General features: G+C 36.0%; 4 protein-coding genes across 6 annotated transcripts; 1 reads left to right on the forward strand and 3 right to left on the reverse strand.

Moving 5' to 3' along the window:
• Positions 1-32,210: 32,210 nt before the first annotated feature.
• On the reverse strand, positions 32,211-34,491 carry LOC145053603 (uncharacterized). Its single transcript, XM_079001674.1, has 5 exons — positions 33,811-34,491; positions 33,262-33,298; positions 32,899-33,135; positions 32,763-32,810; positions 32,211-32,659 (listed from the first exon to the last, which is right to left on the reverse strand). The coding sequence occupies exons 1-5, from the start codon at positions 34,125-34,127 to the stop codon at positions 32,402-32,404; spliced, it is 897 nt and encodes a 298-aa protein (XP_078857800.1). The 5' UTR covers positions 34,128-34,491; the 3' UTR covers positions 32,211-32,401.
• A 5,866-nt stretch (positions 34,492-40,357) lies between these two features.
• LOC145053604 (Calcineurin-like metallo-phosphoesterase superfamily protein) lies at positions 40,358-43,961 on the reverse strand. 2 transcript variants are annotated; one of them, XM_079001676.1, is made up of 9 exons: positions 43,759-43,961; positions 43,625-43,675; positions 43,208-43,229; positions 42,925-43,039; positions 41,683-41,715; positions 41,365-41,490; positions 41,144-41,250; positions 40,982-41,053; positions 40,358-40,908 (listed from the first exon to the last, which is right to left on the reverse strand). In XM_079001676.1, exons 1-9 carry the CDS (start codon positions 43,924-43,926, stop codon positions 40,550-40,552), a joined length of 1,053 nt encoding a protein of 350 aa, XP_078857802.1. In that variant the 5' UTR covers positions 43,927-43,961; the 3' UTR covers positions 40,358-40,549. The 2 variants fall into 2 exon arrangements, with proteins under 2 accessions (XP_078857802.1, XP_078857801.1); XM_079001675.1 differs by having other exon boundaries at positions 43,163-43,229.
• A 2,097-nt stretch (positions 43,962-46,058) lies between these two features.
• On the reverse strand, positions 46,059-48,998 carry LOC145053605 (uncharacterized). Of its 2 annotated transcripts, none has more exons than XM_079001678.1 (10): positions 48,759-48,998; positions 47,998-48,079; positions 47,789-47,863; positions 47,658-47,694; positions 47,410-47,493; positions 47,252-47,312; positions 47,050-47,156; positions 46,888-46,953; positions 46,510-46,635; positions 46,059-46,221 (listed from the first exon to the last, which is right to left on the reverse strand). In XM_079001678.1, the coding sequence occupies exons 1-9, from the start codon at positions 48,814-48,816 to the stop codon at positions 46,534-46,536; spliced, it is 672 nt and encodes a 223-aa protein (XP_078857804.1). In that variant the 5' UTR covers positions 48,817-48,998; the 3' UTR covers positions 46,059-46,221; positions 46,510-46,533. The 2 variants fall into 2 exon arrangements, with proteins under 2 accessions (XP_078857804.1, XP_078857803.1); XM_079001677.1 differs by having other exon boundaries at positions 46,059-46,232; positions 48,759-48,996.
• A 6,773-nt stretch (positions 48,999-55,771) lies between these two features.
• Positions 55,772-56,792, forward strand: LOC145053606 (large ribosomal subunit protein eL39z/eL39x). Its single transcript, XM_079001679.1, has 3 exons — positions 55,772-55,897; positions 56,370-56,473; positions 56,571-56,792. The coding sequence occupies exons 1-3, from the start codon at positions 55,895-55,897 to the stop codon at positions 56,617-56,619; spliced, it is 156 nt and encodes a 51-aa protein (XP_078857805.1). The 5' UTR covers positions 55,772-55,894; the 3' UTR covers positions 56,620-56,792.
• The last annotated feature ends 4,156 nt before the right edge of the window (positions 56,793-60,948 follow it).

Below are 60,948 nucleotides of genomic sequence, written 5' to 3' on the forward strand. Positions count from 1 at the left end.
TGTGGGATAAAAGCGATATATATGGGCCCCTCGATGATTTAGTAATGACACCCTAAGCGCTTGGCCAAGCCTAGACTAAGTTGATGTGTTCAATTGTAGTCTGATTGTCAGTCGTCGTAAGTCGGAAATCGGGAAACAACAAATGGACAGAGAGAATGATTATAATCCATGTCTCAGTCCATATGATATCTTGTAGAATGGAGGAATATTTGATCCCTTATCTAAAGGACGTGTTACTGATAAGATAAGATGTCACACCCCCAAACCGAGGATGGCGGAAACGCTCAGGGGTGGAGGACTTCATGTATAGTATCACAACAATGAGTATAATAGTGCTCAAAGTAAATACAACCAATCATAAATATAATCAGAAAAGAATTACATGGTTTCAAGTGTTACATATTTCAATGATTGATTACAACATGATATAAAAATAGTTGTTCAACGTCGTAGCATTCCATCCTCAAAAGCTTGTGGTTACCTGGTTTCGTTGATTTCCTGAGAATACTAGTTTTGAAAAAGTGTCAACAATTAAGTTTGTGAGTTCATAAGCTTTTTAGATGAAGAGTTTGGAAACCGATCTTTATAATGAGTTGTGTGTTACCAAGAAAAATCCAATATTTTCCTTACAAGAGTGTTGTGTAGTCTTAAATATCAAGACCGAAATGTACAAGTAATATCCATACTTATTGATATAAAAGGTGATTTTTAAATCGACATAAAACCCTTTTTGATTATAGAAAATCCCCGTAAAATTTATGTGTTGTTAACTCCCTATGTGAGTCGTTATAACCATACTATGACTAATGAACCTGCCACGACGTTTCTCAGGCGTCGAAAAATATAATGACACTTGTCACCTTAGACCTGCCGGTCTAGCTGTTGCATGCAGCTCAGGTGTGGGTTTGTTAGACCCAATATAGATCTATACACAACTATCACGTTCTCCCTACAAGAGACTCTGGTTATAACTACCAGGAATTTTAACCTGTACTCTAGGAGTACTGAGAAGAATGTCTCACAATTTACGTTAACAAGTTTACGTGTAGTGTGCGTGAGTGTAAAACCTTTTTCTGTGGTAATATAACCTTCTGAAATGTGTTTGTTGTGTCAATGGAAACGTGTTTATAATGTATATGAAACATAAACTATATTTACCATAGTTTATCATAAACGTTTGTAATGTATACAAAACATAAACTATACATATTATAGCTTATTAAAAACGTTTTGTAATGCTAGAAATCCTTTTTACATATGATGTAAACCTCTGTAATGAGGTAAAAGACACATAATATAACCAACAAGTATTTATATATGATAATACACACCTTGCTTAGCAAGTTACAAGGTGTAAATGAGTTAATAACAATTCACTAGTTATATCTTTTCTGTTCCGTGAATGGAGTTAAACTTTTCTGATGAAAGCTGTTGGATGAGTTTAGTTGTGTTCTTGGTGTTTTAACTTGTATTCCTCCCCCCCCCCCCCCCCCCCTTAAAACTTAAGAAAAACGTGAAAAGATAGGGGTATGAACTCACCTTGAGTGATTTCCTTAGATGTATGCTGAAGAGAAAGGGTTTCTAAGTCAAGAACACTTGATAAAAGCTTGGAGAGTTGAAGATCTAAGAACATTTATGGTGACATTGGTTATGAGAGATTCATAAGTTGAAAGGAGTAAAGAATGTTCAATGTAGGATGAGAATACTTATTGAATGAGGGTGAGAAGTTCAAAGGCAGCCTTGGAGTCTCGAGTTCTAAGAGAGGGAAATGAGAGATAAGTGTTTGTTTCTTGGTGAGAGTGTGAGTAAAGTGGAAGGAGAGATAGGAGTTTCCAACTTTTGATCAAGTTACCAGCTGGAGGAGAGATGTGAAAGGACAAATATTGACTAGGTAGGGGTAAATAGTGATTGGGGGTTGTCCTAAGTGGGTATGGGGGATAGCTTGTGTCACACTCTAAGGGAAATCAACACTTTAACACAAATACAAAATATCTCACCCAATAGATATTGTCCTTGGTTTACGATCATTTCCCAAAATATGGTTTAAAATATGATAATATAGGGTCTTATATATAAAAATATAAGTTTGGAGTGTTTAAAATTATAAAAATAAATGTCTAAGGAAATTTCCGGAGCAAAAATCACTTGAAAACAATAAAAAGTTCAAAATTGGTAAAAATCCGGAGTGAATGGGTGAAATTCAGAGTCACCACAAAATTTTCGGAGCTCCTTTAAGTATTCCGGAGCTAATGCCAAAATTCTGGAGGAGAGGCTTAGGCTGCGAGGTTCCGAAGCGGGTGAACAGTGGATTCCGGAGGCGCTGGGCGAGGTCCAATGCTTCGTTCTTGGATCCGAGGAGCGAAATGTGTCCGGTTCAGTTGGAGGTCCGATCCGCCCCAGATGTTCCGGAGTCAGAAGGATGTTCCGAAGCAGGAGGGTAGTCCGGATTAAGGGAGATCCGGAGTGAGAAGCTTCTTGGTTTCTTAGAAGGTATCCGGACCAAGAGGGTCCTTTTGGGTTTTCTCCATCGGTTTTGGGTTGTTTTCGACTGAGGAAGGTACATAGAGAGATTTAGGAGAGATTTCACATACTTGGAGAGATTTCTCATACTTAGAGAGATTTGGGAGATATTTCACATACTTGGAGAGATTTCACATACTTGGAGAGATTTGGGAGAGATTTCACATACTTGGAGAGATTTCTCATACTTAGAGAGATTCGGGAGAGATTTCACATACTTGGAGAGATTTGGGAGAGATTTCACATACTTGGAGAGATTTCTCATACTTAGAGAGATTTGGGAGAGATTTCACATACTTGGAGAGATTTGGGAGAGATTTCACATACTTGGAGAGATTTAGGAGAGATTTCACATACTTAGAGAGATTTGGGAGAGGTTTCACATACTTAAAGAGATTTGGGAGAGATTTCACGTACTTAAAGAGATTTGGGAGAGGTTTCACATACTTAGAGAGATTTAGGAGAGATCTCACATATTTAGAGAGATTTGGGAGAAGTTGAGAGAGACTTTGTTTATGACCTTTTTGGGTGTTTAGCTTTTCAACACAAGGTTCGTACACCCCATTAAGCTTAGTTATGATGGTTTTATTCCCCCGAGGGATATGAAATGACGTTTTATCGAATAGTTTCATCACTTACCCTCATTAGGGTTTGAAATTTCTGAACGAATGAACTTTTCAAGTGATAACTTCTTATTAAAATAGTGAGTTGCACAATAGTACATAATGTAAGCCCTAATATACAAGGGTTAAATAAGTTGACCGGTTGACTTTGACTTGATCGGAAATTGACGGTTGTCACATCATCCCCCCGTTAAAAGGAATTTCGTCCCGAAATTAGCGTTTTGCCTGGGACTTCAAGAATTTGGGAAGAGATGTGGGTATTTTTGTTTCATTAGATCCCCGCGTTCCCAAGTGAATTCGGGTCCTCGTTTAGCATTCCAACGGACCTTCACAATGGGAATACGACTTTGCTTTGTTCTTTTGATCTCCCGATCCATGATTTCAACCGGTTCTTCCACGAAGTGGAGATTCTCGTTAACTTCGATTTCCTCGAGTGGTATTACAAGGGTCTCGTCGGATAGGCACTTTTTCAAGTTTGATACATGGAAGGTAGGGTGTATGTTATTAAGTTCTTGTGGTAGTCGGAATTTGTACGCCACGGGACCAATCCTGGCAAGGATTTCAAACGGCCCGATGTACCTAGGGTTTAGCTTCCCATGTTTACCAAAACGTATCATACCCTTCCAGGGTGAGACTTTTAATAGCACACGGTCTCCAACCTGGAACTCTAATGGTTTGCGTCGTTTATCGGCATAACTCTTTTGTCGGTCACGAGATGCTTTTAGTCTTTCTCGTATTTGAACGATCTTTTCTATGGTTTCCCTTATGATTTCAGGACCAGTGGGGGCGCTATTAGGGACTTGCCCTCTAGTTAGCTGCGTGTCCCCCACTTCTGCCCAACACAGAGGTGATCTGCACTTGCGACCATAAAGAGATTCGAATGGAGCGACCTTGATACTAGAGTGATAGCTGTTATTGTAGGAGAATTCGATAAGCGGTAAGTGGGTATCCCATGCTTTACCAAAGTCTATCACAAAGGCTCTTAACATGTCTTCTAGTGTTTGTATGGTTCGCTCGCTTTGTCCGTCGGTTTGTGGATGGTAGGCCATACTCAAGTCTAGCCTAGTTCCCTGTAAGGGTTGCTAGAGTCGCGAAATGAATCTACTATCTATGTCAGAGATAATGGATATTGACAGACCATGCGGTCATATAATCTCTTTGATGTACGTTTTAGTCAATTTCTCCATCTTGTTGGTTCCTTCGATTGGTAGGAAGTGCCCAGATTTGGTCATCCTATTATCAATTACCCAAAGGGTATCGAGACTACCCTTTGACTTGGGTAACTTGGTTGTGAAGTTCTTGGCTATCTGCTTCCACTTCCTTTTGGTTATCATTGGTTGTTTGTAGGAAACTCGAAGAGGCTCCTTTTAGGTTTTCTCCTTCGGTTTTGGCCTGTTTTCGACTAAGAAAGGTACATAGAGAGATTTGGGAGAGATTTCACATACTTGGAGAGATTTAGGAGAGATTTCACATACTTGGAGAGATTTCTCATACTTATAGAGATTTGGGAGAGATTTCACATACTTGGAGAGATTTAGGAGAGATTTCACATACTTGGAGAGATTTGGGAGAGATTTCACATACTTGGAGAGATTTCTCATACTTAGAGAGATTTGGGAGAGATTTCACATACTTGGAGAGATTTCTCATACTTAGAGAGATTTAGGAGAGATTTCACATACTTGCAGAGATTTGGGAGAGATTTCACATACTTGGAGAGATTTGGGAGAGATTTGACATACTTAGAGAGATTTAGGAGAGGTTTCACATACTTAGAGAGATTTGGGAGAGATTTCACATACTTAGAGAGATTTGGGAGAGGTTTTACATACTTAGAGAGATTTGGGAGAGATTTCACATACGTAGAGAGATTTAGGAGAGGTTTAGAGAGACTTTGTTTATGACCTTTTTGGGTGTTTAGCTTTGCAATACAAGGTTCGTACACCTCGTTAAGCTTAGTTATGATGGTTTTATGCCCCCAAGGGATATGAAATGACGTTGTATCGAATAGTTTCATCACTTACCCTGATTAGGGTTTGAAATTTCTGAACGAATGAACTTTCCAAGTGATAACTTCTTATTAAAATAGTGAGTTGCACAATAGTACATAGTGTAAGCCCTAATATACAAGGGTTAAATGAGTTGACCGGTTGACTTTGACTTGATCGGAAATTGACGATTGTCACATCAGAGTTCGACAACAACTTTTGAGAGCTACGATTGCTAATTGGGTTTTGAAGTTACATTGGCAGTTATAGTTATTAGACTTATCCAAGTGGGACATTGTTGGATTAGCTGTCTAAGCCCATAACTATAATTGGTATGCACTTGACCCGATTATAGCATGGTCCTTTTGGGTTTCCTTCAGTAGAACAATTTGATAGGATGGATATTTGAGAAAACAGGTTATTTGTGATTTATTAATGTATTATATGAATAATATATTAATTGAGAAATCATATTATTTAATTGGTATTGATCAGGAATTAATTTGGAATTAATTTAGTGATCAAAAGAGACTGATTAAATTAACGGGGACTGATTAGGTAAATCAGTAATAGTTATAGTTTGGGCTACTGATCCATGTGGATTAGGGATGGACTAAATCTATGTGAGACTCAATGAAGATTTAGTCCAAAGGGCCTATCATATGGGTTATTGGATTGATTAAGGCCTAATTATATGAATTAGGGTTTCCAAGATGAAACCCTAGGGATTCCACATTATAAATACTAACCCTTGCACTCCCAAAATCGGCACTTATGTTCCAAGATGAAACCCTAACCGTTTTGGTGCCTCCTAACCTCACTCTCATAATCCTCCATTTGCTTTTGGTGTTTGTGACTTTTTAAAGGTATTACATTTGAGGTACTAAGCTCTTAAAAGGCCAAGAACTACAAGCTACAATGTAACGCCCCAATTCTCAGGTATTCATTACATAAGAATTATTGGATGAAGCCCTACTCGACGAGTCGGTCGACCTACTCGTCGAGTAGCAAATGGGTGGGACCGCGTGTTAAGTGACCTACTCGACGAGTCCACTTTGGGACTCGGTGAGTAGGAGCTGGCAGATGGAACCCTAAATCCCGAGGTTTGCACCCCTATTTAAAGGAGCCTTAGCCTCCTTTGGCCTCCTTGCAGTCTTTAAGAGCCCTTAAAACCCTAATACGTGTGTGTGTGTGCTATTATGTTATTGAAGCTTGAAAAGAGGATTTTGGAGAGAGAAGGCTTAGAGGAGAAGGGTATTGGAGAAAGTGGAGTGTGGAAATCAGCTCTTATCTCAGTCATCATCTTCTGGAGGTAACCAAATCACCTTTCTTCTGGTGAATCTCTTCCATTGTTGAGTTTTAGGGTTTTGGTGAAGTATTAAGTTGAAAGGATAAGCTATGGGCTAGATCTGAGGTTATAACTTCAGATATGGACCCTCCTTGGATGCTAGAATCATAAAGTTGTTGTATTGGTTGTGATTGAGGTCCCTCTTAGACTTGAAGCTTCATTAAGAACTTAAAATAGACATTTAGAGCTTTTATAGCCATGTATGCACGTAAACTTTCCAACTTTACATGATAAGTATGCCCTAGAAGCTTGGATCTGTGATTTGGGGCCGCTGCATGGCTCAAATCAAGTTTGTATGGAAAAAAGAACTGAATGGACTCGGCGAGTCACAAGATGACTCGGCGAGTCATATGAAGATGGCCTTGGACTCGACGAGTTGGATGAACAACTCGAAGAGCCCGATGAAGATCACCATAAGACTCGACGAGTTGAAGAACAACTCGGCGAGTCGGATGAGTTTTCCCTAGATTTTGTATGCGTGTGTATCTGTCGAGTTGCAAGGAGGGAACTCGACGTGTGACCTTAAGTTTGATCGAGGATCATAGGAACTCGACGAGTCACTCCGATGACTCGGCAAGTTGGAATGTACTTTAGGGAACTCGGCGAGTAGCCAAGGGTACTCGGCGAGTTAAGGTTAACATGGACTGTTGACCTTGATTGAGGACTTTGACTTTGAACAAGGGTTGGCTAGTGGTTTATGGAGTACCTTGTAAGGTTAAGGACTTATAAGTATGATGTACTATGATGATAGGTGGTGGAACCTGTGTCAAGTGATCCGAGAGTTGGAGTTTACCTTTCGTGTCGACATCTGCGAGGTGAGTTATCCTCATTATATCGATAGGGTCTACGGCACCATGGTCGGCCCTTTAGTTGTAATTGTTATGGTATGTTGCATGTGGTTATGATTTGTTAGTTCGAAATCGAGGTAGACAGTATGTTATGCTTTTATGATCCGTAGGGATTGGTGTGTTATTGACCTGATAGGTCGGTATTCTAGTTACAGGAGAATTCTATGATTACGATCAGTGAGATAGATATGCTTGATGTTTGTATATGCCAGTATATGATAGCTATGCACACATGGTTATTTGCTTGTTGGTTGGGTTGAGGCGGTCCTGCTTTGTGCTGAAGGCCAACATACCCTATGAGCGGTCCGGGGAGACTGTAGGCCAAGTGGCGGACTAGTCATGCTGAAGGCTCGGGATAGATTCAGACAGGCTGTAGGCCCGGTAGGGCGGTCCAGTCAGGCCGATGGCCCAGTATGCATGATTATTGATTGATTATTATTGATATGGTATTGTCAGTGTGGTATTGGTATTTTGGGGGTAGCTCACTAAGCCCTCGGGCTTACAGTTTTCAGTTTATTGTTTCAGGTACTTCAGGAGTCCATGGAAAGGCGAAGGCGTGACCGTACCGCTCCTCATCCTTATGTTATGATTTTTGGGACACTCTGATGGAAAATGATTTGAAAACATTTCTATAAACGATGCTTTACGGTTTTTATTTATGATTGAAAAAGTTTAAATTTGGCGTGAAATTTATGGATGTTACAAGTTGGTATCAGAGCCTTGGTTTGAGTGAATTGGAGGAACACTCGTGTGAATCCAGTCTCAAATCAAGGAGATTTTCGGAACATAATTTTTAAAACGGTTTTCAAAATAAGGATGGAGGATGAAGAGGGTACGATCAGCCAGAGCCTGTAAGTGAACCCCAAAATACCATACGGTTATTTGATATTCTGATATGTTAGAACAACATGCTAGTGTTAGGCTAGGGATCTTCAGGAATCGCATGATAGCCTTGCCTGATTATATGATGCCTATTAGCCTAGGGTTTCTTGTATATGGAATTGACATCATAACTGTAGATGTTTGGTGTATGCATAACGGCTGTGTATAATCAACATCTTATAGCCTGAGAATGTATGATTCGACCTTAGTGTAGGATTAGATATTTGAAAGTCTATGGGGTCCAGCGTTACGTGTAGCTAGCGTGCACCGTCGCTGCACGGGATGATGGAAGTTTCATGGATGTGAGAGTTGTGATAAGTGGTGAGGCTAGATGCGAGATATTTGGTATTCCCCTAGAAGTGAGGGTTAGGCACATTCCTATGTTGATGATATTGTTAGGGCGTTGTGATGATACTTGAGACAAATATGGGTAGGTGTGGAAGGTAGTATGGGCCCGTACTACTGAAAGCACAGGACCCATACGCGTTGCAAGGAAATCACAACCCCTGGGGTTTTTGGGGTTTTGGTCTCCCGACATTATGTTATTTATCTGATGACTTGTATGTATATATTCCAATATGGTGGTGACGAGATGTGTTGCTTCAGGATCCGGATCAGGATCAGGATTAGGATCGGGGTTGGGAGATGGAGAGTTGGAGGTGCCGGTAGCACCTGAGATAGTGGTTCAGATAGGGACCGAGGAGTTGGATGCCAGGATCAAGGAGATCATGCACGACGAGATTGCTGCCGCGTTCCGAGCGTAACTGCCAGAGATGTTTGGGTCGATTAAGACCGCGATGGTTGAGTATTTTGATGAGGGATATGCAGCTCTAGCAGAGACAGCTACCGTTGCAGCCACTTTGGCTGTAACCGTGGCAGGGGTTGGAGGGGGAGCAAGCAGGGCTTTCCAGTACCGGGACTTCGATAATACGAAGCCCCCGACGTTTGATGGTACACAGGATGCGATTAGGGCTATGAGGTGGTTATCCGACGTGGAGAGTTGTTTCTTCACGTGCTCATGTCCTGCTGACCAAAAGTTCAGGTGTGCCCTGAACCTGCTGAGGCTTGGGGCAAAGGACTGGTGGAGGCTGATGACTAGGTCGTATACTGATGATCAGCGGGCTGCTGTTACTTGGGAGCAGTTGAGAGATATGTTCTGCACCCGCTACGTTCCACGCGTTGAGCGGAAGCGGCTTGCGCAGGAGTTTTTTACTTTGAGACAGGATGGGGAGTCTGTGATGGAGATCACCCGTATGTTCACGGAGAGGGCTATGTTTTGCCTGGAGTTTTCTTCAGAGCAGTCTCATATGACTCGTTATCTGAGTATGCTCAAGACTGATATTCGACAGTTTGTGTCTACTCAGCGATATGAGACCCTCCTGGACCTTCAGGAAGCCACGCGGCGGTGTGAGTTGGAGATAGAGCTAGAGCTGAAGGAGTAGCGTCAGGCACCGACATAGTCTTAGACGGTGCCTAAGCGTTCTAAAACCGCTGATACACAGTCCGGGGGTCATCAGAGTCGCACTTGTGGAAAGTGTGGCAAGGCTCATTCGGGGGTTTTTCGAGCAGGAGGTGGGTGCCACAAATGTGGCAAGGAGGGGCACTATGCCAGGGATTGTCATCAGTCCGCCCCTCCAGCAGATATGAGGATTTGTTACCATTGTCATTGGGATGGTCATGTGAAGACCAACTGTCCGCAGCTCACCGCCAAGCCGGCGCAGGGTTCCATGCCAGCTGCTGGGAGGATTGGAGATGGGAGGCCAGTCAAGGTGGAGCCTCCGAAGGCTCAGGGTTGCGCCTTCCAGCTCACAGCCGAGGAGGCCAAGTCAGCACCGGATGTGGTTGCTGGTACGTTTTCTATTCTTTGTCTCAGTCAATGTATTCGTGTTATGCTTATTGATTGTACCTGTGATTAGGTACGTTTTTAGTGAATTCTTTGCTCTCTTTGGTATTATTTGACTCGGGGGCGAGTCGATCGTTTGTATCTCAGACCTTCTCTAGAGGGTTCAGTGTGCCGATAGATGATCTTGAGTGTGCGTTGCGAGTTTCGATCGCCAACGAGCACGGGGTCTCTGCTTCTTTGGTCTTCCGGGGATGCGAGTTGCAGATTTTCGGGGTGCCCTTCCTGATAGATTTGATTCCTATTCCCATGAGGGATGTAGGCGTGATTATAGGGATGGATTGGCTTAGCCGTTTTGGCGCCATGATCGACTGTGAGGGGCAGCGGGTGGTGGTTCGAACCCCAAGTGGGGGAGAACTTGTAGTATATGGTGAGGGCACCAGGTTAGGATCAGGGTTTTGTTCGGCAGCCAGGGCTCGGCAGTATAATCAGCACGGGTGTGCCGGTTATTTGGCGTATGTCGTAGATACGCGGGTTAGAGAGTAACTCTCAGTTTCTGAGGTTCCGGTGGTGAGGCAGTTTGTTGATGTGTTTCCAGAGGAGTTACCCGGAGTGCCTCCGGAGAGGCAGGTTGAGTTCAGGATTGACCTAGTGCCAGGTGCGGCCCCTATCGCTAAGGCGCCATACCGACTGGCACCGCCAGAGATGCAGGAGTTGTCATCTCAGTTGCAGGAACTGCTGGGTAAGTAGTTTATTCGTCCGAGTAATTCACCCTGGGGAGCACCGATCCTTTTCGTTAGGAAGAAGGACGGCTCGCACAGGATGTGCATTGACTATAGGGAGTTGAACAAGTTAACAGTGAAGAACCGTTATCCGCTTCCGAGGATAGACGATCTTTTCGATCAACTGCAAGGGGCATCTTGGTTTTCCAAGATTGATTTGAGATCGGGATATCACCAGGTCAAGGTAAGGGAGGAAGACATGGAGAAGACCGCATTTCGGACTCGTTATGGTCATTACAAGTTCGTGGTGATGCCGTTTGGACTCACCAACGCGCCAGCAGTGTTCATGGATCTGATGAACCGAGTATGCAGACCGATGCTTGGTCGCTCGGTCATTGTGTTTATAGATGATATCTTGGTGTACTCCAACACTCGAGAGCAGCATGAGGAGCATCTCATTGAGCTGCTGGAAGTTCTGAGGCGAGAACGGTTGTATGCCAAGTTCTTGAAATGCGAGTTTTGGTTACGGGAGGTACAGTTCCTCGAACACCTCGTTAACCAGGAGGGGATTCTGGTCGATCCGGCCAAGGTGGAGGCGGTTATGCAGTAGGAGACCCCAAAATCTCCCTCTGATATCAGGAGTTTCTTGGGTTTAGCAAGGTATTATCGGAGATTCATTCGTAATTTCTCCAAGATTATCGTACCCCTTACTCGTCTGACGAGGAAGGGGTGGATTTCCGGTGGGGCCCTAAGCAGCAGATGTAACGCCCGTAGATCCGGGCTAGTCAAATTAGAGGCAATAGGGGTCGAAAACGACTTTTCGACAAAAGATTATTTAGAATAAATAATCTTAACCAAGTTTTAGAGTATGTCACAAGGTTTCCGTACATATAAAGAACGCCGAAATCCGAGTTATAACGAAGAAGTTATGGTCCGTCGAAGTTTTACGGCAAAACCGGCACGGCACCGGGAAGCGTAAACAGTGAATTTACGATAGAGCGAGATTTAGCTTTAGCAATCTAAACAAAAGTTGTAGAATATGTTAAACTAAGAGCGTCGATAAAAAGAACGCCCAAATCTGACTTCGTATGAGGAAGTTATGATTTTTCTAAGATTCGGCTTAGTAGTGCACGGCCCGAAACTCGAATTTTAGTTCGAGCGGTTTTTGGCTTACGCGACCTAAATGAGAGTTGAAGATCTCATTAATAGGAACTAAACGGTAAAAAGACAGACGAAAACGGAGTTCATATGAAGGAGTTACGAATTCTTCGCGGTCATTTAACAGTCTAAACTCCTCCTACTGTTAAATTTGAGATCGGTCGAGAATTAGCCGATGGAGTCTAAATGAAAGTTGTAGATCTTGATTTTACCTACACGTGGATATAAAGAACGTCAAAAACGGAGCTCGTATGCGAGAGTTATGATTTTCCTAAGTTCGAAGGCTGATACGTGATAAGGGGTGACGTGGCACCACCATAATTGGACACGTGGCACCACCAGAAGGCCACCACATGGACCAACTCGGTGAGTAGGTCCCCCCTACTCGGCGAGTCCATCAGATTTTTGCACTATAAACAGAGGTGTCGGGTCTAGCCTTCTCTTCACACCTCCCAAACTCACTTTCTCTCTCTAGCCTCCCTAACCCCCCTAAAAGCCTAGGTAAACCCCCTAGCACCCGAAGGAAGCCCCGAGGCTCCCGGAGTCCCGAGAAAAGAGCCTTTCGGCTTGGGAACGCTGCTCCAGCGAAGCCCGGTTTTCGAGAAAACCCGTTGTAAGTGAGCTACGCCTATCTTATCTTTAGTATAGCTTATGTTTTAATATAGTAACATTATTAAGAACTTATAATAATTATTTGGGCTATTATTATGAGTTATATTGAGCGTTATTAATGCTTAATAATAGTCAGACTAATTAATTTGTCGATGTTATCATTAGACTAAACCCTAATGGTATTGGTACTAGGTTTTATCGAAGGAAAATCGTTTTGAGAGTATCGAAGCGCTGTTCGAGTGCTGAGTCACCACCTACTCAGGTGAGTGCATAGTCTCTTTCATCTTACACATAGATATGAAGTATTTTATATAAACTACGTGCTATGTGTGCATATTATCTGAATACTTGCTGTTTATGCTGGATGAACGTTTTATACATGTTTTAAAGGATTTAAATTGTATATTTATTTTATATCTACAAATATGTTGGGATAAAACATGGGTAGATGAAATAGTTGGTGAGTGATGAAATAAAATAATGAGAGATAGGTGATTATAATTAGGTGAGGATAGATAGGTGATTATGAATCGGTGATGTAGGATACTACCACCTTGTCCTACAATTTGGAGATGTAGTCATCTACCAGAGTATAGATGGCGACCACGGACTATTATAGACAACCCCGTGGAAACACCAGCAGGCTAGTAACCTGTAGGTGATGAATTACGAGTTCAGGCGATGTTGTAACTACGTATTCATGCGATGATAGTCTAACCCTTATTATGAAGTACGAGTCCAGGCGATGTTGTGGCTACGTATTCATGCGATGATAGACTAACCCTTATCATGATTTACAAGTCCAGGCGATGTTGTGGCTGCGTAATCATGCGATGATACCCTAACTCTTGCTAGACACATATTGAGGGAGTAATCCCCTGATTAGTATTGTCTATGCAATGTAGGCGATGATCCTTAGGTAAAGTTCGTAGGAACAATCATATAAGGAAATACGATGTAAGGAGATGAGAAGTAAATATGATATAGGAGATGACCCTTGAGATAATATCTTTAGGGAAGGCTAAAAGAAGATAATGGGGATGGGTAATTGGGTTGATTGTTTGATTGTTTAAACATAATAACTATATTATTGTGGGTTGAAAACCCTATGTACTCACCAGGATTCCCAACCTGACCCACTCAGTTTATTTACATCACAGGTGGCGATATGAAGTGACATTACACTGAGAGATTTAAAGAGATGTAGATCACTAGTGTAAATAATTGTAAGTTCTGTTTATGCTTATGTTTCTGTATTAACGATGACATCCCAAACGTTTTAAGATGAATAAAAATACGTTTCTTCGAAAATATTTTAATAACGTATTTATCGTGGTTTTCTGGGAACAAATTCCGCAACATTTTTATGAAAAGAAGTACTCTGATTTTTACGAAGCATAAACAAAATCGATCTTTTCTGGCCGTGATAATGGGGATGTCACAGTTGGTATCAGAGCATTAGTTTAAGCAAACTAGGAATATGCATTTATTTCTAGACTTAAACTTAGAATGCTAAGCGATGATTGTGAGGTGTGAGCACTAGCTTATTTTAGGAATTGTGCCTAAAATGCTTTTATGTGCTAAATACTTGTGCCTGATATGTTGTTAGTTGTTCGGATCTATGGTCTGTTGCCGACCGGATCTGGAAACTTTATGTGTTTAGGATTCTAAACGTACGACTACGATATTAGAACTAGCATATAAACGTTTCGGAGTGATAAGGATGATTTAACCGTCAATCCTAAGTAAAGATCTAGATTCACCTTATTCGGTGTATAGATCAAGATGGCAAGAACCCGTAGCGGAAACGTGAATGCAAATGGGAACAGAAACCAACCCCCAGTGATTGAGCAAATACCGGTGATGGAAGCCGCTGCTGAGCCAGTCACAATGGCCGGAGTGCAAGCGATGATCCAAGCGATGTTGGATCGTCAAATGGAGGAAACCGGGCGTTTGCTCCAGCAAAATCGAGAGGAAGCGACCATTCAGATCGAACAGCCCGAGTTGAACGAAGGGCAGACTGAGGAGGGAAACTACAGTGGGACTGTTGGTCAAGCCAACCCACCAATAGTTAGGCAAAACCACTAGGATGGAGGAAATGATGGACGTGGATGCAAATACAAGGATTTCATGGCGTCCAAACCACCGAGTCTATCTGGAAGCCCGACGCCGGTGGAAGTCATAAACTGGATCTCCGAGATGGAGACAATGTTTGAGAGTTGTGAGTGTAGCAATAGGCAAAAGACCGCTCTCGCGGTTCCTCTGTTGGAATCTAGAGTACTAAGCTGGTAGAAGCTACTAGCTGATTCAATGCCCAAAGGAAAAGCGAGCAAGATGTCATGGGAGGATTTTCTGGTGCAGCTAAAAATGCAGTACTGCTCTGAACAGGATCTTCTGGAAATCAACAACGAGTTTCAGAATCTAAAGAAGGGAAAGATGAGTGTCATCGAGTATGCTGCAAGTTTTACGGAGAAAATGAAGCTTGTTCCTTATCTAGTTCCAACTGAACTCTCCAAGGTTAATAAGTTTGCCCATGGATTACCAGCAGACTTTGGTCCAATGGTTAAACAAGCAACCACTTTGAAAGCCGCCATCTGGGCAGCCAAGAATGTTGAGACCCAAATAAGAGAAAAGGGTCTGGAGAAAGTTGAAGTTGGTGAGAAGAGGAAGTTGGAAGGATCCTCAATACCTGATAATAAGGGAAAGTTCTCGAAGTCTAACCTGGACGACCGAAGGAATGAAGCCAAGTGGTGTGAGAAGTGCAAGAAGAAGCACTTCGGAAGATGCGATGGTGAAGTGACGTGCTATAAGTGTGGTAGGATCGGTCACTATTCCAGAGACTGTACATTCGACAACAAGAAGTGCTACGAATGTGGAAATGATGGGCATATTTCAAAGAACTGTCCAAAGAAAAACGAAGCTGCAAGACCAAATGCACCGCCAAAACCAAGGGCATTTCACATGATCCTCAATGAAGCAGACAACAATGCGAGGAATCAAGAATGAAGACTTCTTACCCGAAGATCGGATTATTCAGTAGCCATAGTTTCGTATGATGTAGCCTAGTAGAGGCATAGTCTAGGGTGAACTTGAACACCTATGTAATCGTTTCAAGAAATAATATAAAACCTTTGTTTTGTTATCTGATGTGTTAAGTTGTTGTGTGATTTGTTGTATGGTGACTTGGGAAACTGCGAGACAATACTTGGGACGAGTATGAGTAGGTGTGAATGGTAGTAGAGGCCTATACTACCGGAAGCACAAGACTCACACTTGGATCAGGGAAAGTCACAAGGTTACCAAGAAGCTAGTAATTGATTTCATTTTATTCAAGTATGTCGTTACCATTGTTTCGGTAATGACTAAGAAGATTGTTGATATTCCGACCCTAGTGGTCATATCGAATTGAGTCCGACTACGCTAAGTATGATATGTGGTTTAGAAAATCAAGATCGATGTAGCGTCCAACTTAAACCAAACGATTGAAATCAAAGCGATCAATAGAAATATCGCGCTCGTTGTTAAAGAAGTTGGTAGCTAGAAATGCCTAATGTTAAAGTGTGATTATATCACATTAGAACATGAAGGTAGGCATAATCTGTTTTAGAATTTAACTCTAAGAGACCTAAGTCTAAGTGTTGCAACATACGATGATAGGTCATTAGAATATGACACATCGATCCATAGTAGTAATAAAAGAAATCATCTCAAGTTCGTATCCAGTAAGGATCGAGATTGTAACTTGAAGGTCATAATTGGGAGTCTAGCCTGAGGTAGAGAGCAGGTGCACGATCGAGTACTCTTACAGCCAATGAGTTTAAGAGATAGACTTGAAGGAATGTAGAAGTGATAATTATTACCTAGGATGAAGAGATGACGTATAGATTCAATATATGACCCTGTTTCGTTGATGATTCCGGGACGTAATCATCCTAAGGGGGAGATAATTGTAACGCCCGTAGATCCGGGCTAGTCAAATTAGAGGCAATAGGGGTCGAAAACGACTTTTCGACAAAAGATTATTTAGAATAAATAATCTTAACCAAGTTTTAGAGTATGTCACAAGGTTTCCGTACATATAAAGAACGCCGAAATCCGAGTTAAAACGAAGAAGTTATGGCCCGTCGAAGTTTTACGGCAAAACCGGCACGGCACCGGGAAGCGTAAATAGTGAATTTACGATAGAGAGAGATTTAGCTTTAGCAATCTAAACAAAAGTTTTAGAATATGTTAAACTAAGAGCCTCGATAAAAAGAACACCCAAATCTGACTTCGTATGAGGAAGTTATGATTTTTCTAAGATTCGGCTTAGCAGTGCACGGCCCGAAACTTGAATTTTAGTTCGAGCGGTTTTTGGATTACATGAACTAAATGAGAGTTGAAGATCTCATTAATAGGAACTCAACGGTAAAAAGACGGACGAAAACGGAGTTCGTATGAAGGAGTTATGAATTCTTCGCGGTCATTTAACAGTCTAAACTCCTCCTATTGTTAAATTTGAGATCGGTTGAGAATTAGCCAACAGAGTCTAAATGAAAGTTGTAGATCTTGATTTTACCTATGCGTGGATATAAAGAACGTCAAAAACGGAGCTCGTATGCGAGAGTTATGATTTTCCTAAGTTCGAAGGCTGATACGTGATAAGGGGTGACGTGGCACCACCATAATTGGACACGTGGCACCACCAGAAGGCCACCACATGGACCAACTCGGCGAGTAGGTCCCCCCTACTTGGCGAGTCCATCAGATTTTTGCACTATAAATAGAGGTGTCGGGTCTAGCCTTCTCTTCACACCTCCCAAACTCACTTTCTCTCTCTAGTTTCTCTCTCTAGCCTCCCTAACCCCCCCTAAAAGCCTAGGTAAACCCCCTAGCACCCGAAGGAAGCCCCGAGGCTCCCGGAGTCCCGAGAAAAGAGCCTTTCGGCTTGGGAACGCTGCTCCAGCGAAGCCCGGTTTTCGAGAAAACCCGCTGTAAGTGAGCTACGCATATCCTATCTTTAGTATAGCTTATGTTTTAATATAGTAACATTATTAAGAACTTATAATAATTATTTGGGCTATTATTATGAGTTATATTGAGCGTTATTAACGCTTAATAATAGTCAGACTAATTAATTTGTCGCTGTTATCGTTAGACTAAACCCTAATGGTATTAGTACTAGGTTTTATCGAAGGAAAATCGTTTTAAGAGTATCGAAGCGTTGTTCGAGTGCTGAGTCACCACCTACTCAGGTGAGTGCATAGTCCCTTTCATCTTACACATAGATATGAAGTATTTTATATAAACTACGTGCTATGTGTGCATATTATCTGAATACTTGCTGTTTATGCTGGATGAACGTTTTATACATGTTTTAAAGGATTTAAATTGTATATTTATTTTATATCTACAAATATGTTGGGATAAAACATGGGTAGATGAAATAGTTGGTGAGTGATGAAATAAAATAATGAGAGATAGGTGATTATAATTAGGTGAGGATAGATAGGTGATTATGAATCGGTGATGTAGGATACTACAACCTTGTCCAACAATTTGGAGATGTAGTCATCTACCAAAGTATAGATGGCGACCACGGACTATTATAGACAACCCCGTGGAAACACCAGCAGGCTAGTAACCTGTAGGTGATGAATTACGAGTTCAGGCGATGTTGTAACTACGTATTCATGCGATGATAGTCTAACCCTTATTATGAAGTACGAGTCCAGGCGATGTTGTGGCTACGTATTCATGCGATGATAGACTAACCCTTATCATGATTTACAAGTCCAGGCAATGTTGTGGCTGCGTAATCATGCGATGATACCCTAACTCTTGCTAGACACATATTGAGGGAGTAATCCCCGGATTAGTATTGTCTATGCAATGTAGGCGATGATCCTTAGGTAAAGTTCATAGGAACAATCATATAAGGAAATACGATGTAAGGAGATGAGAAGTAAATATGATATAGGAGATGACCCTTGAGATAATATCTTTAGGGAAGACTAAAAGAAGATAATGGGGATGGGTAATTGGGTTGATTATTTGATTGTTTAAACATAATAACTATATTATTGTGGGTTGAAAACCCTATGTACTCACCAGGTTTCCCAACCTGACCCACTCAGTTTATTTACATCACAGGTGGAGATATGAAGTGACATTACACTGAGAGATTTAAAGAGATGTAGATCACTAGTGTAAATAATTGTAAGTTCTGTTTATGCTTATGTTTATGTATTAACGATGACATCCCAAACGTTTTAAGATGAATAAAAATACGTTTCTTCGAAAATATTTTAATAACGTATTTATCGTGTTTTTCTGGGAACAAATTCCGCAACATTTTTATGAAAAGAAGTACTCTGATTTATACAAAGGATAAACAAAATCGGTCTTTTCTGGCCGTGATAATGGGGATGTCACAGCAGAGGGCGTTTGAGACCCTCCGATAGTGTTTATGCATGAGACAACCGTCAAATTCTGGTCAAGTCAAAGTCAAATAAAGTCAACAAGTCAAACCGGTCAACTCAACTACCCCTTGTGTACTAGGTTTTACGTTATGTAGTTACTGTACAACTCGTTATTCTAAGTATGAGAAATCATCAATTGAAAAGTTCGTGTACCTAGATTTCATTAACCTAAAATTGTGTTAAGTAATGAACCAAACCGATAAAACAATGTTGCATACCCATCAGGACTGTGTAGGACCCTTAAGCATCGCTTAACGAGTTTATGAACCTTGCGTTGCAAAGCCGGGAACTCACAAATGTCACACACGAAACCTCTCTCAATCGTTTTCACTCTATCTCTCTCTCTATTTAGAATCTCTCCCAAATCTCTCTAAGTATGTGAAATCTCTCCCAAATCTCTCCAAGTATGTGAAATCTCACCCAAATCTCTCCAAGTATGTGAAATCTCTCCTAAATCTCTCCACGTTTGTCAAATCTCTCTAAGTATGAGAAATCTCTCCAAGTATATGAAATCTCTCCCAAATCTCTATCAAAAGTTCCTTAAACTTTTTATAGTCTTTCGGGTCATCCCGACCCTTAACCGGGTGAAAAACGGCTTGAAACGGGGTAAAAACGAGTAAAATAGGCTTAAGGACCCGAAACCCACTCTATAGGGCAGAACCCTCTTAAGGAGCTGAACCCTCTTAGGAACCGAACATGTCAGAAGCGAAGGTGTCAGAAGCGAAGGTGTCAGAAGCGAAGATGTCAGAAGCGAACTACACCACCTCGGACCGAACTTCAGCAGACCGAACCGAACCCTCCCTCTCAGGCCCTAACCTCGGACGAACCGAACTGACCAGCTTCGCTCCATTTCGCCTCCTGACTCACCCGCGACTTCGGTCCCAACCTTCTAAGGACCGAACCTAGCCACCTTCGGCCCCCCATGCGAGAAGCCTCGCAGAAAGAGCATTTCTTCCCGGTTTTCGACCACGATTTCATTTTAAACCCGTTTTTCATCATTTTAACGTAGGATTTTCACCCAAAACTTTATTTTGACATATAAGGCCCCATATTTATTAATTAATCATGTTTTTGGGGATAAAACCTTATCCAAGAAGAGAGGGTGAAGTACAAGACGTGGAGTGTTGACTTTCCTTTAGTTAATGACATAAGCAACCACCCCCACACCCACTCCATGACCAGCCACACTCCTCCCACCATACCTAGTCACATCCTTGTACTTTATCATCATTTCCATCCATTTTCACGTTCTAAGAGCTGGGAAAACTCACCCTCTCTCCTCACTTCACTTATTTTCTCTCATATCCACCAAAAGATCAAACACTTTTCTCTCAACTCTTCTCTCTCAATTTCGAGATTTCCAAGGATTTTCTTCTACTTTTGGTAAGTATACTCATCCTCCATATAATTATTTCACTTCCTTCTACTCAAATCATAGATATTTTACACAAACATCATCACATTCATGTTAGATCTTCGAACCTTCAAGACATCTTCTTAGTGTTCTTGAGTGGAACACTACCTTTCTCCATCATCCATCTACTGAAATCATATAAGGTGAGTTCATACCCCTATATTTTCATGTTTTCTTAAGTTTTAAGGGAGGGGGGATACAAGTTAAAACACCAAGATCACAACTAAACGTTTCCAACAGCTTTCATCAAGAAAGTTTAACTCCATTCACGGACTGTTTTGGTCAACTTAAACATTTAGTTTTCAAAACTTCATTAGATGCAAATAGTTCAGGTTTATACCTTTACAATGACTACTTGCACATCTCCATACGATTTTTCTACGATTTATGGTGATTTTTACAAAATAGCCTATCATTTCAAGAACAAATCCGGACCAGTATGTGAATATGGACATTTTAACCCAAGTTAAAGACTTCCAGAAATCATAATAAAAAAGTTATGGATAAACTAGACACATTTTATGAACTCTTAGAATTTACGGATTCAGTTTTTGACTTCGTATGATTTTTCTATGATTTTTCTAAAACAGTGTTGAAAGGCTAAAAACTAGTTAACAGCTTATAACTTTCATAACACTTTGTATTATGTTGAGCAAAGTGTATAACAATAAGTTCTAAATATTGAATGTAATATCTTGTTAGTTTAACATCATAAACTGAAATTTAGTCATTCATGATAAGGTTTACTAATTCATTTCGAACACATATAATAAACTTCAATAAGCATAGTTTATGGATTTTACTACATGAGAAAGGTTTTACTCTCAAAACGAATGGGTTTTTCACCTACTACATAATAGTAATAGTTTATGGACTCATAGCATTAATGTATTTTCATAAAAGGAGTTCTTTTACCTTACAAACGTTTTGGATAAACTATAATATGTATAGTTTATGTATCATTTACTTTTCAAACTTATTTACCAAAGGTTTTCAGTTTAGTTCACGTAAATATGTTAATGAATAAATTTGTGAGTCATTCCCTTCGTGTTACCTTCATGTTAACAAAATCAAAAGTCCTGTAAATTATAACCAGAGTCTCTTGTAGGGAGAGCGTGATAGTTGTGTATAGATCTATATTGGGTCTGACAAACCCACACCTGAGCTGCTTGCAACAACTAAACCGGCAGGTCTGAGGTGACAAGTGTCATTTAACGGCGACGCCTAAAGAACATCGTATTACGAGGCCATCCGAGTCTAGCATGGTTATAATAGCTCACATGTGGTATTAACAAATCTTAAGATTTACGGGTTCTACTTTTAAATTAGCGAGTTATGTCGATTTAACTCACATGAATTACTTTAAGTATGGAAAAACACTTGTACACTTTCATATCAAAATGGGTTTTATGCCGATTTAAAATCAATTTTGTATCTTTAAGTAAGGAAAATACTTGTTTACTTTCGGTCCTGTGATTTAGGACTACCTAACTCTTATAAGGAAAATATTGGATTTTCTTTGGAAACATAATTCTGTTAAAACTACATTCATCTAGAATTGTTAGGCTTTGGCTATAATTGCTAAGTGTATATGCTAGAGTTATATAATAATTCATTCATAATCGACTTAGAATTGGTGGGCCCACCTTTCTTCTTGTTCCTTGTTTGGTTGTGGATACAGGACATACCCATTATATTTGACGGTTTATTTAATTTAAATCTTATATAACTTATATACACTGAGTGATTATAGGAGGAATCTACGGGTCTTTCTAGGGTTCAACTATCGCATAACATAGAAACATTCATTTCGCAATTGATAAAGAAAATATTGGATTTTCTAGAAACATACTTTATTGTTTATATAAAGAAAACAGTTTCATTCTCAAACAAAACTCTTATGAACTCACCAACTTAATTGTTGACACTTTTTCAAAACTACTTGTATTCTCAGGAAATCAGTGAAACAGGAAAACCAACAACATTTTGAGGATGGGACGTTAAATCGTCAAACAGTTCATTTTGTCATCATAATGTAATTGATTTGAAACATGTAAACCTATACTTCGGTGTAACTTTTTCAATTATATATATGTTGGTTGTATTTACTATGAGCACTATTATACTCGTTGTTGTGATACTATACATGAAGTCCTCCACCCCCGAACGTTTCCGCCATCCTTGGTTTAGGGGTGTGACAGATTGGTATCAGAGCATTGTTTATAGTGAACTAAGTATATTGAACCATATAAGATATACAAACTATAAATGCATTGGGACTAAGTTCTCTGATTTAACATTTTCAAATAACTATACTTTTAGAAATAAATAGTTTCTGGTTAAAAGTATACATGCATGCATACATATTAAGGTCAGCATAGTTCTAGAACAAAACAAAAGTAATGATTGTCGAATGGCACAAGTAGGCTTGGGGATGTATAGTCAGGTCTGGGAATGACATAGCCTGATCAACTATGTCTGACCCAAAAGTGATTAGCATATGCCCAAGAATGGTTGTGGTGTTGCAACAAGTCTTAAAACTTACCAATTCTATCTACAAACAAACATTGAAAAGCATAAGTCAAACATTAAAATACTATAGGAGTATTTTGTAATACTATAACCAACTTATGTGAAAACTAAAGACCCCTATTAGTAGGTCCTTAACGAGTGAGTGTGTACGCTAAGGTTATACATAATTGAAGATATTATAGACTCATAATCTATGACTATTGCTCTACTTCCTGTTCCTTGTTTGGTTTTGGATTTAGAGTAGAGTCATTTATTCGAAGGTCTATTCTATCTCAGATTATGTATAACTGGTATGCACTATGTAATTATAGACATGACTGATAAGGATTACCCCCATAAGTAATTAATTATAGAGTTAGACGCCTATTAATTATCTCTTCCACTCCTATTCTCGCACGTATAACATAGCAAGATCCTACTTACCAGGCGACCCCTACTTTCCCAACCCGAGAAATGGTGAATGGCTATGAGAAGAATCAGAAGCGGAACCAGAGGTAATCAACCCTCCATGCATAGCTAGGGTTTCTGCAAACCGTTTCGACTACATCGAACCTGTGCCCCGTTGGGCAACCGTGATCGAGGGTTGAAGTCGACAGCAATGACAGCAATCACCATGTGGAGACCAATGAGGGTACTATGACCTCAACCACGGGGGACCGACTGACAGAGTCCTCCCGGCGAAGACCCGGCAGATCACGAACATCGGGGATTAAAACAATGAGACTGCAAACCGAGTTCGAAAACTGTGCGCTACTACGGACCCCACCGTCTCACGTACCCGAGACTCTGGAAGAGACTACTATTTCAGAGACCAACTCTCTTTTCAGGACCTTATCGCCACTCGGACAGAGACAAGAGAGTAACAGGGTAGACACACGGCATTCAAAGAGAGGATGATTGCAGCCAAGCGTCGATTGGCAAAGCTGCAAGGTGTATCGACTTTGCCTCAGGCATCACAACTCACAAGGGACGGATCGTCGTGAGTAAGTTCATACCGCTCACAAGACTTTGTAAATTATGTTAATGAGTATGTGTTGGTGCTATTCTATTCTAGGTGAAAGCACGACACTACAATTTAAGTATTCATACTAATCAAGAGATCTAGTTGCTATCAAAACTTTTCCTTGCGTGGATGTGAGACAGACCTGCATCGAGGTCAAAAATTTTCGCTGAAACCATAATTACTAGAATCATATTAACAAGATGGGCTTAGAACATACCTAACAGACTCGAAGGTCTATTTAGTCTTAATTATATAACTAAGCATACATCAATTGGTCATAATAAGGACCTAGCTTGGGTCAAATTACAAGGTTTCACTTGGATACAGAACTACTAAAACACATAAGTTTATCATATATAGACTCTCATCATGAATTGTTTTTAGAACACCATAAAAAAAACCGAAATATGTTACAAATTGAACTAAGATAAACTTAGTTAGAAAACTCGCGACGTATAGCCATTCTAAAAGATTCATTACCGTCTCTCCCTTAAACATTATGATTGAGGGGTGCCTTCTTCATAGACCTATAGGGTGCGATCGTACCAGCATTAATGAATCGGGTCCCATCAAAAACTCCTCAGCCAGGTGTGTTTGGGACAAACATGATCCCAAGATGATTAAAGCTTAACGCCCGTATGAAACCTACTTCTACCCACTACCATAATTTCGTCTCAGGAACGTTAGCAGAAACACTAAGAATAATACAGTAATGTGCAAAAATTTATATATGTGAATATAAATCGTAAGAATGCACTTGAGATAATTATCTCCACTCACGAAGTCGTTTTTCATCGTGAAATAGAGTTATGTCTTCACCAAGAGGTAACCAACCAACTAGCAAGGCGCCAACCCTGCAGATAGACTCTGCTACTTTTCAAGCTGCAGTCACGGCAGCCGTGGCAGCTGTCATGGCGCAACTCACTACCAGTGCTAGACACTGGGGTATGAATCATCTACAATAATAATAGTATCGAACAAAACGGAACACACTGAAAAGAAACACAAGATACTCTATCACTCTAATGAGCACTTCTTCCGAATATAGCTTAACACATGTTTTACCTAAAAAGATACTGTTGTCACCATTCAATTTCGATTGGTATAGTCCTCACCTTCCCGATTTAACGGCTACAAAAGGACCGTTCATCTAACCCGCCGAATATCGAAACCTTCGTCACCCATAAACACATCCAGCACGGACCTCCGGGTCATCTCTCACTGGGAAACCCCAAAAAACTCACCAGAGGAATATTGTACCTTCCAAAACCTTACTACAAGTATTTCCAGGAGACCCTTCAAGCAGCAGATAAAGTTCAAGCACAGAAGCTTGGGACGAATACGGTTAGTCTATCACTACTAAGTATATACGCGAGGATAATGTATAATTAAGATTCTACGGACGTTGGATGTTTGATTCCACCCTATTTCCTATTCCTTGTCTGGTTGTGGGCTTGGGGCAGAGTCACCCATCCAACTATCTTTCCAACCTTAACTACATACGACATATATGCACAAGTTAATGATAGATGGACCAAGTACGAGTCCTGTCATGAACTTCGGGTCAAGGTTATCTAGAAGTGCAAGTGAACATCCTATCATCCGAATAAGTCTAGTCGTGTAAACCGAACCCATAAGTTCCCCACTGATCTAATTAAATGAGAAACACTAAAGCAGACCCTATGCAGCGCTCCGAGGAGAAATCACTTATAACTTAGTACAAATTCGAGAAAGGCTGAAAGCATCTCGAGAACACGGAAAAAACCGAATAGGTCTTATCGTCTATATAAAAACACAGAGTTTTTACTAGAGAATCTATGATGGCTAGTGTAAACATTAGGGTCATATATTATTAAGATTCTATTGGCTTAGAATGTGTGATTCCGCGTCATTTCCTGTTCCTTGTTTGGTTTTGGGTTTAAGGCGGGGTCACCCATGTGAATGCCCTTGCGATCTTAATGATATACGACTAGTTTACACCAAGCGATTATAAAAGAGCTGGTAGGACTTATAATGCAAATTTCTTCACAGTTGGTTGAAACATTCGTAATGCCAGTACTCACTAACTACAACCTGAAATATTTGAAGTTGTAATACCAAGTATAAAGCGGAGAGAATAAAGTCTCACATAGAATACTCTATCATTCCAAAACAATAAACTCCTTTTACGATAAGAAATTTCAAGGTCGCCACCTAATATCAGGCGGATTGGTCCCCGTCATAGCAAATTCTTGTACTACGAAAAGTTTCCCCCATCTTTTCTCCAATTTCGTGAAGTCCCGGTCAAAGTGCTAATTTCGGGACGAAATTCCCTCTAACGGAGGGATGATGTGACAACCATCAAATTCTGGCCAAGTCAAAGTCAAATAAAGTCAACAAGTCAAACTGGTCAACTCAACTAACCCTTGTGTACTAGGGTTTACATTATGTAATTACTGTACAACTCATTATTCTAAGTATGAGAAATCATCAATTGAAAAGTTCGTGTATCTAGATTTCATTAACCTAAAACTACGTTAAGTAATGAACCAAACCGATAAAACAATGTTGCATACCCATCAGGAGTGTGTAGGACCCTTAAGCATGGCTTAACGGGGTTTACGAACCTTGCGTTGCGAAGCCGGGCACTCCCAAATGTCACACACGAAACCTCTCTCAATAGTTTTCACTCTATCTCTATCTATTTAGAATCTCTCCCAAATCTCTCTAAGTATGTGAAATCTCTCCCGAATCTCTCCAAGTATGTGAAATCTCTCCCAAATCTCTCCATGTTTGTCAAATCTCTCCCAAATCTCTCTAAGTATGAGAAATCTCTCCAAGTATGTGAAATATCTCCCGAATCTCTCCACGTATGTCAAATCTCTCCCAAATCTCTCTAAGTATGAGAAATCTCTCCAGCTACGGAAGTGTCTGGTCGATGACTCCGCAGTGGTGCCTTTATAGGACATTTAGGTGGATGACAGTCTGAACTACATTGAGCGACTAGTAGCTATCCTCGACAGGAAGTCGAAGGACCTGAGAAACAAAAGGGTGGAGCTGGTAAAGGTGCAATGGCAGCACCACAGGGCTCGGAATGAACTTGGGAGCCGGAGGACGAGATGAGAGAGAACTACCCCGAGCTTTTTTCGGATGCCACAGCGGACTTCGAGGACGAAGTCTGAAATAAGTGAGGGAGAGTTGTAACATCTGGTTTCCGCTTGAAGAAAGAAGTGGAAGCTTGGGGGTTCTAGAAGAAGCAAGTAGATCCAGAGGTTTTGCTTCATTTCCAGCTTATTCAAGGTAAAAAGCTTCAACCTTGACTACCCATTTGTTAGATCCTGTTTAGGGCTTGAATCTTGTCATTTTTGGGGCATTTCTAATTCACCTTCGGGTTTAGAGTATAATATAGAGTGATGACTTCAAATCTTAAACCTAGGAGAGTTCTCATGGCATAAAGGTGCCAACTTTATTGCCATAAGAGCCCCATGCATCTTGTAGACTCCATATTTGGACCTTTTGGGCTTGAAGACCCATGCATGGACGTAAATTTTGTGACTTTACATGTTAAATCGACCCTAGGAGGTCAAATCTACACTTTGGATGCAATGAGCTCAACTGAAACCGATTATAAGGACATGGACCTTCGGGGACTCGCCGAGTTGCTCATAGGACTCGGTGAGTCGGGTATTGGTTCCCCAACCTCTTATGTTCCTAAGGAATCTGGTTAAGTCTAGGAGGGGACTCAACAAGATTAACATGATTATGGACTTGAGGATCAAAGGACTCGACGAGGTCAAGGATGAACTCAGCGAGTTCAAGGCAATGTCCCAACCAAGATGAAGATGAACTCGACGAGTCCAAGGAAGGACTCAACGAGTTCAATTGGAAAGTCCCGATTCTGCCATAAGGAAAATAGTAAATTACACGAATGGTCCCTATGGTTTAGTGTAATTTCCGCATTTGGTCCCTAACTTCTTTTTTTTTAACTCGGAAGGTCCCTATTGTTTGTTTTTGTTACGCGCTTGGTCCATATCTTACCTAAAAGGACTATTTTGGCCTTGATTTTTTAATTTATATTAAATAAACACACCCCTAAACCCACCCCCTCAACTTACCTTACCTATCTCACCATTTTTTTCCTATTTAAATAATAGTCTTTTTAGGTAAAACAGGGACCAAACGTGTAACAAAAAAATAGTAGGGACCAAGCACGTAACAAAAACAAATAGTAGGGACCTTCCAAGTTAAAAAAATAAGTTAGGGACCAAGTACGCAAATTGCCCCAAACCATAGGGACTATTCATGTAATTTACTGTAAGGAGAAACTCGGCAAGTTGGAGGGCAACTCGACGATTCAGATCGTGAAGTTAAGAATCTCTGAGTTGTGGAACTCGACGAGTTGGTGGACCAACTCGGTGAGTCGAGTCAACCAGCTGTTGACTTTGACCAAAAGTTGACTTTGACCAAGGTGTGGACTTTGACTTTGTCTTTGACCTGCGTTGACCATGAAATGGTAAGTAAGGAAGATTATTATGTGTAGGAATTGAGAAGAGTTGATCCCGACAGCGAGGACAGTTCATACACTTCACGACATAGAGGTGAGTTACCTTCTAGTAGAAGTGGGTCTAAGGCACCAAGGTCAGCCCACTAGTAAGAGTTATAACATAGATAATTGTCTTCGTGATAATTATCTGGTATATTGTTATCTGTTATGATTATGTGCTATCCTAATATGATGTATTGTGATAGTAAGGGGAATAGTCCCCATATCCAGTCGATAGAGCCAAGGGGTAGGTGATTACTATATGTTTTTACTTTGTTAAAGAAACGATACATAATATTCAACATTGTGATTGAATTCCCGCCAACTCGTTTCTACTTTGTTAAAGTGATGTAGGTGATTACTATCTGTTTTTTCAGGTGTCCTAAGGTTCAGTTGCAACCATCCACGATCGAAATGGAAGCTAATGGGATTCATGAGACCACTTATAATTCTATCATGAAGTGTGATGTGGATATCAGGAAGGATTCGTATGGTAACATTGTTCGATAACGTAGATTGAAACTTATTAATTTCAAGTAAACTTAAAAAACATCTTATGCATTTGATTTATGCACTCTTTTTTTCGTACTTGTTTCGCATTCAGTGCAAATTGACCAAATTTCTTCATAAATATTTGAATATGGACTGTAATCGTTTTGTATCTTGTTAGTTCATGTAAAAATCGTAGGTTGTCGTGGTTTTCCGATAAGATTTTTATATGTAATCGACAAATCATTAGGATTGACCAAATTTTAGTTCGTTTGTTCGCTCACTAAAATGGAGTTCCATGTTGATACATGGGGACGCAATCCTAGCATTCATTTTGGAGATTAAAAAAAATATTTTTAAAATGCGAAATAAATAAAAAAAATTTAATTTTTAAATATTATTTTCGTCATTTATATTATTCAATAAATAAATAAATAAATAAAGGAATTGCCGTTTTTTTCTAAATATACGTGAAATATTCTAATAGAGTATTACAGTATAAATATTAAAACAAAATTGTTAGTATATTTAAATATTCTACTAGAATATTAGACTATAAATATTGAAACAATTCTAACAGAATATTAGAATATTCTAACAGTTCTAACAATTTTAGTAGAATATTAGAATATTTTAACATATCTAATAATTCTAGTAGAATATTGTAACATTCTAATAATTATATTTGAATATTTACAGTGTAATATTCTATTATATATTTCAAAAAAAATGGTAATTTTTATTTTTATTATTATTTTTAATTTTTTCGGTAAATTAAATGACAAGAATAATATTTTAAAAAAAGAATTCTTTTAATTTTTTCTTTTATTTTTCATTTTAGATTTTTTATTTTTATTTTTTGATCTCAAAGATGAATGGCTAGAATGACATCTACATGTCTCACAAAATTAACATGGTCTCAAATATATATATATATATATATATATATATATATATATATATATATATATATATATATATATATATATATACACACACACACATATAGGGCTTAGGGAATATGTGGTTGTTATGTACCTAAGTTTATATATAGAACCCTCCAAACTATGTAGTTTTGATCCATATATATATCAACTAATCATGATATTCCGTTTACTATTCTTCCTTAATCATGTGACATACTAAACCCATCAAATTTATGTTCTTTTTCTTAATTGTGTCTAAGAACTTAATTAAAAGGCATGACCATTTAATCAACCCAATTAAATTTTAAATGAAAACTAATAAAATAAAAAAATAAAAGAAGAACAAGCAATAACTCAATCAAGTTTTTCACAAATCATTCAATATAGTTTTTCAATTGAAGGACACAACATTTGAGTTATATTCGTTAAAAAGTATTGATTTTTTATTTTCCCTATAAACTTCAATGATGTTTTGCAATAAAAAATATACAATTGATATTTTTCATTCCATAATTTAACTCATTTCAATGGTATTATATTAAAACAAAATTAAGAGAATGAAATTGTATTTGTTTGTTTAAAACTAAGTCATTTAAAATGACATAGTTGAAAGTGATTCTAAGCAACATTATTCTTTTAGAATTTATTAGCGTCCTTAAATTTTGATGTTCTCTTTTCCGTTTTGAAAGTTTTTTTAGTTTTATTATTTAAAAATAAATGTAATTCTTAGCAATTGCTACATGTATTCTATAAGAATTAATGTAATTTTTGTTTTAATTCTTCAATTGATGGTTCGAGAATTTTGTTATTCTACAAGAAATTTTTAAAGTCATGATCAAGAAATATATTCAAGAATATTTTTATTATTTTATGGTTCAAGAATATTTTTATTTTTGAACATACTCAAACATATTTTGTCAGAATATCCGAACTAAAAACTTTATAATTTGTAAAATCGGATTTTTAAAATTAATAGAATCTTTAATCCCTTAAAATATGTAAATTTCTTTATTAAATATACGTTGACTAAAATACCCTTCTAATTAAATTAGATGATATTTTTCAATTATATTTAATTAAATAATATGTATTAATCATTTTCTTAAAATAAGTAAAATGATTGTCCACATTTGTGCATACAATAACACAATAATTACTTTGAATATAATAACATAAGTATATATATATATATATATATATATATATATATATATATCATCTCTAATAAATGAAAGTTTTTTTTTTTTTGCCACTTATCACACTCTCATGTATTATACCACATGTCATTTTGTCATAATTTTGAGATATTTATTTTCTACTTGTCATTTACTTCATTTATCATTATTGAATATATATATATATCATTAATTTAGTTTCTATAAATTAAATATACCATAATAACTATATTAATTTCAAATTTCAAACTTCAGTTTCAATTTTAATTAAATTTACAATTGAAACCTTCCATTTTAAAATTTTGTTATAATTAACACATTTAATATACGGATCTGACAACTAAACATTTAATTTTAATTTAATTTTTTCATTTTTTTTAATTATACTTATTTCAAATTTCAAATTCAAATAAAACTTGTTGTTTAATTATTTGTACTTAATATTTTGTTTTAATCAACCCGTATATTATACGTGTATCACAACTAGTATATATATAACTATATATATATATATATATATATATATATATATATATATATATATATATATATATATATATATATATATATATATATATATATATATATGGGCAGGGATTGGCCACACAGTTAGTGGGAGTTACTTAAGACGCACAAGTTGGAAGAACAAATCCAGGTCATGCATTGAGAATCTTGTTTAATTTATAAATAAAGTCAAAATTTCTTGTCGCCTAAATCAAGAATCTTGACTTACCAATTACCGTCTACCAATGCCACTTAAGGACCTCAAATTCTTTTAGCACATGATGCTCACAGAATTGGTTTTGTTATCAAATTCATTACTCTTCTCTTGTAAAGAATATGCAATTCCACACTTTATGCGTATAGAGGTAATAAATTGGACAGATCAAAGAAATATGCCAAGAATTCCGTTAAGTTTGAAATTTTTTAATATAAAATGGTTTTTATCTCTTGACCAGTTCAGTATAAATTATAACTAAAATCGACTCAAGTAGGTGCAATCGTTAAAAATTACCTTATCGATTCAAAGTTACTGATTCATGCAGAATTTGTATTGTTCTCGTTAATATATTCGTAACTCATAAGAATGATGATTGGTTTTCTCTAAAAACCCTATTTAAATTTTATCAAAACATCACATTCTTGATTCATTTCCAATCTTGCTTTCAAACTTTAAAATTTTCATTGCCATAACAACAAATCTAACATCTCCATAAAGAATCTAATTACACTCGTGATCAAATACACAAACATAAACACGAAAACACATGGATCTTTTTAAAAACACGAATCAAAGAGATATACGAAAAGATTTGATTATCCATGATCATTATTTCATCATCTTCTTCCAAATCTCAAGCATCTGTTGTGTTTGACTTGTTTGATATTTGGGACTGAAGAAACGCGTTGTTTATTCTGCTTTGAGGAGAGTTTCTCCATTGTGTTTATAAACTTGCGCATGTGTTTTATGTATTCAGGGAAACTTTCAAGGTTAGAATGGCCTCCACCTTGGACCCACAATGGATCATATTTGTCTTTTGCAAGTTCCCATAATCTTTTCCCATGTGAAAAATCAACAATATCATCCTTTGTACCCTATATATCATTCAAAACATCAACAATGAAACAAATGACATAAAAAGTAACCAAAATAAAAGATTCTTGGCTATTATATGATTTATGTAGTTACTTTACTTACATGTATGACCAAAACCGGGCAGTTGACTTTCTGTACTTTGTCGATATTCTGTATCAAAAACAAAACAAAAAAGGATGAACTAAGTGAAGCCGAGTGAATTGGTGGACAAATAGTTGAAGGGCAATTTGGGAATTACCTTAAAAATATCGAACCAGAATGTCATTTTGACAGGATAGAGAACGCGTATTCCTGAAAGAATAGCACTATGAAGAACAACACCTCTCAATTTTTGTAGGCGAGAAGCCAGGTGTAACGTGGGCCCACTACCAACCGATTGTCCATATAAGATCATGTCTTCTTGCTTGATTCCATAATTGTTTTTTAAACAATTGTAAACAGCCTCTATGTCATAGTATGTATTGAATTCAGATGGCTAAAAACACAAAAAAAAAAAAAATGATTATTGGTTAAATGTCTAAAATACCCTTCAACAGTAACATAACGGAAGAAAAAACCAAAACCAAAACCAAAACCAAAATCATCTTGAATCTTAGCTTACCTTGCCGGTGGAGGCTCCATATCCTGAATAATCATAACTGCAATATAAGCATATATATAGATGGAGTAAATTAGCACAAAATGTTGTTATATGATTAAACAATTTTAATTTATTACTAGCAATTACACATATATTAAACATAAAGGTGTCCAAGAAAAACCCTAAGAATAAACATTAAACTAACTAAAAACCCCAATATTTTGATCATCATCCCAAAAACGAAGAACCAAACACATATGAGCACAATCGAAACATATTTTTGCAGCTATAAACATTTAAGAAATGGAAGTTTCAAAATACCCATTTGATTATCATCCCTAAAACCAAGAAACAAACACATATAAACACAGTTTCAGAAATACGCATGATTATCATCCCTAATAAAACCAAGAAACAAACCGTAGTAACATGATTGAAACTTATTTCTATAACAATAAACATTAAAGAAATCAAAGTTTGAGAAATTGTCATTTGATTATCGTCCCTAAAATCGAAAAACAAAGACACATGAAGAAAAGTTACAAAAACTGAAACATATTTTTGAAATACCTCATAATATTGACTCTGAGGTGAGCTCTAAGCTCAAGAAAGAGCTCTTTCATTTGACCCAAATCAGCAGCGTTGCCATGAGAGTACAAAAGGGTGAACCTCCCAAAAGGATGTTTCCAGAAGGTAGCAACAATTTTGTTCCCGCCCTTTGTATCAAGCAAATGAACATCAACGTTTCTATCTGCTGTAATTCCTGTAAAAACAAGCTTTGTTTCCCCATTTGTTGAATCATCTTCGTCTTTGAAAACATCATACGTTGGTGGGTAAGGTGGGAAAAATGCAAATTTTGCAGCAACGTTTGAGGTTACATTTCCCATTGAAGAACAAAAACCCACCTCATGAAGATCATTAATTCGCCCAATAAACTGAAAAACCCCTGATTCTATCTGGGTTTGAATGGTTTACCTCAAAATCTTACGAAAATTGAAACGATTTTTGAATAAGAAAATCTTTAATAGGAAATGTTGGATGTGGATTTTGTGTTTGAGTGGCGTAAGACAAAATTAAACGATCTGAAGAAATTTATGAAAGAAAAGATGAACAGGGAATGATGTGGATAATGACGAATAGACAATGGCGATGATCTCTATTTTAAGTCATCTTGCTTTAGACTTTGTTGCATTAAAGTTCGTCTAGGTTTCGCAGGCTTTGTTGCATTAAAGCTCCAATGTAAAGCCAAATAGCGACAGGGAAGTTTGTACATCATATTAAATTTCAACGATTTAAAGCAATGTGTATGTTACTATATGAATTATAGAAATTTTTGGAAAAGTATTTATATTTGTAACCATTTATCTAAAAGTACTATTTTATTTTATTTATTTATTTATAGAAAAAACCATTTATATTTTTTAAAGTTTTCAGAATAATCATTTATATTTTTAAAAAAATTCTTCCTCTAATGTCTTTTTTTTTTTCAAAATACAAAGTATTTGTTCACATCATGAAAAAAAAAATTGCTAACCAACTTCATTTTTCATCTAATCATGAGGGTATCTACGGACATACATGATGTTCCCTTTTCTATACAATTTTGAGATTATAGGGTTCTTATAGTTATATACATCGGTAATAGACTTTTGTCATCATGCTTAAACTTTAGTATGAGTCATGAGTATCTTTACAAAACTATAATATCATACACTTATATCAAAATTATTGGACGCTTATGATTTCTGCCAAAATTCCAATGAGCAATTTTGAACATAGATCTCTCATGTGTACTCTTAAGGGTTATGCTTCCAATCAAAAATGATATTTTTCTTACATAATCTCAAATCATGGTGTTATCAAAATAGAAATGTCAAATTCTATGGAAATGAATTTCTACTTGATCAATCTTTTGATTCTACCCTTCTACGTCTAGCTAAGTTCTTAAGTATGACATCCTTTTTTGAGTGATTGCCATTGAAACTATCACACCCTCTTTGTGATGCCTCTCCAATTCTCTTGGAATTCTTTACAAATAACAACGTACTTTTAGTGGTTAATTTTGTCTATTTTACATTGTTATTTCAAACATGTCTCTCTTCGTTCTCATGGTAAACATATAGGAATCAATTTTAAATGTACCAAATTATTGGAAGTTGACGAGTTATAATAATTAAAATGATTAAATATAATCCAAAAAAATCAAATTGATAGAGTTTAAAAGTTATTTGTAATGATTAAATATAATCCACAAAAATCAAATTGATAAAGTATAAAAGTTATTTGTAGTGAATCACATGATAATAAAAATGATAAAAAAAATTGAAACAGTTAGTCATAAAAATAATAAATCACCATAAATATCAAGATCAATCATATCATAATATCCGGTTAGGTATTATACATACCAATTAATTACCATAAGTTAAAAAATCAATTAGTTACAATATATAACTTGGAAATTCATTGAATCATTATTTCTCCGTTCAATAATAACACAAATCCTGATTGTAAACATGAATTGTCTTTTTCAGTTTGAAAAACTTGCACAAGTGTAACTCTTTACTCTTATCTCTTCTTTACTGCAATATATCAAGAACATGTCTTCTTTTCTTCTCATATACTTGAGAATGCTCTTGACTGCCATCCGATGGGCATGATATCGACTTGTCATGCTTAAGGCATATGACACATTAGGCCTCATACATAACATAGATAATCGATCATATAGTTGAAGCATATTGGACTCAAATTATCTAGCTTCACATTGGAACTAAGACACTGAGTTTAGATCAATCTTAAACTATGTTGCATATGTATGAATTGTTTTGGAGTCTTGCATCTTGAATTTCTTCAAGATTTAATATATGTGCATATTTTGGTTTATCACAATGAGACGTCTAGATTAATCTTTATCCCCGTTAATATGATTAAGCACTTCGATAAACATAAACACAATCATACAACAATTAAAGATTTGGATAATATAAAAAACATAAGGATTTACGTGTTTCACTTGATTAGAGAAACCGACCTATGTCCACAGAAAAATAGAAAGAAATTTAATTAATAATAGTCGTCACACATGCTTTCGATCTTAGGGTTAGATTTATACAAAGAGATATATTTATATGAACGAGTTGACCTAAATCTTTTTGTGGGCTAGGCCTAAAAAACATCGTTGACTTTGGCACATTGATCGGGCACCATAGCTACCCATCGAGATACCGTAATTGTTGAGTGGAGATACCGTAGTTATGGTATGTTGGACACCACATCCTTACTTTATCATTGCGTAACCACTCTACAACGTTGGTCCTACTCTACAGCTTCAAATTTCGATGTCGAAACTAATACATAAACTATCCTATGAAGTCAAACGGATTATCAGGCTCCATAACTTAACATATAGCATTGTGCTTTGTATGAACTTAATGGCAAACCAAGTATACCAAAATAAAATGTTCCATTAACATCAAACTACATGTTACATTACATGAACCGGTTACATAAATAAGTAAAAGGAAATCACTACAATTACACTCCTACAATAGAATCCATAAACTTCTAATTATGTTGGACTTCTTGTCTTCTAATTTCATTCTCATTTTTTAAGATCAAGATCAATCTTGGACTTATGTAGAGCCATTTCTTTATCCATGCTTTCAATCTTAGTTTTTGTATGAAGTCAACTCATTTCCCACACCTTTAAGCTTCAAATACATTTCTTCATTGGTTTTGCCTTCAATTTCTTCATATATCCACATAATGCACATGTGGAAGTTTGAAGTCAATCCAATTGAAGTACTTGTATTTCTTACTTGGATCCTACATATTGGATAATAAATTAACATAATTCTATTAAAAAAAATAAGAAAGATGACATGACCATCCAATTAGGGCAATCCCTAAACCTTCGACCTATGTTATTCTTACTCCAAGTAATTTTAATCTTTGATTCCTTTCCATTTACATCTCCATGGAGAGTTTCTTTAATATTCAATTTTTATTACTGTAGCTCATTCGAGTCGATTAGGATGAAATGGTATTGCAGAGATCAAATCGGCCAAAGAAAGAAATGGGAAAAATACAATTTCAAGGACCCTTACGGACATTCTTGCCACATCATCATCTACGTGTCATATGCTATATTGGGCAAACAATTACATGTAATGGACAATAGCATGTAATAGGGACTAAATGTGGACCAAAGACTACTTTAGGGACCCATGTGGAAAAAAAAACGATCAAATGAGATTGTACAATAATTGCTCTAGTTTTTCAATTTTTTTCCTTACAACAATAGTTTACGAAAATAAATTAGTTATCTCATAGTATATATTTGGAATAGTCTACCCTAGTATAAATCACTCATAATATCAAGGCCTAATTATGGTTATTCATGAAGATGCGTGAAGCATATAGAAAAAATTGTCGAACATGCATTTCACACCGAAAAATATATAGGACCACATCCCCCTGGAAAAAATCTACACTATAATATATAATGTTAATGTGCGATATAATATAAAATATGATCGTTGAAGACGGATATCAAACCGAAACAACCATTGAAAGCAATAACAACTAAATTTTACGAATTCCTTGCTCAGGCATAAGCAAAATAAAGATGAAGAAACATAATTACTGATTTTCAAGTTGTATATGTTGAATTTTAATCATTTTGTATTCAGCTATAAATAAATTAGATAGAAATTTTTATTTATCAGTTTAGTAAATAAATTCATCTAACTAAATAAAGTATGTATAAAGTTGAACCAATTTTTAGACTAATTGTTGAAAGTAGATGGTTGAAGAGTGTATTTAAAGATGCATTATTTTTTTCTATATTTGGAGATAAAGAAACAAAAATGGTTAAATATAACCTGAAAACACCATAATTCAAAAGAAAAATCAAATCACATATAGCTTAAAAAGTGTAAATGTACTCCACAATTCTAGAGGAAAGTAACTCAAGTTTGTAAATGGTAGATTGTAATCTTCCTTCAATTCCTTTTTGTAAAAAAAAATACATGTATTTGTTATAAAAAAAAAAAAAAAAAAAAAAAAAAAAAAAAAAAGAACTTATTAAATTTATTTAAAACTTAAAAGGTCAAAATTGACTAGGTCAAAAAGCAAAAAATATATATATGGAAGTTGGTGTCCTAACAAAAGCCGATGCCTTGAACAAAGCCAAAGATGACAAGAGTTTCTTCTTTTTATTCCTTTGCAAACTAACATCCCGATATTTAATACAATAACGAGTTCATTAAGCCATTATTAGGTATTGAAGTGTAAATAAGATTAATATAATGAAATTTAAAAAATAATAATAAATAAGAATAAAAATAAAAAAAATTCCATCTTCTAAGAAATTGATATTAGAGATGTTGACCTGGAAAAATCAACATATGACCACTTATTACGGAAATATCAACATATGACCACGGTTTTCAAATATGGCCTTATTCCTAAATTGATTTATGACAAAAAGGTTATGCATGAAATATTTCGAAGTTAATTTGGAATATGGTTCGGAAATAAGATTTGTTGAAATGGCCTATGGCTTTCGAAATCTGATTACAAGACTAAAGTAATTTCGAAAAGAACATTATCAGAATTTGCGAACTCGTGTTATAATTTTTGAACTCATTAAGATTTAAGGAATCAATTTTGTAACATAAAGAACTCAAATCTTATAATTTTGAAATATTTATATTTTTTATCTACTTAAGGATACATTTTCAGTCTATTAGCATAGTAGGAGTAAAATCCTTCCAAACGTGATGTCACATAGGCGTCATATCATTTTTTTCTCTTCTCTCTCACTTTCAACCCTCCCAACCCAAGAAATGGAATCCTCCCATCCTACATAATATGATACAAATATACAAGTACAAGGTACAAGTTGAGAGGAGAGAAAAGAGAGAGGAGTATCGACTCCAAGAACCGCCTCGACTTAAATTTTTCTGGTACCGACCATGGTGGAGCGTTGTTCCAAATGGTACCAATTGCAATGTATGTAGGTGGCCATTAAAACCTTTTGAGTTAGGTGTGTTGGGACATACACATAAGTGTTATTCAAATTCCTTTTTAAAGAGATTATCAAAACAAGAGAAATCATTCGGCCAAGAAGAAATCTATGAAGCAGTTACAACAAATGATGCACTACATATGGTTTGTAATGCATGAATTAATTATGATATGCAATATTGGAGTCGCAAAGTACTAAAACAATGTGGAATCCAACTTTCCAATTTGGTTCTTACCTACGATTTGACCACTATTTAGAATATGTAATAAAGGCTAAAAAACAACTCTGAAACCATGGTTGGGTGTACATGGATGGTTTCCCATGGTTGGATGTATGTAGATGGTAGAGTAGATAACAATAGTAACAAAAATTTAGGAATTTATATCTATTTCTCGTTCGATATCAATTCGGATGAAAATGCGTCAGAACCTAAAGACCTCTAACTCTCGTTGTAGGTGGTAGTCCAAGAACCTAACGACATTAGGTCAAAGACATGAATACTTTATTCGCGGATTATATTTCTTTTGTTTTGACAATCTTTCAATGCACATGCGATTTCAAATTGTTCTATTAAAAAAACATAATGCATATCATTTAGAAATAGTTTCGAAAATAACTTTTTAGATTTGCGAACTAGTTCTTGTTTTTTAAAGATACTAACTTCACGCTTTTAACAAAAGTATTTTGAAAATAAAACAAAGATAAATTGTACTTCTGTTTATGCAAAACGATGTTGAATAAAAAAAAATGCTTCACATGTTTTGGAAGATATGTAATCTGATTTTCGAACATATTCTTCAAAATTAGGTATTTGAAAATGTTTACTTCGGAAATATTGTATTGGAAATTCATAATGCATTTATGAAAATCATGGTTATATGTCCGTAATAGGTTGTTACAATGTAATATATGTTTTTCCTTTGTGGTCGGTCAATGTGGTGAATTATCTCTGAATATCATTACCAATAACAAAAAAAGATACCATTTACCAAATCCTTGGAGGATGAGCTTATTTTAAAGAACATTTTGCATGATTAAAAAGAGTGTACTATCAAACTTAAACAATAAGAAATAAAGTAAAAGTAAAGTAAAGTTGGTGTAGTTATTCAAAAGGAATGAGTCAACACTTAAAAATTAGTTACACAATTGACCCCCCCATCACCTTTAATACTTTTCATTTCACCTTTCAACATTTGTCTAGGTGGGTCACTACTTTCATGTCATCTCATCTCCACCTGCCCATCATAACACCCTAAAAGTTCACTTATTCATAAATTATATAGAAGATGTAGTGGGTATGTTGTTATTAGTAAATAAAATATGTTCCTCCTCAATAGTGGTGGTATCTTGGGTTAATGAAACTGAAACCCAAGTTTGGGTGATTTTTTCTAGTTGTCCTTGTTTTGAGTCTATTAAAGTAAAGGCTCGAAGTGTGTTGTGAGAGAATCTTTTGACCCTAGGAACAATGGCCCCGTTTAGGTATATGGTGTTGTCATCCCCACCCCCAACCACAATCATTTTACGTTGACCATTTCCAAATGCCAGCTCCTTATGCATGTGTCCAAACACAACCACTGGAATGGAATATTTGGTGCTACTGCTACTTTTAAGTTGAGATATAGCAACAGCTAAATCTGTACACCATGATTAATGAGAGGAGTAAATGACCGTTTTGCCCCTTAATAAATGAAAGTATGTTTGCTATACCTGGATCACCATGGTCTCCACCTCCACGCACCCAATCTCTTCCACAAATGTCATTCATGTTGGACCCAAGCCCTCAACATACAAAACAATAAAATTTTGCAAAATTGATTTTCACCGTTTGACCATGAGACCGACATTTATATGTTTGAGAAAATGGCGTACCTGTGGGCCCGTTGTGAGCAAGAAGAATGATGGAATGATCCTTTGGTGTCCCTACAGCAGCTTCACAGATTTTCTTTGCACTTTCGTTCATGTTGTGAACTCCATATCTAATAGGTTCTTTCAAATATTAGCAACAGAAGTTTGAATGAAAGAAATAGCAACCTACTTCCATTTATTTCTGTGTTATAGCATCCTACTGAAAAACTTAAAAGCAAACACACCTTTTATTCAAAAGTTGTTTTCTAAAGAGCCTTTCACCTCCACAAGAAAAGGGTCGTCCTCCAACAACACTAAGCTTCAATGAATGGAAGTCCAATCTTTGGTAACCAACATGCTCTTCCCCAAAACTGGATCTCAATTGTCAATTGTCACAATATAATTATACAATGGATTCTTTTCTTTTTTTTTTTTTAAAAAAAAAAAGAATATATGATATTGTATTAAACATGATTGTTATATGAGAATACTGAGTCATGTACGTTTTTGAGCTTAGAAATAAGATAAAAAACTTCAAGACTGGGAATAAGTAAAGCTCTCACCTTTCCAGCTGAAGTTGGACAGCATCTTTCCCCCTTCAAAATAAATGAATGGACAGAGTTAGAAGATTTCTTACTTTTCTAGTCTTTATTTACATACCAATTATAAATTATGAAGATAAATATATCAGAAGTTGATAATGCATTTTATTAAAAATTGTCTAAATTATTATTATTATTTACAAAAGAATTGTTAAATAATTAGATGGGTACCTAAATTTGAACCTTAAGGTGTCCTTGAGCCCTTGAGGTGTGAAATTTGTATTTGATTTTGGGGATGGGTTTTTGACATATAAAACTAACTGAGTTAGTTTGAGGATACTCAAACTCTTGACTCTTGTTAATATGAACTTATGTGTGATAAAACTAACTTATGTATTCTGTGAATCTCTCGAGTTGTTGATTGATATTCTTTAATATAGTTAAGAGTAAATATAATTGTTACACGTTGATTAGAATTAAAATTTGGTACTGAGTGTGTTAGACTGTTAGTGAAGCGTATTTTGATCAACATAAGATTTTGTGAGCTATCATATCTAAAAGATAATCTGTTTGAGTTTGGAGGTGCATAATTGTTGACAAAATATACTAATTAATTCTATGAATTACAACTGATGTGGTTGTAAACCCTAACTATGGTGATTGAGGTTTGTGTCGAATTTATGGTGTATAGCGATGAATGGAAGCTATAATAACATGATTTCAAGCTTATTGAGTACTAACTCATAGCTATTTTCTTGAATTAGGGATGAAATTTGACTTTAACTCATATGATGTATTGTGATGCTTTCTTTTATTCAATTTCCTAGTTAGGTAATATTTTCATATAAATGAGGCTTTAACCTCACTATGAATGTATAAGAAACATTTCCAAATTTCCAGTAAATTACAAAATTCAGGGATGGATGCCATGGTGTATGTTTCTTTCTCCAATGACATTGTGGAGTAGTATAGGTGTTTCTTTACTTTTAGTATCAGTATTTTAAATCCCCCTCCTCTTTTTTTTTTTTTTCTTTCACCCGTGTATGGCAAGCACTTTATTCTTTTCAAAGAAGGTATAAAATTACCATAATGCCCTTTTAAATATTGATGATTTTTACAAACAGAATTGTTAAGTTGGTTCTTTCAGCTCCAGAATGTTGGCCAGTAACTGAATTTGGGAATAAAATCGGTAGTGGTAAAAATGGTATTCCTGTTATAGTCCAGTGGCAGCTGTTGCACTTTAATGATTAGCCTAATACTTACTTTTCAGAAAAACTTTGTGTATTCCAGGCATCATGGTTCCCTAGAATAGCTGCTTTGGGCATTTTGAGTGCTGCAATGCTTCTAACAAGTTTAACATTTTCATTACCAAAATCACCTGGGCAAAGAAAACCAGAAGAAGATGATTAAAGAAAAGAGCACCAATATAAAGATTATATTATAACTAGACATTGAATTCATAAAGAAATTGCTTTGAAAGCAAAAATGAAAGAAATCTTGCCAGATAAATCTAGAAGAAAAAAAAAGCTCTGCACGAAAAACCTGCCTGTAAATAGCACCAAATCTGGCTGCAATTTCAAACAACAACTATTAACTAACAATAGAAAAATGCATAAGCATAACAATAAATTCATGAGTGAAAATGAGATAAATTCGTTATTTTGTTCAAAGGTAGAATACACACCCACACACATGCATAATACTTATGAAAGAATCAATTAATGTTTGGAATGATCCACAGAAGAAGTAGCTGTGGATCCATTCCTACTATGAATTATATGCATAAGAACCACCTCAAGCAGTCTTATATCGTTTCGAATTTGGAATTCATAAAAATTATATACTTGTTTTAGGGAAAAAAAAGGAGTTGATTAGTTCATATTGAGCTGTAATAAAACAAAATTAAGCCAAACTTAGTAAAAGATGGAATGTGGAAATTAAAGCAGTTGAAGGACATAATTACCCGCAATAGCTCAAGAGCCTTTGAATCTTCTTCGAGATTCCAATCATCATGCTTCAAAATCCAACAATTACAGATAATTAATAGCTAAAAATCCATCGATTAGCACGTAATAATTAACACACAACGAAGCTCACAACGTCTCCGACGATGACTATCCTGACGGAGGAGGCCATGGATAAACGAATATTGCAGCCTAGCTTAGAAGAGTAAGACGCCGAAAAGGTCGGTGGCGACGGCGATTGGCTGGAGGAACCGAAGAGAATCGTCGGAATTGGCGTGTGCAGCAACGCGGCGGAGAACATAGAGGATCGTAATCTCGTGGTCGTACGGCCGTATATAAACTGCCACGACTTATATCTGAAAAATGTTACGGTTAAACCCCTCAAGCTTTGAAACTTTTACATATAGTCCTTCAATAGTTTTTTATGTCATACAATAGGAGGGGTGTTCAAATGCCGCTCGATGTATTATTTATATCTGAAATTTTGGATATCCGAATTTTTGGATGTGAATATGGATATCCGAAAATTTTATCATATGCTATTATTTCTCAACCAATAAATCAACTATAAATAAACCTTTTAACATAAAAATAGACTAAGTATTGGAACGTAAACAATATATAAACTTAAAACACCATAAAAATAAAATGTTAATGTTTCCAGCATTAATGCAAAGTCTCCACAGATCCATGTTGCTACAAACAGTGGCGAAGCCAGGATCAATATAAAGGGGTATCCCAATTTTTTTAGGGTAACCTAATTTTTTTCCCGGGGTACTTGGGTTTTCCCGGTTCGGTTTCGGTTTTAAACTCAAATCTTAATCGAAGCATTAGCTAACCTCAAGTCTTGTTATATAAAATGAAGTTGAAATATATTTTGATATTTGAATCGATGTGGGACTCAAAGTAGATATCAAATAAAGCATGAGCATAACAAGTTTATATAATAGAAAAAAATGGCTGAGTTTACATGTGTTTAGCGATGTGGGATAGAATAGCTGGGAAAATAAAACAAAAATAAACAAAGAATATATAAGAAGCAAGAATTGACCTCGAGACCTTTGCTTCAAGACCTTTGCTTGAATAAATTAACGCCTTAACCAACAAACCAACTATTTGTTTATGTTTATAAGTGGAGGGATACGTATATATACACTATACCGAAATTTTTTTGAGGGATACGTAAACAAAAATTACACTACCGAAAAAAATTGACGGGTATCCAAGCTACCCTGGGATCCCCTTGGATCCGCCCCTGGCTACAAAGCTTCCAATCATTTCCAAGCACGTTCCGTTAACTTTCAAACATTTCCAAGCTTTATGATATGGTTACCGCTCCCAGTGTGACACTTATGTGATGGTTCATAAGTGACCTAGCGACATTTGAATGGGCGTGGGATATGTATTTTTTAGAATGATTCGTTCTTACATAATTCCAAGGTGTATGTTTAGAACGTGTATAATTAACTGTCTATGGGATATATGCATATTGCATTATTATAATTGTTGATTAAATTATCTCAGTTTGATTATGAATTGTTGGAGACCCTTTGATCAATTTGGCTAACCATTTTTAGCATATTCTTTGCATTGGAACACGATATTGGATTATGTGTTAGTAAACCATTTGGCTTTGAAATATGAGTTAATAAACCATTTTGACTTGAATTTGGGTTCGTTGTACCCTTGCCTTGATATTATTGAGTTTTTGAAAACTTTGTTAGTTTTCTATTAGGGTGTTTGGGAAAACTTTTTAAATGACTTTTGTCTTTTAACTTTTCTAAAAAAATATAAAGATGTTTGGATGATGCAAAAGTTCTTTTCAAATAACTTTTTGTAAAGAAGAAACTGGTGAGTTTTCAAAAGTCAAGAAAATGTGATTTTTTGTAACTTTTGAACTTTTAAAACTAAATCACACTCAAAAGTCAAAAAATATCACCCAAACACTTTTTAAAACCCACTTTTGGCTTTTGTTTCTTCAAAAGAACTTTTATAAAAAGAACTTTTACAAAAAGATCTTTTAGGCTTAAAAAGTTTTCCCAAACACCCCCTAATTTTTGGAGTTTTGACTCTAGCGAAATGATTGTCAATATTATTTACTTAGAATGAATCAATATCAGGTATTCTCACTAGGAATTCATTGGCTGACTATACTTTGATATGTGCTCAAATTGAAGAGTAAAGAAGATACATGTTTTTATCATAAGAGTACAAGGTGATAAACATGGATCAACAACTTTTTCCCATTTTTGCCAAGAGGCATTCGACCAATTGTCACTTTTATCAAATAAAAAACTGCTATAAACATGAATCAGAGCAAGAACGGAATGAGAAGAAGAAAACAGTTTGTTTTAAAGTGGTAGTTGCACGAATGGTTAGAATATTTGAAACAAAACATATATTTTTTGCCCAATTTCAGAAAGAAAAAAAAAATGTATACGAAATTAACATTTCATTTAGTACTGAGTAAAAAAAAAATCAAATTCTTATGCTACGAACAAACATTCAAAGAGTAGGAGCCATTTTTGGCACAACAAAGTAACAAAGCACACTTGCAAAAAAGTATTCTCATTTCTCTCCAAAATTGACATCATCTCTATAAAATTCCTGCCAATAAAACACACAGTTATTATGTTCCTATATAGAACTAAATGTCAGAAATACCAAAATTGACACTTTTGATTCTTTACTTATTTAAGCATTGTACTTTTTTAAAAAATATCTTATCATTTGAAACATTCTACCTAGCTATTGTATATCATTTAAATTTGTTTTGTATTTGGATGACATTGCTATAATTCAGTAGGACGAAATGAGTGTGAGGTGCTATAAATATGTAATAAATAAATGAATGAAAATACATAAATACCCTTGTAGAAATTACCTTGTATAACCAGCATTATACATATTAAGGGTGGTTTGACTTTTCTCTCAACCATTCTACAAAATTGTCAAGAATCAATGGCCATGCTTGACAAGCATCATAATTTTCAAGCTCTGGAAACTTTATCTGCACACATACAAATCACACCCCAAATCCAAATAGTCAAAATACATATAACGAGGGTATTTTGGTCTTTTAATAAATAAGAAAGAAGAAAATTTAAATTCCTTCCACCCTCCCCTACAAATGGTAAAATCCATCCAACATGGTATTTGAAGGATTCCGATGGAATTGAATTCCATCCATTTGACAACCAAAATGGAATCTCCAATTCCAATTCCATCATAAAATCCACAAAATAAAAGATAAGTTGAGTACCTCTTGACAAAAACGAAAAAAGTTAGTCCATTGATCCATGTTAACCACCTTATACTCCTTTTGTATCTATCAAAATTCAAAACATAACACAAAGAGATCAATGATTTTAAACAAAATCACATCCATAACACAAAAAAAGTCAAATCAGAATTAACCACAAACCTTTAAGTAGTCACAGAATGAATCAATCTGAAGTCGGAAATAGGGCCCTAAAACAAGATCAAGTAATACACAAACACTCTCGATGTCTAAGCTCTTTTGTTTATCTTCTGAAATATGTAAAATGATACAAATATGTTATAAAAATAAAATGGTATTTGAGATGCTATTTGGAGTTCAAAAAAATAAAAAACATAAAGATTACCTGTTAAGCAGTAACGAAAGGAGAAGCGATAGAAATCTTCGAAGTTGTTTGGCTTAGCAACCTTCATAAAGAACAGAAAGTTAGATACTAGATACTATTTGGAGTTGAAATATAAATATTTATACGAATGATTACGAGGGGTAAACATGTAAAAATACCTCTCTCTCCAACTCGGAGAGTTCTTTCTTTAGCTTTTTAAGAGTGTCAGCACGAAGAGATTTGAGGCCTGTTCTCCATTCTTCCTGATAAGATAAATTGAGAAGCATTTTTCGAAAAACACCATTTTCTTAAATATTAAAACATGTTATATAAAAAGGGGCAAAAATGCATTGAATTAGATTAGGAAAGATTTATACTCTTTGATGTAAGAAACTAAGTAAACTTATAAAACACACCTGTGGCATACCTGTGTAAAGTATCCCTGCTTCTTAGCATTCATTTTCCTGGAATATCTTTAACTATCAATAAATGAATTACCTTAAAAGATTCAATTTCATTAGAAAAAAAAAAAAAAAAAAAAAAAGAAAAGAAACATACCAAGCAAGCATCAAGATTCTGACATCAGTGTGCTCAACTGATAGATCTGAGCAGAGCTTCTCAACCCCTTCTGGACTATTACAGACAAAACAAACTATAAGAAATCCACAATAAAAAGTACAAATGATCCAATAAAAATTTGACCAAAAGAGTTTTTAATAATGATGATGGTAAAGAGAAATAGTTAAAAGAAACAAATTTATACTTACTCAATCATGCCTATTGAAGTATTAGCATATGATGCAAAGAAGTTGTCTATCCGTTCCACTTCCTTTGTGGCTTTCTTTGGGGCTGGAGAACAGTTGAGAAAAAAAAAATAAGAATATATTGAACAATGCCTGCAAATGTACAAATTTCACTAGGTGTACGTTTAAACTCCATGAAGATGAACTTAAATCCTTTGAAATGGAAAGGCTAAACCTAAACAAATCAGTATAGTAATAGGTGGTGTGAAAAAATTGTACATTAAGATCAACAATATTCTCAACCAATCCCATGATAAACCCTGCAATATAATGTACTACAACACAACTGCATAAATTTGTTCCTGGTTTTCTTTACTCAATCTATCAATCTAATGCTATCAAGCACCAGATCAATTTAACAAAGATTTTTAGGAGATCAATTTCTTCCTCGTTTCAGTGATTGGTTGTAATTCTACACTCCACATTCTCGTTATATCCCTAATAAATAATTCTATTCAAACGCTTTTTAATACTTTCGTAGCGTTCAATTTCACAAAGGCGGACTCCCATCACTTAAACCTCTAATTAATCAAGTTAAGAACTCAATTTCTGCAATCAAACCGCCAACATAATTTCAAAATTCGATCAGTATCGACCCGATTATAACAAACCTACGCATATAAGAATATGAAGCACGGGTTTCATGCAATTTCGGTAGCGTCACAATTAACGCAAGAAAAATATGGAAGAAGTGTATCGTTTTACAAAATATCCAGATTACTGACCAGGTTCGGCAAGAGATGATTTTACGGCGTCCGATTTCCTCTTCGAAGCGCGAGGCATTGTTGATTACGAAATGAATTTTACAAAATTAAATCGGAAATATAGCGGTTAGAGCATTTGATAGGAGAGAGTGTTTTGGAGAGTTTTGAGGGTTTTGGATTTGCTATGTTCGAGCTACGAAGACGAACTGCAATGCCTATGTAGAGACCAGAGACTACACAGTGGGTTTTATAAGAGAGGGGAAAGGTTTGAGAATTCCCTTCGGGTCCTCATAGGGGTTTTTTTTACCCTTTTTTTTTCTTATATTTTAGTCGGGTCTTACCGTCTTAAAGCGTGTTTGATACAGAGCTTTTAGAAGCGTTTGGGAGCTTCTAACTTTTAGTTTTTAACAAAACGCTCTAGTTTAAACAAAAAGCTTCGTTTTGCAGTACGAGCGTTTAGCTTTTAGTTTTAACAAAACGCTCCGATTCTAAAAGCTACTTCATGTAGCTTTTAACAAAACGTTCCGGAGCTTTTGAAATCAATTTCCATAATTACCCTTAAAAATATATTTATATATTTTTTATTTTTAATCAGTTGTCCTTTTATGTAATTTTATATATTTCAAAAGCTTCCAGCTACTTTTGCCAAACATTAATATAACAAATAAAAGCTACAGCTTCCCGCTACCAGCTACACGCTAGCAGCTAACCACTACCCGCTTCCAGCTAACAGCTACTTTTGCCAAACACGCCCTTAATCTAGATCAATTGGATTTTGTGGTATTTATATTTATTTTTTTCGGTTTATTAGTTTAAATTTCGAGGTTTGATGTGATTTTATTTTTGCTTGGATTCATAAAGAGTCGTGTCACATAGGTTGTAGGTAGGAGTTGTTTGATTTTATAAATGGTCGAGTCAACTTAGTGTTTAACGATTTCACAAATAATCAAGTTAGGTTAAAGTTAGATGGTTTATAAATGGAAGTATGCACATATTGACCATTATACTTTTATGGCCTTCTTCCACCGTATGAAGTCTTTCATTCTCAAATCCCCTATATAAGATTCAAGTCCACCATTGTATGTCAGTAACATGTAGCTTGGTAAAGGATAATACCTTACTAGAGTTATTCTTTCTCTAGTGGATCTTCGAATAACAAGAGATCCATACTCATTTATGTAACCTCATCCTATGGACTCTCAGTACTCTCACTATCTACAGGTTCATCTAAGTTCGAAATGCTTCCTCAACTTTCACATATCTCATAAGTATTGATAGGTTTTACAATGTCGTATTCTAAGATTTCATCGAACTTAAATTGATCTTTATTTCATGGTTGCTTTTCTCTATTGGAGCTTGCTGCAATCTCATCCTTATATAGGGGCATTCTTGTTAACGACTGCATCCTCACTTTTAATAACCCTTTTTGTTTTGGTTATCCCAAAAGCAATAATCCATGTCATCTAAACTGTAGCATGTAAAGGTGCATTTCCTTGCCTTTGCCTCGAGCTTGTATATTTTCGGAATCTTTGATCTTCACATTTAAGACACAACCAAATACTTTCAAGTAATTGAGCGAAATCTCACGACTCTTCCATTACCCTTATGGAATTCTGAACCATATAGGGACTGAGGGTCCTCTATTAATTAAATATGTTGTTGTACTCACTGAATCTACCAAAATATCATGGACAGTTGTAACGTCCTAAAAATCATAGTAAATTTGTTTGCATTTTAAATAAGTTAAATTATTCATTCATTGCTCTAAAAACGATTAGAGTCAAGGTATTTTCAAAACATCAGAGTAATTTGTAAACATTCAGTGTGGAATAAATTGTAACACCGTAAAAATTTGAACAATTTTTCACTTTTGAAAAATCCATAAAATATCATTTGTAAACATAAATAAAAACATTGTGTCAACATTATATCAGTACAAAACTCAAGATCAAATATATAAACTCCAATATGCGTGTGTACGAATCATGTCGGCGCCTTTCTGCGATCATTGCTGGTACCTGAAACACATAACACATAACACTGTAAGCATAAATGCTTAGTGAGTTCCCCAAAATACCACTCTAACACATAATAGCCACTCGAGGCTGTAACTCTGTCGACCCTTAGGTCAATGTGTCTCGGTGGGGCCCTCCAGCCCCAACTCTCTGTGGGCCCTCTGGCCCTAACTCTATGGACCCGAAGGTCCTAACTCTGTAACTCTGAATCATGCATATCACATATCACAATAAATCACAACACATAAATAACATGTAATTACACTGACACATAACTCTAGAATACTCTATCACATAACTCTGTTACCACACTAAGTAAAGTATAATGAGAAGACTCACCTCAGGCATCTCGGTAAATCTTTGACTCGGTAGAAATATTGCCTAGCCTCCGCCTATTCAAATAAAGTAAATACTCTCATAAATATAACTCTCGAGACTAGACTCAACCCTCTATTGGCACCCTCAGAAGGGTAAAAGACTATTTTACCCCCTCTTGACACAAGGACTCCATTGTTGACCAAACCCTAAAAGTCAACAAAAGTCAACGGTCAAACTTTGACCCAACTCGCCGAGTGCACTCCGGTGACTCGGCGAGTACACACATGTCCACTAACTCTTTGTCCCGCTTGGTACGTCGAGTCCCTCCCTATGCTCAACGAGTCACACCAGGCATGAATCGCGGGGCCACCCCGACTCAACTCGCCGAGTCTCAAGAAGAACTCGGCGAGTACCGCCTTGAACTCCAGTCCTCTAATCCCCTTTTGACTCACTGAGTCATCCTCCAACTCGGCAAGTCTATTCACTGAGTAATTTACGTGAAACCCTAACTCTACTCACCGAGTCTCAAGAACAACTCAGCGAGTTCATGCCATGCACAACTCTATTGACCTCCTGAGGTCAGATCTGTGCCCCTATGCCATAGATCTGGCCTTCCCAAGCATGAATGCCACGTAAAGTCTGAATATTGATGCTTATATATGAATAACAAGGCATGAAATGGTGATTTAGTCCCAAAAATGGCAACCTAAGTCCAATAACCCCAAACTGATTCATAAAGCTCCAAGGGTTAAGGTCTCTGGACCTCCTTGAGTCCAGATCCAAGGCACAAACTCGAAGAGAGACCATTTGCTCCACATAACCACTCTAAAAAGGGGTTAGAAAACCCTATCTCTAATGATCAACACCAAAACTGGAGAAGGTTCGAACTATTACCTCAAAATGAAGTCTCTGAACTCTGAAACTGCTAGAATCGCACATCCTCTTGCTCTTGGTCACCTTCTTCTTGCTAAACCAAAGGTACAAGGATCAAATGTGACTTCTTCTTCCTCACAACGATTTGGCTCACTTAGGGTTCTCTCAAGGGACTGGTAGCCACAATGAGAGGCTATAAATGCCCTTAAATAGGCCCCAAACCCGGGGAATTAGGGTTTCATTAAACAACGTTGACTCGTCGAGTCCTCGAATGGACTCGCCAAGTCCGGAAGTGAACCCGGATGAACATCCGCGACCATACTCGGCGAGTCTTGGCACCAACTCGCCGAGTTCCTCCACAAACTCCAAAATAATTAAATAAAATAATATACCTGGGAATCCGGATGTCACATAAATCTTCAGGGGATGTAGTGCGATCAGGTCGGACCTTTTTGAAAACAAAAATATCGGAAACCATAAACATAAAATCGTAAGCATAAAGCTTAGTGAATTTCCCAAAATATTCCACACAATAAACATATACAAACGTGTATGTTGGGTCCACAGTTATCATATTGGATACCCCTCGCCCCACAGTCATCAGACTGGATTGCCCTGCACACTAGGTCCACAGTTATCGGACTAGATTATCCTTGGGTCCACAGTCATCATATTAGATTACCCCTGAGTCCACAACATAAGTCTAGATTGCTCTCCCGACCCTCATCTCATGTTTGGATTGCTCCTAAGCCCACATCATAAGTCTGGATTTCCCTCATGTCCCTCAGCTTATGTATGGATTGCTCCCAGGTTTGTTGGCGTACAGCACAAAGCAATACCACCTCAACCCAACCATATTATATCGATATATGCAATAAATAAACATATAACTAGCAAACATATAATTAGGCAGATCTACCAATCTAACAAATTACTACACCATAGCAACATCATATATATCAGGATACATTATACAACCTAGTGGGCCAATATTGGTGCCTTCGACACATGAGTATAGTAAGAAAAAACTCACCTCGATCGGTAACAGATAGATCTCACACACGAGTCGCTGGTGCTAAAGTCTCTCCCACTAAACATATCCAAAACCAAACCCTAATTAGCAATTAAGGTAATATCCTACTTAACAAGTCCAAAAGTCAATGTTAATCCCCATTTAGGCACAAGACCATTTTGCCCTTCCAAATCCTCAACCCCTCACAGTTGACCAAGGGTCAAACTGGTCAAAAAGTCAACGGTCACCAGTTGACTTACGCCCTGCATAATGAGAGTACGCTCTACCTACTTATGTTGTTAAGCCATTTCCTTTTTTTAGCTCTTACTCCATAAAGACCAATCATCCATTTCTCATACATGGTCCTGATAAACGTCTAGAGTGATAAAGTTCCTAACTTTATGCATTTGCATGGCTAGATAGAGCTCAAGTCCAAACTCTAGCTTCCTAACACCTTCTAATGTCTAAAAACTCTTGCATGGATGAATAAAGACATATAAGATCCCATTTTTATGACTCCTTAAATTCATAAACCACAAGAAATGACAACCACAATGTCTGGAGTAGCTTATACTCACAAGACCCAATATTATGGAACCAAAGGACATGAAGATCAAGAATCTAAAGGGATTAAACAAATGGACCAACAAGCTTTGGACTCCTCAAGCACACCTTCAATGATATCCTTTTTCTTAAAACACAAGGAACACTAAAATGCTTCAAAATCCTCACAAGATGGTTAGGGTTTCGAGTTGTAGGCTCAAGAGGGTTGAGGTTGATGATAAGAAGGACCCCAAGGGGTTAAAGTCCTTAAATACGACTCAAAACCCCAAAATTAGGGTTTTTACTTTGCACAGTTATGCTCTACGTAAGATAATTAGTTACGCCATGCTTAACTCACTAGAAAACGCCCCCACTATTATTGGATTAGGTGTCCAAGCCCATAACTATAATTGGTATGCATTTAAGTTGATAGTAGCACAATCCTTTTGGGTTGCCCTCAAAACTAGCAACTAGACAGGATGATATTTGGAGAGAGAGTTTTGATTTATTTTTTGATTAATGAATTGAAATAAATGATATGTTAATATATCATGAAAATTGTAACACCCGGAATCCAAGAGGCCAAATTTGGGAAGGAAAAGCCCTAAGTCAATGAGTCAACTCGTTGAGTCCAAGGAAGAACTCGACGAGTCGGAGCAAGTTCCATGTCGCAGATTAAGTGGCCGACTTGGCGAGTCTGGTCTGGGTTGGGAAACCCTAATTTTAGGACTTGGTGCCCTATTTAAGCATCATATTCTCGTTCCCTCAGCCTCATTTTCAGCCCCCAAACCCCAAACCAACATATCCTTTAAGTAAGAACATGTTTTAAAGATGAGTGTGTATGTAGTAGAGAGAGAGAAAAAAAAAAGCACACACCATCTTCATCGAATCCAATAGAAGCAAAGATAAAAATCAGTGAATTCAAACTTGGGAAGGATTTTGAATTTTGTGAATATATTACCTGTAATAACATTCTTATAGTACCAACTGAATCGATGAATGAGTAATCAGAACTCTATCTTCGTAATCGTCTTCAAGCGCCTACATATAACAAATGCTTATTAAGTTCCCGTGTTTGAGAGAGAACATGATTAGAATCAACCGATAACTCTATTGGTTAAGATTAATCATGGTGAAAATCAATCAGAATGAAAAGATAATTAACAATATAGAACCCTAATCAACAGACAATGTAACAACGTAATAGCCGACCTTGAGGAAGCGACTCAGAAAGGATTTCAATCAAATATGTTGCAATCATGGAAAGTATTCATTACACACGAACGTTTGTAATGAAAGCGACTTATAAAAAAACGCTAATTAGGTGGCTGATTTATCTCTTTCAACATGGAAAGTATTCATTACACACGAACGTTTGTAATCAATAGAATTTGTAATACGTTCAATCAATAGGGAATTGTTTTGTTATGATGACATCATCAGAAATATGGAGAACGATGCAAAGGTTGAAATCAATCAAGGAAACCCAATAAATGGTCCTGATTGTTGAGTGTGACATCATCAGGTTTCGGTTTTAATATATATAAACATAGCAAATATGACAAAACAATTTACATAATGAAAAGTGCGTATTTAACATGTTACATAACACTTATCTTTTGTTAAATCTAAAATAGGTTACCAAGTTATTTAATCTAAAGTATATATTGAATATAATTAACTACAAAGTAAATAAATTATATAATTAAAAAAAATATAATTAATTTTCAATTTAAATTTGAAAAAAATAGTCTAGTTAGGATTCTTTAAGAGACTAAACACTACACTCAAATTATGTACATAAGAAAATACTTTGTTTAGATTGCAAAAAAAGACTTTGTTAATTTTATTTTTAATGAAGACTTGTGGTCAAATGCATTTACGTATTGTTAAACTAAAATCTCAATAGTTTTAGTCATCAATCATGAAATCTATCTCATCACCATATATTGGAATTGTTTGTTATAAAAGTAAAGACTTTTATGGTGTTATTGATTTTTAAATTTGGATTATGAAATTAAAAATTAAGAAAAAATTGATCGCAGTTATTTACATTTTATCCATAGAGATACATATGGCCTTTTGAACAAGTGAAATGTAGTCTTTAGAAGTAAAAATAATTACTCGTTATTCAGCCAAAATTTGTTTTAAAGAATATACTGATTAAAAAATTATTTCTTTCAAATAAAAATTACTAACTTATTTATTTATTTATTCATTTTTCAAAATCGACCATTTTAAAGTTTAAACCCTAATTGGGCTTCTTCGACATAGCCCACCCAAAACCAGAACAAAACCCTAGCTACATATAACCTCTGTCATAGCGGCCACCATCTTAAGCGAACCAGAGAAGATCCGAAGAAGTAGAGCTCTTGTGCTCTCCGAAGACGAACGCCATGGTAATCTATTCTATCTTTTCTTCAACCTCATGTTAAAAATTGCTGATCGTAACTACAAATCGTAGACAGTTTCTTCCTTTTAGATCAATTTCAGAAGTTGAAATTATGTAAACGTACTTCTGTTTTGGTTATAAGAAACCACTACCTTAGATGAAGATTTTAGACTCTTGTTTTTCGTTACTTAGGGTTTTAGAATTTTACGGTTTGCGGTTGTTCGTTTAAGGTTACAAAAGAGATCATTAATAACTTGAGGTTTCATCGCTGTAGTGTAATATAAATTCGAGAATGTAATCTCCATCGCAGATTCTGTGAGTTTGACCTAAATTTGCTGTATATCGATTGTTGCAATGAGCTAAAAGCATATAGAAAATGAGATGCTCTGTTAGCTCTGGTTCGAGCATTCCATGAGTGTTTATCTTTGAGCTCATAGAATTCATATGAACAATCATAAAAATGTTTAATTTTGAAACAGCCTTCACACAAATCATTCATGATCAAGAAGAAGCTCGCAAAGAAGATGAGGCAGAACAGGCCCATTCCTCACTGGATTCGCATGAGGACTGACAACACGATCAGGTCAAATTAATTTCTCCAACTTTCATCATCATTCTGAAATCCCAATTTATGATTTTGCTTTTGTATTTTTTTGTTGACATCTGTTTGTTTGATTCAGGTACAATGCAAAGCGCAGGCATTGGCGTAGAACCAAGCTTGGATTTTGAGGTGCTATTTTGTTTAATTCAATCAAGATTTTTTTTCTTGTTTTTCAATATTTAGCTTAAAGTGGATTTGAGTTTAATGTTTTTAATTTCTTGGAATTTGAAGATGTTTTTGATTTGACCTTGTTTATCATGTATCTTAAATGATGTTAGGCCATTTGTTGTTTTGATCTAAACTTGCTGTTTTTGATAATCAAAGGAAAATCTTTGCAGAGAGTTTGTGTCTCTGATTTTTTGACAAATCAATAGTAATCTTTAATAGAAAGAATAATATTATAATGTTTGACGTCTGTGAAACCATAAACACAAAATTAACCACTTTTTATAAATTCATATATCAATTTTTTTTTCTGGTTTGGCCACATTTGATGATGAGTGGTGACTTGCAACATCAACAAAACATGTGTCTTATATATGAGATTTGGTGTGCATAAGTTATTAAGTTAGCTTAATGATTGATTAATGCAATTTAGTACATAACTTATAATTTGGATTTTTAATAAGCTATTTGAGATAGTTTATTGGTAGTTTATAAGCTAAAAACTAACTTTTCAGTTAGTTCATTAAATTTGTAAGCTAATATTCTTCAAGCACAATGACACACAATGTGTCTGATCACTCATCGCTTGAAATGTTATGTCATGGATAAACTCAAAGGAAATTTTCACAATTTTCGTTATAAACATTAGAGTAATTAAGTCAATTGGATAAATTAGAATTATCAACAATATACCATAAGCTCTTAGGTGTATTAAATTCTTTATCCAATGTAGTACCAATGCGAGATCCGAATGAGACTTTGAAGCTCGTATTGTGGATTTTAGCATTTCCATAAAAATCAAACAAGAACCAAGGAAAAGTATAAATAGGATAACTACAACAAGGTTCTTCTAATATTGTCCCAAGAGTACAAACAAATTTCATGGAAAGGCAATGTTTGCATACTATTTCTCTACTGAAGAGTGGAAAGTATAGGGGTTTACAATAGAGTCGATGGGGAACACTTTTAAAAGTGGAGAAACAAAAATAAATACTTTGAGCTAAAAGAAGACAGGAAGTGCATATACCTACCACAAAGGAAACATAGGAGATACCTATCATAGTCTTACATACATTTTTTTCAGCATAAAAAGTATTTGCCTATGTTTTGTTTGATTCATGTGCGAGTTGAAGTTTTTTGTTTCCACTTTTCGACACTATTTGAATATAGAAAGCTAAGAAATTAGATAGTCATGGTATAGGAAAGTGTTTTATTGGAAAGTGATGCATTGTCTCAAAGGTATTGCGAATGCCAAATGCATAAAAAATCTAGAATTTAAATATTTGACTAAATATTCTTGGAATACTTAAGTGGAGATTTTTTGACAACATTTTCCTAACAAAATCTATTCTTTAAGGTATTAAAAATAAGAGATTTTAGAGAATGACTTTTAAACCCTATCTTTTCTAATTTTAAAACCAATAGATGAAAAAGTTTAATCTACAAATCAAAAGATTTTTTAAAAGTTTGATCGTATCTTAAATTATAATTTATTGTAAAATAAATTTTTGATTAAAAGAAAGTTTATTTAGGCACCTCACGTTCTATACATTGAAATTTTTACATTGTGCTTCAGGTCAGGTCTCTCTCTCTCTCATAGTTCGTCGGTTTATATTAGTTGATTCGATATCCCTTACTTTTGGTTGCACCTACCCATCTTCTTTATGAACAACGATAATTATAATATGCTCATTCATGCATCCAATAATTAATTTATCTTGTTTTTTTTTTTCCGGTAAAAGTAGACTAGTAATTTAATTATATACTAATATTACACAACCCATGAAATTTTTACACCCCTTGGAGTAATAAGCCTGAGGCGGTCACTCCTATCACCCACCACCGTTTAGATCAAGTTTGTTGAAGAGTTTGAGAAAAGCTATCAAAATGAAGTCTACATTAGAAAGATACTTAGACTCTCCTTTTCGAATGGATTCCCAAGGTTATGGTTCTAGAAGACAAGAAATCTCAAAACTATTAAAATGGATGAGTTGGTTGGTATCTTGAAAGTTCACAAGTTAGTTTTAAATCATGAGGAGACAAACATAAAAAGGGAGAAGTTACTAGCTCTTCAAGCTAGCATTGTAAAGCAGAGAAGGAAGAAAATGTTCCCATAAAAAAAAAATAAAAAAATGAGAGATGAAAAAATGTTTTTTTTGTCGGAGGAGATACTTGGTTAAGTGACAATGAAGATGAAGAATACAATTTGTTTAATGGAAATGATTCGTATACAACCATTTTTCTCTATACACAAAAATTTATGTTTTATAAAGTTGTGCAATACAATACTTTAATGCACAAATTGTTATGTATGGAAAAAAAATATTCCTATTCTAATAAATGAATAGATCTATTCTCCTATTGACAAATGTCATAATAATAGAACTCCTCATTAATATTATATGTCACCTATCATGCCAATTGTCAACCTATTAATTATTCATTTCAATTTTCAAATTTTAATTTTCTCACTTTAATTTCCTTAAATTAATAATTAATTCTCCATTTTAAATTTCAAAATTAAAAATTTTCACTTTAATTATGTTAAATTAATAACATTAGATTAAAAAATTAAATTAAATTAATACACATGATAAGGTGATATAACTCCACGTATTTATTTAAATCAACGATTATAATTTTATATAACTAAAAAAACATCTCTTAAACAATAATTTATTTAAAATGACTGATTAATAATTTTGACTTTTTAATATGAAAATTTAATTAATTTTATAACCGTGGTTCTCATGGATTATAAACTAGTTTGTTATATACGAATCAAATCTCTTTGTTTAATGACTAATCATAAGGAAACATATTCTTATCCCTAGTATATGATAAATTAAATACCATCCTACATTTTGTTCCTATCCATCTTCCTATTAATATAAAATAGTGTCACACCCCAAAACCGGAACGGCGGAAACGTTCTGGGGTGGATGACGTCATGTCAAGTATCACAACACATGCATTATAGTAATCAAAGTATAACAAAACATTGCATTAATAGTAATAGTTTTTACAAGGTTACATTAATACATCAAAGAAATACAAGTAATAGAATAAATATAGCGTGGTACTAAGCTATCTTCATCAACAGCTCCAGGGGTGTACCTGTCTAATTGCTGACCTGAGAATACAAGTTATTTGAAAAGCAAGTATCAACATTTTTACAAATGCTGGTGAGTTCATAAGTATTTAGTGACATTTATTCAAATAACTTTATAAAGCAGTAGTTTAAGTGTTTACTGTGTATTAGAGTTCTTTCCAGAAAGTCCTATATTTTCTTTAATAAAGCAGCCTTCTACCAAGACTGGTCAGTGTTGTGTGGTAAAAAGTAGTTTTCCCTAAGTTGCTATCATTATCAAAATACTGAATTTGATTATTGAGGAAAGCAAACGACATCAGGGAATATCATATGCCTCAGCAGTGAGGACTGCTGACTAAGGCAAGGAATCATAGACTCCAGGAAAGTATCGAACGAACGACACGCCTGGTTCAGTCTAACAAATGAAGACACAGACCCCAGAAGGTACCAAATGAAAGGTACTGCTGGTAAGGTCTCAAACAGTGAATACAGACCCGAGACAGTATCAAATGAAAGATATGTCTTGTAAGGTCAGAACAGTTAAAACAGACCCCAGATAGTATCAAATGAAAGATACGTCTTGTAAGGTCAAAACAGTGAATACAGTGAATACAGACCCCAGACAACATCAAATGAATGACGCATCTAGTAAGGTCTAAAACAGAGAAAACAGACCCCAGACAGTATCAAATGAAGGATACGTCTTGCAAGGTCAAAACAGTGTGACTCTGAAAATGAGTTACCAGCATACAGTGTAAATTTCTGGTGAAATACCGTTACCTTAAGACCATGAATTTTAAGGTAACCCGGGATACTCGTAACCATATTAACCGACACTAGAGTACCAGACGCCCTACAAGCGTCTATAAATATGACATTTGTCACCCCTTGGCTTGGTGGGCCGTGGACTATAGCTAGCAGTCAGGGTGCGGGGGTGTCAATCCCGTATAGATCTATACACACAATGTCCGCTCTCCCTACAGGAGACTCTGGTTACCAACTAGACGACGGAGAAGGCCGTGTCCTGAAGATGCATCCCAATTAGTGGGTAGAGACTTCCAAATAGTGGGTTTCTAACGTAAGTGCTGAACTAGAGGTAGAGACTCACAACTGAACTGACTGAAGTAAAACCATATGTCTATGCTTGTGTACATAATATATAACTAATAAATCAAACGACCTTCGGATGGACATCCGATCC

The sequence above is a fragment of the Lactuca serriola genome, chromosome 5, assembly GCF_051521515.1.
Source record: "Lactuca serriola cultivar US96UC23 chromosome 5, Lser_US96UC23_V15, whole genome shotgun sequence".
Taxonomy (NCBI): domain Eukaryota; kingdom Viridiplantae; phylum Streptophyta; class Magnoliopsida; order Asterales; family Asteraceae; genus Lactuca; species Lactuca serriola.

Bases quoted from the DNA above. Each gene is read 5' to 3' on its own strand.
- LOC145053603 (XM_079001674.1), bottom strand. From the start codon at position 34,127: ATGGGAAATGTAACCTCAAACGTTGCTGCAAAATTTGCATTTTTCCCA. The intron at 33,136-33,261 runs GTAAGCTAAGAT...TTGTGTTTTTAG, and splicing joins ATGGAGCCTCCACCGGCAAG to CCATCTGAATTCAATACATA. The intron at 32,660-32,762 runs GTAAGTAAAGTA...AATGATATATAG, and splicing joins GCCCGGTTTTGGTCATACAT to GGTACAAAGGATGATATTGT.
- LOC145053604 (XM_079001675.1), bottom strand. From the start codon at position 43,926: ATGTTCTCCGCCGCGTTGCTGCACACGCCAATTCCGACGATTCTCTTC. The intron at 41,491-41,682 runs GTGAGAGCTTTA...ATTGAGATCCAG, and splicing joins GTCCAACTTCAGCTGGAAAG to TTTTGGGGAAGAGCATGTTG. The intron at 41,251-41,364 runs GTGTGTTTGCTT...AGAACCTATTAG, and splicing joins AAACAACTTTTGAATAAAAG to ATATGGAGTTCACAACATGA.
- LOC145053605 (XM_079001678.1), bottom strand. From the start codon at position 48,816: ATGCCTCGCGCTTCGAAGAGGAAATCGGACGCCGTAAAATCATCTCTT. The intron at 48,080-48,758 runs GTCAGTAATCTG...ACTGTTCTCCAG, and splicing joins ATCATCTCTTGCCGAACCTG to CCCCAAAGAAAGCCACAAAG. The intron at 46,954-47,049 runs GTTTGTGGTTAA...GAATTTTGATAG, and splicing joins CATTCTGTGACTACTTAAAG to ATACAAAAGGAGTATAAGGT.
- LOC145053606 (XM_079001679.1), top strand. The intron at 56,474-56,570 runs GTCAAATTAATT...TGTTTGATTCAG, and splicing joins AGGACTGACAACACGATCAG to GTACAATGCAAAGCGCAGGC.